At 33.1% G+C, this 72,089-nt stretch overlaps 1 protein-coding gene and 2 long non-coding RNA genes across 3 annotated transcripts; 2 read left to right on the forward strand and 1 right to left on the reverse strand.

Moving 5' to 3' along the window:
* Window positions 1-3,057: 3,057 nt before the first annotated feature.
* LOC133182112 (uncharacterized) lies at window positions 3,058-31,237 on the reverse strand. The gene is made up of 19 exons (XM_061316839.1): window positions 31,139-31,237; window positions 26,444-26,539; window positions 26,099-26,209; window positions 25,167-25,457; window positions 24,939-25,083; window positions 23,260-23,467; window positions 21,785-22,617; window positions 21,548-21,665; window positions 21,221-21,403; window positions 21,018-21,054; window positions 11,397-11,714; window positions 10,856-10,998; window positions 9,641-9,845; window positions 9,291-9,410; window positions 8,462-8,616; window positions 6,239-6,376; window positions 5,900-6,014; window positions 5,687-5,780; window positions 3,058-3,492 (listed from the first exon to the last, which is right to left on the reverse strand). Exons 4-19 carry the CDS (start codon window positions 25,375-25,377, stop codon window positions 3,354-3,356), a joined length of 3,162 nt encoding a protein of 1,053 aa, XP_061172823.1. The 5' UTR covers window positions 25,378-25,457; window positions 26,099-26,209; window positions 26,444-26,539; window positions 31,139-31,237; the 3' UTR covers window positions 3,058-3,353.
* A 9,455-nt stretch (window positions 31,238-40,692) lies between these two features.
* LOC133182114 (uncharacterized) lies at window positions 40,693-43,393 on the forward strand. The gene is made up of 3 exons (XR_009720514.1): window positions 40,693-40,797; window positions 42,532-42,614; window positions 43,256-43,393. It is a non-coding gene; the product is annotated as an uncharacterized LOC133182114 (long non-coding RNA).
* Window positions 43,394-70,723: 27,330 nt separating this feature from the next.
* Window positions 70,724-71,412, forward strand: LOC133182115 (uncharacterized). The gene is made up of 2 exons (XR_009720515.1): window positions 70,724-70,959; window positions 71,247-71,412. It is a non-coding gene; the product is annotated as an uncharacterized LOC133182115 (long non-coding RNA).
* The last annotated feature ends 677 nt before the right edge of the window (window positions 71,413-72,089 follow it).

Here is a 72,089-nt window from a genome sequence, read left to right on the forward strand (position 1 = left end):
AAGACATTTAAAGGACCCCACCCTATTTTTGCCTTTTCTTGATTATTTCCCCTTGTGAAGGGACATGGCCCTTACTTTTAACATTTTTTAAAACTCCTCTTCACCCATGGATGCTTTGTACCAATTCTGGTTAAAAATTTCCCAGTGGTTCTTGAGAAGAAGTTGAATATGTGAAAAGTTTGCCTAGAGACGGACGGACAATAGGTAATCAGAAAAGCTCACTTGAGCTCTCAGCTCAGGTGAGCTATAAATGTCAATAAACAATGGGTTTAAAATAAGACCCAATAATCCATTATTTCATACTGATAATTAACTTACAGGAAGTCTGAAAATCCAACTGTTTTCACATTTCTGACGACACATTTCTGCTAAGGTTTATCCGTGCGTCTGTCCGTACCATACATAACAAATTTTGGTCGCAGTTTTCTCAGCAACTACCGATTGCAGATGCTTGAAATTTTAGCACATTCTTTGTTAACCCATGAATCCGATGTCAACTTCCTGTTTATCTGTGCGTCTGTCCGTACCATACATAACAAATTTCAGCAACTACTGATTGCAGATGCTTGAAATTTTAGCACGCTCTTTGTTTAGGCATGTCATATGGTGGGATTCATTTTTGTTCGAATCCGTGTCAACTTCCTTATCCGTGCGTCTGTCCATACCATACAGAACAAATTTTGGTTACAAGGTTAGCTTTTTAAAAAGCTTAGAAAGTCAGACAGTGGCATATTATTTCATGCTTTTTGACGAACAAGGGTTTCCTTTTAATACATCAACAAGAATGTAGGTCAGTACCCGTAGAGAAATGGACTTCACTCCCGTAAGGTTCTAAGTAAAGAATCGGCAAATGAAGAAGACATCGTGATCTGTACGTTATCATAGAAGAAATGTAAAACTGTAAACGACTTCGAAACTGTACATAGATTCATTATATGTGGTAAGACCATCATTGCAAGTGATTTTTGTCGGGAGGGGGGGGGGGTATCAGTATCTTGTTTTGCTCTAGCTATAAAGTGTACCAGCCCTTAACTTTGCGTCTTAGAGCAGCATTGAAGTATATTTGTTTCAAAAACTTCAAGACAACTTACCTAGTTAAAACTGTTCACAATTTACTTCGTCGTCAAGAACGACGGAGAACAGACCAATCTATAAATATAAACCGTTTAATTAATCTATCACTGACCAGAGATTGTGTATGAAGAAACTCGTTCTGGTAAGAGAGTAATATGAATTTCTTTAGAACAACTCGTCTAACTATTTTCCCTAGATTTCCAATGCACTTGCAGTTTTATCCCAACGTAACTAGTTAGCCAGTGGGATAACTAATAAATGAGTGAAATGACCAAACAGTGGCATGTCTTAGATATTCGTTAATCCGTTATATTTTGTTATGACATTTGAGAAAGTTAATTGTACATCCTGTATAATGAAGTATCATAAATAAGTCGCTCCTTGATGACGGAAACGTTTAGCACTTCTCTTACTTATACATTCCATAGATATTGATTGATTTAGTCAGGCAAGCTTTTGAAAAGCTATTACTTTTATAAGAGTACAACTTACATACACGATTTTTCCGCGGAAATGTCGGTTTATTGTGCCCCTTCGTGATGCCCCAACACCATTTATGGAGTTTATTATAACGAATCATGTGCAATTCAGGTTGCAATACACCTATATGCAACACATTATACGTATACTTTTCTTAAATTAAAAAATATTCTGGACAAAGCTCATTTACGGATGCATTACTAACTCTGCATGCTCCGATTCCATCTTTCCACATGGGTTTTCTTGCTGTCAATAAAGTCAGGTGACGTTGACATGGGCGATAAAAAAAAGATCCGATTGATAACCTTTGTTTTTCCGACATTGTAAATTGCACTATTTGTTTGCTTTGCAAGGCACTTGATTTCGTCAAATCTTCGTTAAACTTATATTTTTGATAACTCTTTCAATAAGTTATGTAATCGTTTGAAACAAACTATGTAATTCTGACTCAATATGCGTCACGGTGTCACTTTAAAGAGACAACGTGACGCATTAACGAAAAAATTGACTAAAAGAATTTTTGCATGACCCGTGCACATTTTGTTCAATTCCTAAAAGTATAAATTTGAGAAAATTACAAGTTTCATAACCTAAAAATAAAACTTTTAAGGAGAAAAAAAAATTGACGAAAATATTGCTTTACCTCGTTTTCCTTATTGTAAGCCTGTAGAAAGGATGAATAAGTTACCATTGTCTCCAGTCTCAAAAAATGAATGTCGGTAGACCAAGAATTTTAATACAATCTTCAAAATAAACTACCAGAACATAACTCTCACCTTTGCATGCTCAAAATCGGCAATGTTTACGAATTCACACTAAAAATAAAAGTCGTGTGACTTTGATATGAACAATAATAACGATTCGGTATTTTTGGCACTTACATTTTCACCCATTAAGTAACATTTATTAATGTAAATTAATGCATATGAACAAACGCACCTAATTCTACACTTGTGCATAGAAAGATCAGTGTTATATTTATTTATTTACAAGTAATCGACAAACAACTCTCAAAATTAAAAGCATGCATGAATACGTTTGAAAAAAGTTGCGTGTATATGATCAAAGATATTTGCGTCTTTGCCATGAATTGCATCTCATTGAAAGTTAAATGTGCAATTGTTATTACAAAGGAAGCCTCGGTGTATAAATTACAGGTATATATCGAGAATGTTTGATTTCTTTCAGATAATGTAAACGCAACAGAAATTGGAAATTCTTGCCCCTAAAGTTTTTCATCTGGGTCTTTAAGCTTCGTTAATGTAAATAAAATAGTCACTTATTGCACATGAATCTACACCCTTAAAAGTTAACAGTTTAAACATAAAATGTGATAAAAGGGAAATGTTCCCAGAACACTTCAATCCAATATTGTTATTTCTGGAGATTAAAAATGTACAATAACACTGTTTCTGCAAAGTTATTAAATGTATTAAGTATGTAAAACATATATAAACATTATGTAACTTTAACAATTAATTTTGACACTCTCGGTGTAAAGTGTGTTAAGAAAATATCTTTCACAACATATGTAATAAATACCTGTATAAGTAGATAGAACTTGATGACATTTTAAAAGAAATCAGTTACATTGTACAACACTAAAGCATTTTGATTCCAAAATAAGATCTTTAAAATTAAATTAAACTTTTTTTCTTCCTTAAGAAAATGTTAAAAATGATTATATCTAATATACATAAATTGACAAATGAAACAATGTTAGATTATAACATAATAAAAATATTGGTGTTTTTGTGTCGCGTCTTGTCTAATAGCCAGCCAATCGATTCCCATGACCATTACTGTTTTTGCGAGTAATAGTAGAAATCATCAGAGGGAACGGTGTTGAAGGTTTTTCCAATTTCTGCTGTTATGTCATTGAAAGATGGCCGCTGTTTTGCTTTCCTCTGCCAGCACTGTTTCATCAAGTTGTAGTAGCTAAGAAAAGAACATTTCTGAATTCATTGCTGTCGTTATATGGGTTGAAAAATCTCTTACTTATGTACCATTACATGAATATCACCATGTACAATTGTAACTCTAATGAGAAGAGTGCATAAGTACTGTTTGAAAAACAAGAGGCCCAAGGGCCTTAACGGTCACCTGAGCATAAAACAACACTGTAAAGGATCCACAGAAGTATAAAACAAAATTAACTGATAGACGAAGCTATGTTGCCCAATAATTTCAAAAATGTGGCAAAAATGCCCTTGCTTATTTTAAAGTATAAGACCCGAGTGATCACCTTGGGATCATACTTGGTTTTCCGAAGTCTTATAGGGATGATATTGAATGCAAAACATGAAAATGCAATGGACACTTGCCTATTGTGTAAGGTATTCAAAATATACAGATATGTTTTTGTCACTTTCCTAGTGCTACAAATTAGTTCACACAGACTTTGGTATACAACATGGCTATTTGCCACTAGTAACTAATTACAATAAGTCACCCTGGCTCTCGGTGATTCTTTGTTCACTTTGAAAAAGTATAAAACAATTTTATTGAGTTTCTTGTCAACCATGACTCTACCAATGACAATAACTCATCTGCTGTCAAACAGATCGATCACCACTGTGTAAACATACTGTGTACAATTACAAGTTTTGCTAATATGTAAATAATCTTTATCTTTTATATTTCTTTCCAGGCAAGAATCTGACTACGAGCATGCTTTGCTCATTTAAATCAAACATTCCTTTTTATTTTGTTTCTATGTACATAACATTCTTTATGCATTCTCATTTAATCAAATAACCTGTTAATTAAATTATATACAAGGATTTCTTGATTAACAACATCTAGCAAAGGGGAGTAACTCTCATTTGCTTCGCTTATTACAATTGTGTACTCTGTTAGCTTCCTAGATACCAAGGAGGAAAGAAAAGGCACATTTACTTATAATTATATTTAATACATTAACATTGACATTGCATTTGGTTTGTTTGCTTAGTAGTCAGGGGCAGAGGAGAATATTTTCAAAGAATTAATGCATTCTGGTAATTGATCAATAGAGCCCCACCCAAGCACAAGAACCCCTGACCCAAGGGCCATGAAATTCACAATTTTGGAAGAACTAGCACCCTTTCTCATCATAACTATGTATTTAGTTTTCTTAATACCAATGGGCAGAGGAGAAGATTTTCAAAGCATTAATTTATTTTCAATATATGATATATAAGGCCCCCCCCCCCATGCGACCCCCTGACCCAGGGGCCATAATTTCACCATTTTGGAAGAGGCACTCTTCCTCATCATAACTATGTACTTAGTTCATCGGCTTAATAAACAGGAGCAGATGGAAAAAAAAATTCAAAGAATAAACGCATTTTCACTATATATTCAATAGAGCCCCGTCCTAACACCAAAAACCCTGACCCAGGGGCCATGAAATTCACAATTTTGGAAAAGGAACTCTCCCTCATCATAACTATGTACTTAATTAATCGGCTTAATACCCAGGAGCAGAGGAGAAGATTTTCAAAGAATTAATGCATTTTCACTGTATAATAATCATTAGAGCCCCGCCCTAACACCAGAATTCCTGACCCAGGGGCCATGAAATTCACAATTTTGGAAGAGGCACTCTTTTTCATCATAACTATGTACTCACTTCATCAGCTTAATACCCAGGAGCAGATCTAGAGGAGAAGATTTTAAAAGAATTAATGCATTTTCACTATATAATCATTAGAGCCCCGCCCTAGCGCCAGAACCCTGATGCTTGGGTCATGAATTTCAAAATTTTGGTAGAGGGCACAATGCTTATTACAATCATGTCAACAGTTTGACTGCTTGATAAGGAGTAAAAATGATTTTTAAAGATTCCATTAATTTTGATTGTTTTAGCCCCATCCCATAGGGCACAGGGGGGCAGGGGCCATGAATTTCTCATTTTTACTCCCGTTTACCCATAGATGCTATACCAAAATTGGTTGAGTGGTTCCAGAGAAGAAGCTTAAAATGTTCAAAAGTTTACGACCAATTGAGGACGAACGACAATTTTTTTTAAGAACAGACTGTTCAAAAGATTAAAATAATCATACATGTATGAGATTAAAAGGTCTCAATAATTAATAAGTTGAATATACTTCAAAAAGTATAATTATAATGGACTAAAAGAGACTCTTACAAGTCATTGGCAAATTCAGGGCGACTCATTCTATTTCCATTTCTTAGATGCATCTGAACATCCCTGCTTCTTACGCCGGGGTATGGAACATCACCTATAATATTTTGTTTGAAAGATTTCAACAAAGGCATTTTTTGCTTTTTCTGAAGAATTAAATACACAAATAGAATTTACGATTTTTATTTCATTTTACATGTACAATGTATTACTTACCAAAGCTGAAGATTTCCCACAAAACGACACCAAATGACCACACATCGCTTTTGGGTGTTGCATATTTCATGGATACCAGACACTCTGGAGCAGCCCACTTAATAGGTATACGCTCCTACAAAAGGAGAAAATAGGTATATACGGTCACACAAACATAAAATCTCTCATGAATAGTCGCTTCAAAACCACACTGATATATAATTTTAATATGGTTATGTTTGGGCATTGAATGTGTTGTGAGAAAGAGAGAATATGTTTTCAGATTTTATTTCAGTTTTGGTGAACTGACATATTGACGTTAAAAAATAATTTTGTATGCACGATTATAATTTTACACACTTTGTCATCTTTTACATCACCATCATCATCTTTGTGATCGTCCTTTGATGTCTGTTGCTGCGGACAAAATCCGTATAATTTGGGCTCCAGTTCACTGGTCAAAAGCACATTCCTGGCGGCAAGTCTTCTATGAACCAACTTAAAAAAAATCATTAATGAAGTCAACCTATAAAAAATCAGCTGGACTTTAAAGGTATTCTTATATGATTCTACTACTGACCACAGACTTCCTCATATGGAGGTGTAAATTGATAATTAAATCATTGTACCCATCAATGTATAATGGGTAACGCTTCACCTAATTAAAAGCCCTAGCTGTCCTACCAGGAAATTAAATTTTTAATCATTCAATAAAGAAACATGCAACAAACGGGTTGTTACTCAGTTGCCCTGGGCGCGCAAAGCTCGCCCTCATCAAGCCCTGTAGTAAACCTTAATGCCACAATTGATGGCAACTTTCCCCTGAAGTTTTTTTTTCTTTGTTTTTATTCTTTGTGCATTTTGAGTTGTTTTTTTCCTTCTAAATTTGCAATTATTTTAAAAAACAATTAGAGTTTGAACAAATTAAGGTATATACGCGGTGTGCTTTCCCTTTGCACAAAATTTCAGATTCTTCTTCAGATCTTGATTCAGACAGTGATGAACAGAGTAAAATTATGGATAATTTCATCCAACATACTTCTCTAAATTGTATGTAACGACTTTTCAGAGAAAACTCCATTCTCATTAAATTCACAGACACAAAATAAGGAAAACACTGTGTCAGAAGTCAACCGAAAACGTCGTGTTCAGGGGTGTATATGTAACACGACGTGAAAAATCGTGAAGTTAATGACTTTTGGGGAAGAAGTGATTTTTTTTTAGATGAAAATCAGATTGTGATATCAAATAAAAATCGTCTGTGTGTGTGGAGAACTCAGGGTGAAGGGTATCGTCCAGAATGAGTCGGTCTACATGGCCGCAGTGTTAAGATGAACGCTGTGTTTTTGGGTGAGTGACATATTCAGGAGAGGTAAAATAATTCAAATAACTGAATATATTAACTCTGTTAGCAAGTATACAATTGATGAACACCTTCATTTTTGAAATATGACCAGTTCTTGCAAAAAATTTTGGAAATTCACCATCTGAACTCCAGCATAACAATACCTCCTCTGATGCTTCTCAATTGATAAATACAAATGATTTAGATCGTCTTGACTGGTCAACACAGTGAAAAATGGTTTATTAAAAAATGTCTGAGAAAATTGCAGACAGCAATTTATTATAAATTAAGGATGATTTGATCACTGGAGTTTTGAAAAATTGGTCCTTTGTATCTGTCCCATACGTAAAATAACTTATATCACACAATTCCAAGAAGATTGCTGTAATTTCTGGTTGAGGTCACATCAGTAAATACTGAAATTTGTTTTATTGTTTTCAGGCGCGGATCCAGGATCTTTTTCCAGAGGAGTCCTAAACCAGTCAAAAAATTTCCAATCCAGAAAATTCTTGACAAGGAAGGGAAAAAAGGATTGATTGATTGAATGAATGTTGTTTTATGTCCCGTTCGAGAATTTTTCATTGATATAAAGACGTCACCATAAACCGATGAAGGGCTTCAAATTTAGACCTTTACTCGGCACTTAGGGCCATTGAGCAGTGAGGGTTCTTTATCGTGCCAACGCCTATCGTGACACGGGGTCTCGGTTTTTAAGGTCTTTTCCGAAAGACCCAAAGTGCCGAGAGCTTGGCGCAGGAACAGTTGCGACCTATTTTTTATCGACTTAGGTCAGTCGCGGCCGTGATTCGACCTTCCGACCACGGAGCGAGCGTTCTACAAATAAATAAACAATACTAATAATAAATAAACTCCTTTTTTCGAACATATCAAACCCCCAAAATTTGACAAGCAAAAAAAAGTCCATTCCCACGCGTCAAAAAACTTTTTCGTGATGGTGGTTGGGGGTCCACGTTTTCTAGAGAGGGGGGAGGGGTCCAGAGTCATTTTATTTGCTTTAAATTAGTTTATACTTTTAATAACTGTTAATTCAAGGGGGGTCCGGACACCCCCACCCCGACACCCCTCTGGATCTGTGCATATTGTTTAATGATGGTTTGAAAAGACAAGAAAGTTTGCCTCGAAACAATTACATTAGGGAAAAGTTGCATCGATTTTGACACCTGTACATGTACGTGTTGGTGAAAGAAAAATAACATAGCAAAGATCTAAAATTATACTTTTCTGTTTTCAAAGTGAAGCATTCCTTTCGAAATCCCATAAACAATTCGACAAAGCTGTTCTGAAGTTTCTTCATTGGCTCTAGATTTTTGCTCTTGCAGCCATGTATTAAGTTGACCTAATTCGCAGTATTCAAGTACCATGTATGGACCAACTGTGAAGAAATAGAGGGTTCTGTAAATTAATTTCACTGATAAACTTCATTAATAAAAGATTGTTTTTGACTTAGTCTATAAAATCATATGCAAATTCTGTGGACTGTTTTGTTTTTTTTTTTTCAGTTAAGATATCAGATGGATTACTTGCAATACTTTTGATGAAAATTAAAGTCTCCACAGCAGTTGAAGACTTCTCCATTCAAATATCTAAATCCCTAATACATGGGTTACAAACTGCACTTAACAGTGTAAGCGTGATCAACATAGAACATGAAATAAACACCCTAGCAATATCCCGATAATCATCTTCTAAACTTCATAATGTAAACTCAATGTACATTATATATTTACGTGCTTGCATGAACCAAAGGAAATCTTTATTAAAGGATTCTATGAGAAAAACCAGACAACGTAGAGAAGAGAGACAGTTACATAAAAAGTACCGTCTTGCTTATGGACCAAGTAATGTTCATACCCTATTTTCTGTAGACATAAAGTAAATAAGTTAATTATTCATTTTCAGAAAATATTTCATACTCTCAAAAGTTATGAATTTAAATTCAAGCCCAAATAATATTTATAATATATAATATTATAATAATAATTATATTACTGCGGATAAAGTCTTTAGGTAATTCAAGGAAGAAAATCACTTTAAAAAAATTCTTACGGGCCATGTCATCAAAAACGGCTCCATAAAAGCGTAAAATATTGGAATGTTCTCCAACTTTGGTAGCATAGAAATTAATCTTGGCGCGCATGCTTATCTCCTGTTCCTCAGTGTAACCATCTGCAGAAGAAAAGGACAATAGGACTGATTTATGCGTCAGGGATTCTTATGTCTTTATCTTGGAACATTGATAAACTGACTTTCAATGCAATTTTTAATTTAAAACGATACAGTTATAAATAAATATAAAAATTATGAATAAAAACGAATTTAAAAATAAGATGTTATTTGATAAAGAAGATTCCTTTTATGGATAAGATATACATTTGCAAGCTTTCATAATTGCTTACTCTTCAGCACTTTGGCCACATACTTATCCCCTCGGGACGTGCTATTTTGAGGATGATATCTGATTTTATAAATATCCGCAAACCGTCCGCTTGTGAGTAGGGTTTCCAAAATAACAGAACTGTGTGGGATTATATAATCGTCCGAAGTGCTGATTTCCTTTCCTCCGTACAAGTAAATGTCATCCTGGTCTTCATAAGACATATTCTAAAATGTTATTACACGAATCAATGATTATCTACCCTGTATAATAAAAGACATTTGTAAGTATTTACATGTGCCTTCAAAGATGTAGAATGTAGATCGTTTAATTTTTAATTTTGTGAACAGAATAAATCTAAGACACATGTTTGAATATTTTTGGATTTATATTTTCATGATATTTCATGAAATATTGATCAAAAGAACATCTAATCAGTTTTAACAAGAGTTTACATTACAGGAACTCCATGGTGAATCAGTGTTTGCCTTTTAATACTGAAGTTTGTTAAATCGATTACTGTAACTATAATAATTGTAATTTGCAGATAAACAAATTTGAACCTTTACTATGTAATGAACAATCACACAAGTTTCATATTTTCTGGTCAAGTGGTTATTAAGAGGGAAAATTTTAATCGATGTCATTAAATTTTAACCATTCTCAAATATCTCCATTTGAAAGGTGTGGTCATTCGTTTGAACACTTAAATTCCCATCAAGGATGTATGGCAATTTTGGCTGAAATTGCGCTAAAATTCTTGAGAAAAAATCGAAAATGTGAAAAATATACAGACAGACGGGTGCCGAACAAAATGTGACCAGATACATATAGCTCACGAGCTTTCAGCTCATATAAGTGATGAATTATATTAAGGAAGCTCTTAACACTGCTCACTGAAGAGTGCTTATTACATGGCAGTTTTATGAATTACTGTGATCTGCCTTTTGATGACATAATTTGAAATAAACTGAAATATTCTTAACATTATATTAGTCTAAGATAACGTAATTGAATACATAATTTGCATGTATTTTCCCAATGTAAGTCAACAGTGACGTCTTTACATTAACTTCTGCATTGTCTTTAAACATTTTTCCTGGAGAAGTATGGTACATGTAGGTACCTTATGTTGAAAATGACCAACATAAACTATATAAGTACATCTTTATATCAAACAATTTTTACAAAGTTCAAAAAGCATTTTTGCTTTGTGTTTAGATTTTTTTTAACTTACAAAATGTGAAGCTGAAAAGCGATTTTGTATCCTCTCTCTGACCACTGTGACTCTCCTTTGTATGTTCTGTTTAGCCACTGTTAATCTGCCTGTCCTCCACATAATCACACCAACAACAATGATTCCAAGTAAGAGAATCATCACTGAAAATAATCTTCACATAATGAAAGAACTTCTATGAGAGTGGAATACAGTAAATCACCAAATATTCACAACTCCTCTCTATCGCGAGAAATTTATTTGGTATTAATAAAAAACTTAATTTTTCAGAAAATCTGGTTATTGTTGTACATTGTGTATAAAACCTTTCAAAATGTTCGCAGAAATAAAATTTTTTCGCGAGACGTCTCCCTCGCATAATTACTCCAAAACCAAATTCATGCGAATGAAAAAGTGATTTACAGTACATGTATTGAAGTTTATAGATATAGGACGTACGTCAATTTGACATGCGCATGTTAACTGTTCAGTGAAATAACTTCCCATGGTGATATTACATTTAAATTGATTCAATAGAAAATATACTCTTTTTTCAGTTTACCAATTGAAATTCCTGCGATTCCTCCAGCAGTCAAAGCAGCAGGTGATTCGGTTGTTTTGAATGATAAATAAACTGGATCACTTTTTTGAGCTGCATATGCCGTGACGAAGGATAAGTTATAGACTGTTTCAGCATCCAGTCCCGTGAGATCAAAATAATCAGCGTCCTTATCAACCAGACGAGTATAAGTTTTTCCATCTTTTGATACAACAAGGACAAGAATTCTGGTCCTCTCATAACAGCTAGGCGTGACTGTCCACCTCAGACGAACACCGTTGTCGTATGTTTTCTCAATGTGGAGATTTGTCGGTCCAGAATCTAAAATTTGTCATAAGTTTATCACTCAAATATTTTAAAATTATATCCGAAATGCGTGAAATGTTTTCTTTAAATCAGTTATTAATGTCATAGTGAAAATAATTCTTAATCGAAATTTTGGGGCACGGTTTTTTTTATTTAGAACATTTTACATAAGTTTCGTATTAATCGTTTTACGAAGTTACTTTAAGATATTTTGTTCCTTTGTTGAAATTCACTTAACTAAAAGGGTGTAATATTTTTGGAGATGAAAAATATAAATGCAAGTACATGCATTTATAATCTGGAACATACAATGTAAAATAAGCGGCAAAAGGGCTTTAACGGTCACCTGAGCATAATGCAAATTTAACTGTAAATTATCCATAGAAGTATAAAATAAAACAACTGATAAACGGATCTATATGAAGCTATTGCCCAAAAGAAAGAGAAATAGGATGATCAGGTCAGGAATCTGCAATTTTTTTATCTAGTACTCATTAACAAATCTTAAAGTGGATGTATTACTTGTCTGACTCCGATTTGTCACTTTGACAATGCAGACTATTAAAATAAAACAATATTGCTTGAGCCTCTCATGGTCTTTTAGGAACATTTAATGTACAAAGATAAGGTATTTCTGTCTCATTTTTATTTATCTATTATTTACAACTTTACCTGACCATGAAAAACTATAAAAGTACTTTTTGTTTTATATATAAAAATTCTTGAAAAATTCTCGTATTCAATTGAACTTTCAGTTAATTATCATAGATGAATAGCAAAGGGGGATAATATTTCCTACTTTTGTGAAGTTTACCACAGAACAAAACAAACTGTTCAACCCTACTGTTTCAAAAACCATTAACCAAAAAACTCCCCTGAGTACTCTTAGTCCTCTTTCTTAAGACTTTTTTGAGTGGAAGTTGATAAACGTTTTCGTCTTTTTTCCCGTGATATGCACTCATAATTTGCTCGCCACTAGCCAAAAGGAACATAACCGAAATTGAATCCTTACAATATAGGGATACGTTAAGAGCTTGTCTCAGAGAAAATCAAGCCAATTTGTCCCACAGGCATTTTTCAGTTAAATCGTAGATATTTTGCATACGTAACATACTAGGCAAAAGAATTCCAAATACAAAATACTTTGTTGATTTCTGAAGGTATGGGGTCTTACGAAGCGCCACCTATTTTTTGCTGTCACACCTCATATTTGATCTTCATTTGATCTTAAAAATTCAATTTTAAACCCCTATTTATGAAAATTACCACATTTCAAAATAGGAGTGGAAAATCTGAGCTGACAATGAATTTTCATTTTTTTGCCCACCCCCATATGGGTAACCTTCGATGTGGACTTTCGAAAAATGGCCAAGTTAGCAAATTTTGCTTACCGGTAAATCTAAAATAATTTTTTTTCCTAAGATATGTAACTATTTTCAATATCCCTATTTTTATCTTAAAACCTTCATCGTAGGTTTAGAAAATATTAAAATATCCATATCCTTGTGAAAATGTTAAGTAAATATGCATTTCGTAGAATGCATAATTATGTTTTAGTTCATTTATTACGGTACAGTGTAGGTCTAATTGCAGATCTTGATATTTTAGTATTCAAAAAGATATATATCGGATGGTCGACACAGACTATCACAAAATAACCTCATCTTTCTTTTTTTAATCATAACATTGATATTTACGTTTCTAAAATTTCTAATATGCACAGCACAATATTAAAAGCCAGATTTTTTGGAAAGGGGGGGGGGGTACTCGATTAACTTTATGGACCTTACACCTTGATGAATACATATATTGTTAATTTGCTGTTTACCTGGCTGGGTGTGTTTTTTTTTTTCTTTTAAAGGAGGTGGTATAATGATTTTACTTTTTACCTGCTCTTACAGTTATTTTGTGTCTTGTTCTAAGCTAGTTGAATTTCTTACACTCAGCTACATGTAACTGTAGCACCCCTTTCAGCCTTACTTGTAGCTTTGCTCGAGTTGTAAGAAGTTCAGGATGATATATTTTGTCCAGCATATTCAAAAAATAAATAAATGAATTTAAAAAATACAAATCCGCTGAGGAACGAATGGATAGTTTTAGTCTGATGTCAGTAAACTTATATATGCTACTCAAGTATCCTGTATAAACGACTTTCACATTTACGAAATTTAATTCCCTTTGCGCGGTCAATCGTGACCAACTTGATGAGACAAATTCTAAGAAAAATCTTGTGTATATGTTCATTATGTTTTCTTTCATAGCCTTTTCTATAACAATACAGGAACTGTACACCATACTAGGAAAGGGTTTGAAGATTTGAAATATTTACAGGTAGAAAATGAGCGTTACGCCGACAAAGAGAGATAAGTCTCAAGAATGTGAAAGTTGTCCGTAATATACAATTCATGTAGCAGGGGTCGATTCTGATATTTCTACTTTTGTGAACAGCGCAACAATTGCTAATATACACTGGTGTATTTCTTACACTGATATATGTATGTATACACTGATGTTTATATGTATATTCATCAGAAATGTTTGAAAGTACGAGATTTACAAAGCAAAACAGGAGGCTGCCATTTTAACAGGAGAGCTACAAAGGGGGAGCAACCCTTCCAAGTATTGTCTCATATTACAAGTTTATATATATATATCACTTGCATCTAATTCGCATATGAATTAGATGGTTTTATCGAAGATAGTGCAATATTCAGTTATCTCCCTTGGTTCAATGTCTTAGTGCATCAATGTACATATCGGTTATCCCCCCTGCTGCATATTTGTGAAGTGGCACTGCCTCCGCATCTTCCTTTCTGAAGATTCCAGAATCATGTAAGGTCGGCATAAATTTTCAGAGTGTATTGTTTGTTAAATTTGTGTGATTTTGTAAAAAAAAAATTCTTGTCTGTTTTTTATGTCATCGTTGCACAATACTTTCTTTTGATTTTGTCAATATTGTAAGAGCGGTTTATCACTTTTTAATACCTAGACGATCTGAGATTTCTTACAAGCTCGGCCAGGCGCCGTCCATCGATAGCGTGGGTAGCCATTTAAAAAAAAAGTCAATAGATTTGGATGTTATTGATAGACGATATTAATTTTATTTTTCTTTTTAATGCACAGGATTATAATACGTTAAGCAATCTACTATATATTACTTCTTGTATTTGAGTATGCCACCGGTTCGGAATACAAAGAGGTCATCGAGGGCAAAACCGAAGCGCAATGCAACGGCGACTGCTCCACCCCCCAACCGCGCATGCACCCAGCCCTGGTTCGGATACTCCAAGAACGATGAGTCTGTCTCAAGTCTCCAAGGGGCACAGAAGTTTTCAGGGATGTGTCAAGTCGATCCAACTCCAACGCCAGCCAGTAGCTCCGAGCAAACCATGGCAGGAACCCAGTCAAGTGACTCGGATTTGCCCACACCAACACCCTCCATCAACAATATTGGTATGCATGTTGTTCAAGCTACAAGGCAAAAAATTATCGAGGGCCAATATGTTGACCTAGTTTCTCTCTTGCCACCCAAGCCTGGGGGGTATGAGAAAAAAACTTGTAATAAACAATCTAGGGGAAATTATCACTAAAGACTCAACACCCAAACGTATTGAGTCCATAGAAAAATGGACTGATGTTATGCTGATTTTTGCAGCAATCTACCTTCAAGCACACCCTGCTAAAACCATTGATCTTATCAAGTACATTCAAACTGTTTGGACTACAAACCAAAGTCTCAAGCAAGCCCAATCGGGGAAATGCTATGACTTCAATTTCAAAGGATCTTGTAGCAAATTCCCTTGCTCTTACGATCACTTATGTTTACGCTGTAATGGTCACCATGCTATGATGCACTGTCCAGGGGTTCACACTCAACAAGCAAATGTATCCTCAGCTCCCGATAATTTTCGTTCCCCAGGTAGATTCCAGATTTCACAATCAAATTCAACCCCCTATTTCAGAGGTCAGCAAAACTATCGTTCATTCAGCTATAAGGGTCCCAACGCTACAAATCAAAGGCCAAGATACCGCTTACAAAACCAACAACATTTGGGATCTAGGCAAAACACCAATTAAAACTTCAGTACTAAAAAGTATTTAGATCAATATCCCAATAGCCATGTTGCAAATAAATTACATTTGGGGTTTACTCAGGGATTTCGGCTACATTACTTTGGACCTAGGTTAAATATACAATCAAATAATCTGATTTCTGCATATGAGCACCACCAGGAAGTTAGGGATAAAATTGATAAAAAAATTGATTTGGGAAGGATTGGAGGGCCATACAATCAGTTGCCCATGTGTAATCTTCGTATTTCCCCAATAGGAGTTGTTCCAAAGGGGGATAATTCAGGTTGGCGACTCAAAACACACCTATCCTTCCCTACTGACTACAGTGTCAACGCATTTATTGACTCCAGTGAAACTGCAGTTCAGTATACTTCATTTGATAAAGTTGTCCAAATGACTGCTAGGTTTGGTAAGGGAGCATTTATAGCAAAATGTGACATAAAATCAGCATTCAGACTTTTGCCCATATATCCTGGGGATTTTGATCTCTTGGGTTTTAAATTTGACAATAGGTTCTATATTGATAAATGCTTACCCATAGGTTGTTCCATATCCTGCAAAGTTTTTGAGGAGTTTGCCACATTTTTAAATTGGTTAACAATAAATCAGTCTGGCTTTGACTCTGTGGATCATTATCTCGACGATTTTATCTTTGCGGCCCTTGATGAGCATCGCTGCAAGCAAATTATGTCAACATTCCAAAATATGTGTGGTCAACTTGGGGTACTCTTAGCAGATTAAAAAACTGTAGGGCCTACTTGTTTGACATTTCTGGGTTTAGAGATAGACACAAATAACATGGTAGTAAAAATTCCAGGCCCAAAATCCCTTGAACGTCAGGTACTCATTCAAGACATCCTGTCTAAGAAGAAAACTATTCTAAAACATTTACAATCATTGTTAGGAAAACTTAATTTCTTCACTAGGGCTATCCTCCCCGGTCGTGCCTTTGTTAGGCGTCTATGCGATGCTACAATAGGGGTAACAAACCTTACTACCATATTAGCATAACAAAAGCCATGAGAGAGGATCTATCCATATGGTTAAATTTCTTAGAAGACTTCAATGGTCAAGTTTACTTTTTAGACCAGGAATGGACATCTGATGATGTACTACAATTATTTACAGATAGTTCAGAGGCATCACATTTAGGTTGTGGGGCATATTTTCAAGGTGAATGGTGCTATCTGGGTTGGTCCTCCTTTTTACAGGATACATTAGGTGATATGACATTTTTAGAGCCGGTGCCCGTAGTATTGGCACTCTATTTGAGGGCTAATAAGCTTGCAAATAAAAAGATCATACTTCATATAGATAATCAAGCCCTTGTAGCGATATTAAATAAACAATACTCAAAGTCAAAGTTGGTTATGTCCTTGGTTCGTCCATTTGTTTTTAAATGCATACAATGTAGCATCTTATTCCGCGCAGTGTTTATTCCAACAAAATTAAATATCATTGCTGATGCCAACAGTGGGACAGACTTCAACGGGCAGCGCCAGAGGCAGATCCAGTTCCACTGCCAGTGCCTTCTTCCTTCACAACTCTCATCTCCAGTTTGAATTTAACAAGTTATTAGATGCTTCAGTTTTACAGAATACACGCAGGACCCGCAATGCAGGTCTCCAGGCATATTTTGTAGTAAAAACCAGCTCGATCAAGCCTGGCCACCAAACCTAACTTTAATTCCACTACACGTTCATACATCGCGGTATTATCATATCAATGCAAATCGCAGGGTCTTCATGACCCCACGAGGAAAGCATACTGTAGATAGCAGGCTACCAATAACAAAAGACATCTTAACAAAAATATTCCAGGTGTTGCCTTGTATTTGTAGAAATGCTTATGAGTCAGCTTTGTTTTCAGCAGCATTTTCATTAGCTTTTCACGGGCTGTTTAGAGTAGGCGAGTTAGTCATCCACCCAAGTTTACCAGAAAGGGTTATTCAAAGGGATGATGTTAAATTAGACAGAGCAGAGGGCTCAATAAACATAACCATAACATATTCCAAGACTGATCAGATGGGCAAGGGGACAGTACTCACATTTCTAGGGTGGGGGACATGACATGCCCATTTCGTCACATGGATGTTTTTCTTAGTCTCCGTCCCAGGTCCACTTTTCTGCCACTTCGATTCATCTCCATTGACTAGATACCAATTTACCGCTATTTTGTCAAAAACAATTAAACACCTTAACTTACCAAGCAAGTACAAAACGCATTCCTTTCGAATTGGAGCAAGTACAGAGTTCGCCCTTAAAGGGTTTTCATCTGATGTCTTCAAAAGTCTGGTAGATGGAGATCTAGCTCTTACAAATCATATATTCGTATACCAAAGTTTTAATTTTTCATAGATCATTTATATTGTAGGTACCAAAATCATTTGGTTGGTGGGCTCCTCAATCAAAAAGTGGGCACAAACAGAAGCTATACTTAGACCTGGTGGTTGCAGTTTGAATCTTAATAGGGTAAATATATCATTATGGTGGCAGGGCTACTATGGTCTACATGTAACACTCATGCAAGTTATTAACAAATTAAAATACTTGGAATAGATTTGGTTCACAACCGAGTGCCATCCTTCTACACTGTGGTGGAAACGATTTAGGCCGTACTTCTATAAGAAAGTTAAGGATACAAACAAAAAAAGTTGCAAAATTTATAAAAATAAATTTTCCTGGAGCTAGGTTAATTTGGTCTTGTATTTTGCCACGAATAACATGGCGGTATTCCCATTATAGTGAAAAAATGGAGAATGCTCGTCGACGCCTTAATTCCTTTGCAAGCATTTTAGTTAAGTCTGAAGGGGGGGGGGGGCTGTCATTTCATACCCTGATATTACAGCGACACCCAAAATGTTAAACAGTGATGGGGTCCATCTATCCAAATTAGGTAATTAAACACATTGCAAGGGGGTCTGGAATCTATAATGGGTCGCAACATTGCATACTTTCCCGAGTAGTTGGTACGGACACGGCTTAATAATACCCTAGCGCCGCTCTACCCCCACTTTTGGTGGCGGAGTTCCCTACCATCATTGCCATTGCTTGCACTTATGGTAGGAAACTTGTGGCGATTATGAGCGGCACTGTCAGATTTGATGATGAAATGTACAAGTCCTTGACCTCTGCACCTCCCAGGGTCAAGGTCATGAGTTGCTTGACCTCTGCAACCTTTGATATTATTTTGAACTGTGAATGTGGAAATATGTTTTTGTAACTTGGCCGATGTTTTGTAAATAAGTTGTGTACTGAAAATGTGAACATTTGATGTTGAATATGCTTTTGATGTTGCTTTCGTTGTTTGTGGGGCCAGCCCTTTGACATGTTGGCGGCCCGTCGATTTTGTTTGTATATACAGCCGTGCCCATAAACGCCATATTAAAGAATTCCTATTTTCTTTCTTTATTCATTGCACTGTTCTGAGATGTATATATATATATATATATATATATATATATATATATATATATATATATATATATATATATATATATATTGAAAATTTACAAAATTCTGTGTATTTCACCAATATATATTTATAACTTCTACGTATTTTCCAAGCCTGAAGTTTTAAAGTGTAACTAAATTAAGGCTTCTCTGAATAATAAAAGCAATTTTTGAACAAAATATTCTGTATCTTGAAAGAGAAACATCTGAAATTTTCCCGAACAATTATCTATCTTCTATGAGCAAAGTTTAGGTGGTCACAATAACTACACCAGTTCAATAATAAAAAAAAATTCCAAATTAACGTTTAATGCTGTTTTTCATTTAAATATAGATTTACTGATGAAAAGTTCAGACCCCCCCCCCCCCCCCCCGCTGAATACTTTATCGATTTTACTTGGTTTTCTCTGAGACAAGCTCTTCATACAAATATAAATGATATGGCGTTGCTGTTCTTGATAAGAGTTTTTCTTTAAGTATATACATGTATGCATTAAATAGCATTTGATCCCCGACCTTAGCCAATTCTATACCACGAGATCATAATTTGAAAACAGTTGAATCCCCATTCCCCTATTTATATTTTTTTTCTTGTTAATTTCCCATATTACCATGGATAGCTTTGAGTGATTCTTGCATGGCAGTAGGAACCGGGGGGGTGGGACACGCCTCCCCCCCCCCCCCCAATAATTTTGCCAATAGATAGATTACTATAGAAAACATAGCTTCTATATGCTTGTGCCCCCTCAATAAAAACGTCTGATGACCTTTTTCTTCTTCTTCTTCTTTTTTTTTTTTTTTTTTGCTTGTCAAGGAATTTTTGATAGTTGATATTGCCCCAAACTGAAAAATGTATAGCTGTGCCCCCCCCCCCCCAAAAAAAAACTGAAATTGCTTCCTACGGGCCTGTCTTGAGAAATTTATCCTATCCTAATTTTTACCTTTTTCCCCTTGGAGGGGGCACGGTCCTTCGTTTAAATTAATTACTTTCTCAGAGCCTACTGGCTCTTTGGTTCGTAACATAAAGCCTGCCAGGGTAATTTTTGAAGTAGTATGATCAGTTTGACTTTGGTGCAGACTTGGGACCTCCTTAAGTACTACTTATGCCTTTTGCCCTAACATAAATCGAACTAGGCGAGAGCGTAGCTAAGTGAAACTCTTTAAACTTAAAAATCGAAATATTGTTTTTATTGACATACGTGTATTTATTTTATTTATTTTGGGATAAAAAGATTATCGTTAAAAAACTATGTCCAAAAATAAATTAAGGATATCTAGAATACAATCGAGAATTTTTCACTCATATGGAGACACCACCACTTGCCGGTGGAGAGCTACAAATTTTGACCTATACTCGGCACTCAGGGCCATTGAGCAGTGAGGGATCTCTTTCGTGCCAGCACCTACTGCGACATGGGACCTCGGTTTATACGGTCTCATCCGAAGGACCGGTATGTTGGTTTGTTAAAATTATAAGATAGCCTCCTCGTAACATATTATAACATTAACACATTGGTGTCAATGAATAAGAGGAAATGTATCATATATTGTTTTAAAAATAGACAGAGTAAATTTCCTATTATTGCAGTAAAATATCTAAGCATTCACTTGTCCATTTCTAAGCAAAGACCCTATAGGATTTGATTTATTAAAGTACGAAATATTTTTTCATTAAATAATTTGTTTGATATCTGTACACAAGGAAAAGAAAAGAAATTAAAAAAAAATGGCCATGCAAAATAACACGATCTGTCGACATGTAATAATAGTTTCTTTCAAAAATAAAACTTACATTCATCAATCCCATCCAAAGATTCAAGGTTCGATATCTGAAATTATATATACATGTATGCATACCTAAACAAAAAATTAAGTAAAAGCCACATTTCAATATTTAATTGATATTAAAATAAATTTCATGAGCTCTAGAAAAACTTAAATTATTTGTTAATGAATTCTTTTTAACAGAGCAAATTGCAAAATGTACAGATGTACCATTTTCATAAAAGTTGTGGATTCCATGGCTCTATTATACACAATTAGATTCAATTTGATCGATTCATTTCGAAAGGATTCTTTTGGGACCACCATCCAACAGTTGTCTATGTCCAGGTAATGGCTGTAGTAGAAATTGTCTCCCATAGGTATCTGATATCCCTCAGTGAATCTCAGGGTTGTCTATTAGGTATTAAAATTGTTCTTTATTTCACCTGGTTTGTTTGTATATGTATTACATAAAAAACGAAAACTTGCTAAAAAAAACTATTCTGCACTTAAGTTATATCATATAAAACGCAATCCATGAAATATGTGAAATCTTACGTTTGTTTTGTTTCCAGGCATAGAACCAGATTTGAAAAGGTCTCCAGTTTGATTAGACGAAAATGTCCAGTCAATTTTGTGTATTCCACTATTTTTATCTTGAGTATTTACGAGTAAGCTACAAATATATATATATATATATATATATATATATATATATATATATATATATATATATATATATTCAGTTGCATCACGAAATCTGAAATGGGACAAGAAATATTAGCTTCAACCTACCGACTTGTAAAGGAAAATGTAGAATTCTTCAGATTTGGTATGAATAAAACATCATTATGTATTAGAGGAGATGGTGGGGTTTCATCGAAGTAAACATGCATTAGGTCATATTTTTGATTTCCCATTACGTCAGTGGCTTTGATCCAGACGTTTAAGGTGTCTCCATCACGCCTAGGAATATTGAAAGTTACAGTTTCAGTTAGATCATTAATGGGTCGCCAGCTTACTGGTTCCTGACTTCCTTGATTTGCATTACCAAAATCGTATTCAAATTTGATAATTCCATGAATATTGCTTATTGGCTTTAATGTTCTGTTGCCATCATTGTCGTCTAATTTAGGAAGAACACGTTTTTGAAACTTTTTATCGTGATCGTAATGTTTATAATCAGTCACAGGAATCAACAATTTTTTGTCTTCATGTAATACGTTTCTAAAGTGTCCTTTCCAGGATATCGATATATCATTCTTCAAATTATTTTGCCATTGAAAATTTGTCTCTTCCACAGCACTTGTTGAAATCATTGGAAAAGCATCGTCTTTCGTGATTGAAGACGTGTTGTCGAACAAGACAAGGGTCCGTGCATATTCAGAGTTATTAGCTCTGTCTACGATGTTCAATATATAGGAGTACATCCCAGGCTGTTTGGGGGTATAAGCAAAGGTTCTTTCTGATTTGTCGAATGTGATTGTCTTCGTAGGACTCCAAGGATCTGGTTCTGTCAAATTTGGGTTCACATTCTGGTTTGGTTGCAGTAGGAATTCCTGTATAGTGTATTTTCCAATTCCAGAAAGTACATCGGCCCAGCCATCCCATGAGAATTGAATTGGGTTCTTAAATATCCAGGGAAAAAAATTAAATTTTTTTTTGCTTATGCACATGTACAGCATACGCCAGTTCAATATAAGAATCAGTATTGTAGTGTTGTCTTGTGTTAATTATGCTTTTGATGATAAAATAAACTAATTAGTTCATTTTGTTCGGGTAAATACACGTAAAATGTTTTTACCATATACTGACTACAGCTATTAATAAAGACTTGAAAAGCATATGTTAACCTGCCTCTTCAACTTTACACCCCCATATATATATATATATATATATATATATATATATATATATATATATATATATAGCACTTAGTCTTTAAAAAAACAACAACACTGTATACATGTACATCATACATCGACAGTATACCAGACTGACCGGACGTGTCTCGCGGTGGTCCGGTTACATTTCATATTTATTAAGTTTCTACATCAAAATTCAAATGTAAAATTGTAAATAATTAGGGTTTTTAATATATATAAACAGTAAGAATGTTGATTTTGTATTTATGTGTAACTAAGCAATGTTGTGAAAATGAAACCGGTAGAGTTTATTTCGGTGTTGTGATTATATATATATATATATATATATATATATATATATATATATATATATATATATATATATATATATATATATATACTTACCTTAGTGATATCTTCGTTTACAGTGAAAGCTTTTGAGGAACATACATGTATAGTATCCAAGATACAGTGATATGGTTTTCTAAAGTCGAAGCGATACATCATTGATTTGCTAGAATTGCTGCCCATAAAAGGGTCTTTAAATGAGGTAGTTGAGGATGTCTTCAATTTTCGATATCCCCCACTTTGGGCAATAACTGTTAATGTTAAACTACAAAATGGTGAAACATAAAGATTACTTAATATGTTGAAACTTGAACTGTAATTTTGATTTCTATAGGGAGTTTTATAAAGTATGTTTTAATGTGAATGGGTTGAGGCGTGAATGACACTGGTTGTTAATTCATTTTGAGATGTAACATACAGGGTGTTTCATAATATATGTTACATTTTTAAATCTAATTATTTTTCTTACCTATCATATTTCTATTACAAACTATATATCATTTTTTACATCAAATCCTGCATTTTTATTCCATGTGAAAAAGTCAAGGAAATCATGGTAATACAATGATTAATTGTGACATAAACGCCGATGACATAATTTGAATATTTTTTCAAAATGGACTTAACTTATCAACATATTGCTGAATTGTAAAGCTGTTGTTTTTTTTCAATACATGTCGCCAATATTCATTCAGAAGTTGATTAAGGAAATATTTCAAAAGAATGGAAGCTCTTTAGGATGCTTATCAGAAGGGTAGACAAGGTTAAAGGACAGGGACGGGTAATATGCGATAAATAACACAATAACTCCAGAAAGCCTAAGGACTTCAAGAGCCGGAGATTTAATTGGTGAAGTGGAGACTCTTAGATAGTTTAGCAAACTCCTGAGAAAACTGTCAGACGGATGTTTTCAGAAATTTATGCTGTTAATATCAGCATTTCCATCATATATTGAACTTTGAAATATGATATGAAGTTATCAGCGTACAAATTTTCAATACTGCAAAACCCCAAGAAAAGAGTTTGCTCTCTGCATTCGCCAATCTCAATCTTTGGGCTTTTTTCGGGGGGGGGGGGGTTTTAGGAACAGGGTCTACAATACTAGACAAAAGATACTGAATGAGCTCAAAAGAAACAAACCTTCAAATGAGGAGTGTCTAAGCAAAAATGTGTGACAAGGTTATACAAATTTCGAGAAGCAACTTTCATTTGTAGGTAAAATAGTGGAGGTCATTACGAACATGTAACGTGGACTTTTGACGTTTTGAAATTCAACGTTACAAAAATGACGTAATTTAGAAATTTCACTAATTTTCATTAATGTTTGAGATTTCGTCCAGTTTTTAATATTTTAGTTGGTAATTGTACATAATGAATCTTATGGATATATGCATCAAGTTGATAAAAACACTTGTGTGTATCTTTTTCTTGTGTTTGTTAAATAGAAGATTCAAAATGTAACATATATTATGAAACACCCTGTATTACAGAGAAGGTAATTGTTGATACAAAATATTCTGATTTTTTAAATAAAAACAGTGTAATTTTTAAGTGAAGTAAATTTTAAAAGTCGGAAAAGACGCATTAACCACTCTTATTCTTGACGACTACATAAATCAGACTGAATACGGTTTACCCTAAGCAACAGACAAATCGTCAAATTTTAACGATATCAAACTCATTGTTTGCAGTAAATACCTAACATTATGTAAAGTCATATTAAAGTACGAATATACTTATCGCCATCCTCCAGAAGTCTGTCAAAGTTAAAGTGTGTAACGTTGCAGGTATATACGGATGTGTTTGGATTTAAGGATCCTGGCTGATTAGGACATGGATAAGTCGTGCTATTTAAGCTGACAAATGCTTTGCTTGATGAGTCTGAAAAGATTGGTGTAATTTAAAACACATTTCAACATTCAAATGCATTAGAAACACCATTACAAAGAAATTTTAAAACGTACTTCTAGCCACTTTAGTAAGATCTAACTGCAGCCATCCACCGACGATTCCAAACTTAAACTCCTCTACATACTCCGGCTGGGATGTTATATCGGGTGGAGTGTAAATTGCCATGAAGTCGGCATTGATATAATTGTAGTCTTTCTGGCTCAGCCAAAGCATGTCGACTTCCGTAGAATTAGGCTCAGAAGAGTCCGTCATAAATCGATACATCTCGCGTTTTTTTCCGGTTCTCTCAATATTGGCAAGAAACGCTGAACATTTGGTTATTATTGCTGTATTATCAGCGTCAACTGTAATTTAGAATATGGACATTTATGTTATGTTAATATGCATACTTTGAAATAATCGTATATAATCCAAAAAGCAACGTTTTTTTTATTCTTTTTATTCTTTAAAGAGACTGTCACACATAGGAATATCAAAGCATATCGTATACGATTCAAGAAGTAACCTGACTACTAAACCCTTCCATTGTTGTTTCCATTTTGTTACCTTAATTGACTTTGTAATTAAGGAAGTAATAACACGTTTAATATTGAAGTGTGAGTTTTGAACTGAACATGCCTGAAACATATGGCAATGCATTCGCCAAACTATAAAATCCTTTCATTTCACTGTTCAAATAGTAAATTTTGAAGTAACTTGAAGTGTTGTGTATTATTGCGAAAAGTACAATAAAATTTCCCCTCCTAAAAAACGTTTTAAAAAACTTTTTTCCTCTTAATTTTCATGTTTATGCTTCGAATAAATAAAGCTAATGAAGTGATGTGCTCATAAATTCATCAAACAATGATAAAAACTTAGTTATTACGAACTACAGGTAACTCTGTCAGAGAGAGAGAGAGAGAGAAACTTCTATCAGTAGTATGAACAGCTGCATTTCTGAATAAATTATCATAAAAGATTGTTGAATAGACACTGTGAAACTCACATGATTTACATCTTTGGAGTCCATTTTGTCCTGTAAAGCCTGCTGTGCAATTACAATTTTCTAAATTACTGCATTCTCCAGGGAAGCAGGGATCATGGTGGGCACATAGTGCTGCAGTTATTAGATAAGATATGATTGTATTATAAACATAAATAATACAATTCCCAACCTTAAATTAATTTTAAATGTTAAACCTTAAATAATTCGCGAAAACACATAACACATGGAGTAATCATGCAGTAGCCTGAACATAATATCTGGTATAGAATGAATATTAGCTCGAAAGTACATCTGTTAAATAAAAACAATTCTTTTGAAAAAATATGCATAATGTATTGCACATACGGGTTTCACAAATATTTCCTTTGTATGTTTCTCTGCAGGAACACGTGTTGGGTGCTACACAAGTTCCACCGTTCTTACATAATGGATGACAGACAGCTGAAATGAAACGTTTTAATTAAGTTAAATGAGGCAAGGAAAAGAGTCATTCTCTGTAAGAATCAAAGAATTTAGAAAAAAAGTTGGGAAATGGTACCTCACAGATTTGGCTGATATTTTGCATGTAATGTAGAAACACCGTGTATAGAGCATATTTGGGGTCAATTATTAAATTTGAGTACCGGTTGTCATGGTAACCAAACCACCATTTTAAGGCCAAAAATACGGAGCGGCCTACTGAAATTATACCAACTTCATCTTAAATTTCTATTTTCTACATATTTTTTACAGGATTAATTGTTGCCTACTCTGATGGACTATTTGTTGGAGTAACTACTACAGATAATGAAATGATTCAGTAGTAGGTCATGAAAGAGTGGTCTTTCAGTGAAAAGTGTCAATTTTTTAAATTCGGAAAAATGCAGATTTTAGGCTTTTTATAAACATAGTAGCAAGAAAACGCGGGCAATCCATAACAAATAATAACAATCATTTAAAAGTACATTCTTTACTCAACAAAATAAAAAATTTCTATAGAGAGGTATTATTTCTTAAGATAAAATTAAAAAAAAAAAGATCGCTATGGAGAATTTGGATTATTTTGTAGATTCAACATTTGGCTCCTTTTTTGTATGATCTTCTTTCTGCCAGGTATCTTTCTTCATCACAGCCTTATTATCCCACTCAACTTGTAGCTTTGAAGTCCATGTAACTGATGTAAGCTTGCTTTTAGACACTTTTATTGCAATGATGCAGTATGTGTCATATAGAGGAATTTCAATAGGACTGCAATCCATTTTGACGCTTATACACATTACATGTACATGTATATTTCTCAGACACAGTAAGGCCTGAACAAACATTTAACTACGGGTTATACAAAATGCTACACAAAATGGGTTAAAAATAACTGAAAATATCCAAAAAAGATAGAAAATACTCTTCTGAGTCATGTTCTGCTCTCTACTTTCACTTTCATTTTCTTCGATTTTTAACAAAAGATTTCCGAAAAGGGATATAACTCTCGACAAAAATGTGTATAAATTTAGAGATTTTTACAAACTTTACAATCAATTTTTTTCTAAAATTAAATAATACCGGACCTCTCCAATTTTTTTAATATGTTCTTCATAATTGTTAAGGGTAAAATTTAGAGCATCAAAATATTCCACTAGTGCCTGCGTTTTTTGTGCATACTGTTATGTTCCATCCCCTTTTAAAGCATTCTTAAAATATTATTTGGCACTTATTTGAAAGTCCAAGATTTAATTTGCAACTTTCTTGTATAAAAAATACAAAATACAAATTATTTTAGGAAACAAATTTATAATGGTCACCTATTTTAATTAAATATACATTAATGGGGTGAAATTACATTTATTGGTATTTTCCACCAATGTACCAAAATACGTGACCTGTTGCCATGGAAACAAGACCAATTGATCATTTCCAATAACATTTTTGTAAAATGGGCTTATAATGTAATTATTTCACCAAGTTTCAACAAAATCAGTGGCAGTCAATTTCTAGCCCATTTTGATGCTTACAGAGAATGACTCTTAATAACTGTATAATTATGTTTAACATTGCCCCCTATTGTGCTCCCGCTACTATTATGGTCCTAAAAAGGGACCATATTTTGAACAATCATGAATCTAATATAAGTGGGGATATTTGTGTATTATGTTTACTGATTGCTGCTCTTGCTCAAAGGATTTCGCCAGCTTCCCCTACACTGTGTCATATATTGTAGGACCCTAAATACCTAGTGGTCCCACACTAGCCTCAAAGGCCATGAATTTAACCTTAAGAAAGTAAAACGAGGATTTTTGCATATTAATCTTTAGGTATTAATTTTCACTATATTATAATTTCACATAACTTTTCGAGCCAAGGTTTAAAAATTGACTATCAATATATTCATTAGGGTAGTTGAGAAGACAACGTGACGGAAAATTTGACAAAAGTAGAATTTTTGCATTACGAATGCAAATTTTGTTCAATTCTTCGAAGTATTAGGTTTCAGAAAATTACAGGTTCATGATCAGAACCTGAAGAATCTACTTTTATGGACAAAAATATAAATAAAAATAATATTTGTCTGGCCCAACACGAGAATATTGCTTCAGTTCTTCCTCTTTATTGTACGCATGTGCAGAAAAGTTGAGGAAGTTACCATGATGTCAATTCCATAAATATGTATGTCGGATGACCGATGATTTTGATACATGTACAAACTTCGAATTCAAAAAAGATGATCAGAACTTATTCCTCACTTATGCTTGCTCCAATCTTGTTTACACGGCTAGCTTTTAAAAAAAAAAAGCTGAGAGTAAGCCACTGGAATACAGAAAGTTTCTTTCATGTTTTGTGAAAATATATGATTTTAAAAGTCATTGTAATCTAAGTTAAATTCGCCTAATCGTTTTCTTATTTGCAACATAATGCTGTTCATAATAATTAATTAAGCATAGAATAAAATTTAGTTAGACTGCATCGTGATCATTATGATGAACTCCAATTAATTTCTCTTGGGTGAGGACATCAGAGAAAGTTCGTCTCAGAGACGAACAAAGCCACTAAGATCCCAATCGTTGAGCGTTGACAAATGAATGCATTTTCATTTTTACTGTAAAAATTTTAGGATGATATAGATTGTGATGCATTAAGGGAAGGTAGACTTTCGGTTAGATTGTTTTAATTATTATTAATAAAAGTTTTCAATCGGGGGGGGGGGGGGGTGCGCATACTGCATGTATATTTAAATCAATTTCTAAGTTTAGGCATCCATTTTAGTGTTGTTCCGAAAAAAAATAATTGCTTCTAAAATAAATTAATGAAAACCATGGTAATTTAAACTGGAAATTCAAAATATTTTTATACATGCAGTACGTATACACTAAAATGTAACTGATGATGTCTACCATCAAAGCAAAACTAGATTGACTTACTGGATTCCATCTCTCTCATTTGGGGGGGGGGCTGTCTATAAATCCGCGCAGGTTTTATACACGTGAACTCTCAACTATTGCAGTTGTACCGTGGTCAATTTCTCACCTGTGGGCGCGGTTCACGCGCAAGCGGCACTAACACGTCTATCCTTATTGTTTATAAAAATTTTCTGTCTGACAGCGGTCTTCTCATGTTTTCATAACTTTCATCATTAAAGTGAAAAGAGATTTTTTTTCTCTCACTGTTTTAGGACCTTTGTGGCAAGTGGATTATTGTACATGTGTGAATTCCGTCCCGTGCATCTCTTATGCAAAGTATTGACCGAGGAAGTCTAGAGGAATACACTTACAACATGTACAACGGCGATTGAGGGCATATATATCAAGTGTTAAATGTGCTCTACATCTAAACTCCTCATCTTCTATAAGTAGTACTGAAATATATTCACAGTATCATATAAAAACAGTACAAATTTTCCACTTAGAACAATCCATGTCTTTAATTTTTCGTCGAGAACGACGAAGAACAATGCTGTCTATAAATTGATATAGGTCGTGTCTCAGAGTGTGCGTGATGAAGCACGACCTCTGGTTGGAGCATTTCTTTAAAACAAGTCGTGTAAATCTTTTTCCCAGAAGTCCAAATTGCGCAAGCGCACTTGCAGTTTCATCCCAAGATAAATAGTCAGCCCACAGGCTGACTAATAATAACAAGTTTCACGCTAAAATTAAAAGACGCGTGACTTTGACATTGTTGACGCTGACGATAAGATACATTTGTTATTTTGCAGTCTTTTCTTGCTTTACAGTGCAGTTGAGTTGTGAAAACTTCACTTTATTCATATTTCACATAAATCTTTTGTTTTATGATACAATTATCTTAAAAGAAACACATAATTTTGACTCATTATGTATCTTTAACAATGAATCAGCTTTTCGGGACAGATAAACTGTTGCTACAAAATCCTGTGAAAAAAATTGAACTCTTAATGTTGCCTTACATGTATTGAAGAAAATGATTTCAATCTGAATTTACAGCAAACATGTACAAAGAGAGATATCGTCTCAATTTTGTCTTCTCTGGCCTTGTCACTCGAGAAAAGAAACAATATGTGATCCACAACACAAATGTATCATATATCTATACTTGGTAGGGGTATAGCCCATCATATAAACAAGCTTTATTTCTGTATTCAAATAATACCTGAGTCTGGAAAATTTGTTAAATTTGACCCAATGCTTCCTCAAAATTAGAAATTGTAGAAATGATATGATTTAAAACACAGACTGCAAAATGTCAACTTTAAAAAAGAAAGGACATCTAGAGTCAAAGAAACTGACCAGTTGAAAAAAAAAATTCAAAGTCAATATACTAAATATACCTTTAGAAATGCTTAATAATTTCTAATGTTTTCAATGACTTCTAAAGTTTAGCTTGATATAAGAATTGTAATTTTTAGTATCTTTTTCAAAGTATCAGATTCAAAAGTCCTACAACATTCTCAGTTCGTCGAAATATATTCTAAATTCTCTATTCTCCAAGGTCTATATTACTATAGCATGATGTACAAAATTGAAAAATTAATTGAAATAATATGCGAAAATATTTGTATGAAATGTATAAATGGAATATTTTCAGAGTTCTTACGTGTTTGGCAAGTTGATCCGCTATAACCAGTATAAGAACAGTCACAAGTGTGAGACGAGGTACATCTACCACCATTTGTACATGGAGGATTACATAGAGCTAGTAAAATATTTACATTTGTTTCATTGACATCAAAATCATTATTTAAAAAAGAAACTGTGAAAAAGAAAGATGCTTTCCATCAGAATATGAAAAATTCTTTAGCAACTACTTACCTATACTACAGCTAGGTCCTCCTTGATTGCCTGGACACTGGCAGGTGTTTGGACTGACACAGGTTCCCCCGTTCTGACAAGCTGGACTACACACAGCTATGAATGATGAAAAGATTTCCGACTACATTAAATATCAACTTCATATTAACATAACATTATCATGATATGGGTATGTATGCTTGGTAATTAATTTTTTGAAAGTGGAGGAAAATAACATATGTCATGTTTAAGAGGAGCCTAGAAACCAAATATGTGCTTTGTTGCACAATTCCCGGTATTGTTAGAAATAATATTGATATTTTTTTAGTCCCCTAACGGTGAAACTGTCCCACTTGGTTTTCCGCACTTTTCACCTAAACACTTGCAGACATTGAGCTGATTTTTGGTATGTTAGTGTATCTTGATGAGTTAGAGGTCAAGTTTGCATTTTGTTCCGCTTCATTGATCTTTGACGGAATTACGACGTTTTCCATTTTTAAGGGTTTTTAACAAACGCTTGAAGATATTGAGCTGATTTCTGGTATGTGACTTTACCTTGATTAGTTATAGATCAAGTTTCCATTTCGTTCCGCTTCAATGATTTTTGACGGAATTATGGCATTTTCAATTTTTAACGGGAACCAGATTACACTTGCCGATAGAGAACTAGTACATGTATTGCTAGTGCAATACTCTCAGAAAGCTTGTTTTATGTATATTTTGCAAGAACGATTGAAAATATGACTTGCTTGGAATTTTTTTGTTATTATATTTTTGAATGTCATATATTTGAAGCTTGATACGAGAGAGATGGGGTGGGGGGTTACTGGATGCGACATTTAACTCCGGACACGACATTTGTCCGGACTTTCGCCAACCACTTTTCCAAAGATACATGGAAACCATTTATGTCATCTGGTGGGATTTTTTTAATCGCACAACATGGACTAACCTTTACACCTGAATATCTTCTAGATTAAAAGATATTACACCTGCAATCAAGAAATCCCATGGGATTATGGTGGGATTTTCTCTCCTAACTAATATCCCATCATTATTCTGTGGGAGAAAAATGAGTTCTGTGGGATTTTTTCTCCTATAGAAGCAAAACTCCCATTTTTAACCTTACAAGGGATTTTTTATCCCATAATTTGTGAAATAGGCCAAGAAGTTCTATAATTGTCACTAATAGGATTAAAAGTTCTCTAACAAAATGATTTATAGAATATTTTATCCTACAGGAGAATGGAAATTGTTTTTATCTCTTTAATGTACAGGGAAAAACAGTCCATCTTCTTTTAATCTAATACAGTCAAGGGTCAAAATTATTTTTGAAAGCTTTTTGCCATATAATTCATTGCAAACTTAACATTTTAAAATCATTACTTTAATATTTCTACTCTAGCTTTATATCACTATAAAAAAAACTTTACTGTCATATTATATACATGCTGTGGTCTAGATATAAAATTGTTATTCTTTACTTTTATCAGTGTTTATCATAAACCTTAAATAGACTTCTGCATGGATCTATCTTGAAATGATTTCATAATGAATGGTAACTAAAATATTTTTGTAAATATCATTGAAATAGGTTTGTAATGGGTTATAATTATAAGTGCTGAAATACTTCCGACCTTTAAATGTATTTTATGAAACCACCTTCTCGGGTGCTCCTTATAGAGGGCGGAGCCCTCTCACGAGCCCAAAGGGCCCGTGAGAGCGAAGCTCTCCCTATAGGTAACACGTATGTATGTAAAATATATTGAATTCTACAGTAAACTATATTTTTATTACAATACCTATGGAACTGAGAACCTTGTCGCCAATATGGCGTCCATAGTCTTATCCATCTTGAATCTCGCGGCAAATTCCCGCTTAAACGAGATATTGGTGAATCGTAATTTTAATTCAAATCATGCGTTAATGAAGTTTCCTCAATTCCAATAATCAAAAACATCCTTACAGTACACATCCTTGTTACTTTCGTTTTCATCTAGGCCTAGCCTTACTTGATCGTCATAGACCCGACATATGACGTCATTCATTGACTGAATCAGCGGACACTGCAGACTTTTTAACAACCTTTAATAATTGATATTTTATATACGTAATCTCTTTTTAAAAACAGATTTACAACTTTTAATAAACCATACTATGTTTTTGGAGAAATTAAAATAAAATCGGTTTAACGAATTCTAGTGACGTCACTGTCTAGACTGCGTATTATGCACATGGAGGGGCGGATCTTTCTGTGGCCCCTTTCACCAGACTTTAAAGGAATTTATTTAATAATAAAATTTACTAATTACGAAATGTCTTGAGGATTATTCTCAACACACAACAATTAAGCTAGAAATATAATATTTTGTGACATAGTATAATTTTCCTGTTGAATAATTAAAAAAAAATGTTTTCATAGTGGTAGAATATCTCCTGAAAAGAATTACTGAATTCTGGTATGGACTCCAGAACAGGGAGGGGTAAATGATTTTAATTTTTTCTCTCTCTCTTTAATTCTTGTACCCTATTTGTTTTTGATTACCTGCTTGTTAATCTATACATTTGCAGGCGGGGATCTGTGTCTCATTTTTATTGTTGTGAATTTGTTTATTTTTTTTTTGTCCAAATTTTTTTTCATTTTTTAAAGTGTCAAATTTCTGTTTCCTGAAGTTCACCATCAAAACAAAAATCTTTTAACATGTTTGAAGCTCAAACTTCCACATTTGATTCTGTTATCAGATGCGGATCCAGGATTTTTTTCCGGGGGGGGGGGGTCACCCCAGTCAATAAAAATTTCCAACCCAAAAATTTCTTGACAAGCAAAAAAAAAAAAAAAAAAAAAAAAAAAAAAAAAAAAATAAATAAATAAATAAATAAATAAAATAATTTAATTTTTTTTTTTTATATATATAAAAAACTAAAATCCATTTCCAAAACGTGAAAAATACCTATTTCGTGGTGGTGGTGGTGGTGGGGTCCAGGGTTTCTAGAGGGAGTCCAAAGTCAATTTTTATTTGCTTCAGTGTATAGTTTTAGTAACTCTGCAAATTCCAGGGGGGGGGGGGTGTCCGGACCCCAACCCCCCTTTTAGATCCTCTAGATCCGCGTGTGTTATCTATAAAATTAGATATTTCATCCGAACAAACACTTCCCAGTTCTATATATATATATATATATATATATATATATATATATATATATAGTACATGTGACACACTTTAACGGATCAAATATATAATTTTAAAAAGGTTTAGGATTTCTAATTTTTATTTTAAAAAGTACTTTTAAAAAACATAGAACAGAAAATTTATTCAGTCAGTTGGAACCCATGGTGGATTATGATAGTATATAAAGTTTAAAATCATATGAGAAACACCAAGTTAAACAATTTATGATGAGGTTGCCGTTCAGTTTACATGAAACAGTAAATAAATATATACAAACGTATATTACTTCAATGTTGCAGCAATTAAACCGCATACTATATATATATATATATATACCTCTACAGTACTGATCAGTTTCCAAGTACCCTGATAACCCAGAAGGTAGATCTGTCTGTAGTTTGGGTCCCAAGTTCGTCATGACTTTATGTTTCTATATTACTGTCTTTAAATGTGCATGTAGTCATAAAGAATATCATATGATGATCAGGAAAGTCTGTTTATTAATTGTTGGACAGATACAAACGTTTTAGAGTTCTAGGGCCTGGGTAGGTCGAATCCTTGACTTGTCCAGTGCACGCTCTCTCTTTCCCCAATATACTATTTGTTGAGTGCTCTGGCTAGGCAACTCGTAATGAAACATCATAGTGTAAGTTTACTAGATACCCTTAAATTTCATTATTTGAATGAAAAGTATTTGAGGTATAAAAGAATGAATTTTTTTTCAAAAGGACTGAGGTCTTTGTTATGGTTTTCTGACATTGATTACAATTAAATTTTAACACTGATTTATCATAAACAATAAAAGATGGATATGTTCTCTTGCTGGCTCTGCCCTCACTAACGGTCGCACCGTCTAACATATTACATAGGAGGGAATTCCATAACCATGATAACTGAACTGAACTAAAGCACCTTTCTTTTTGACTTATTAATTGCGCTGAGGTGATTGTGGACTAATTCAAGCATTACGTATTAAACCAATATCTCAATAAAATGCATATAAATGAGACTAAATTGATTTAAAAGTACGTGAATTAATCCTTTCAGGTATCACACCGGTAATTGACCAATCAAAATGAACTTAGTCAATTGTAGTTCCATGCATAATAAAGAAATATTTTTTTATTGTGAGAAATTTTTTTAATTTCCCTTATTCTATTTTTACATTTTTGGTATCTGTGCTTAGGATATTTTATGTACTTTGTAAAATATTAAAGGTTTTTGACAGGAACTATTTCTTTCGGGGCATAGGAGGCCACTTCCTGGGGTGCACACAGGATGTTTATAAACACATTGAATACACGTGGTTTTGAGGGTATTCCTGTTTGCGGATGGAAAAAATCAGAAAATGCCGTGTAGGTACCCTATTTTTTGGTGTCGGCTGATGTGACTGGTAACGTTTAACACTTCCTGCTAAATATTTTTTCATGAATTCTAATACCTGATTTTTAATGATTTTTTACTCTATATAGAATTACATAGTGAAAACAATTACCGGTGTGAAGTTGAAGCAGACTGCATCTTTCCCTGTTCTTGCATCACAGTTGCAACAATGCATTTACAGAATGTGTAATTTTACTACGAATACAAAGCGCAGTGGAGATCTTGATCGGTATTGGGTGGATTCGTCTCGACTATGTGGATTCACTCCGGGTGTTTCGTTTCATTCTCAATAAAGTATTCAATTGTTCCATAACGACTATATTTTTCTACTTTAAATGAATGTTGAATTATTTTTAATCATGGTAGCGTTTTCACTCGGAGAGCGTTATCAAATAAAAGTACTCAGCCAAGTGAATTTGCATGAAATAAAAGGAGAAAACTTGTAGTCCACTCAGGTTTCACAGATGAATTTAGGGGTCAAATAAATTCATATGTTATATGCATGCAGGTATCTGACTTTAAAAACTTAATTTCTATTTTTGAATAGTAATTATGACTGTATTTATAAGGCAGATAAAGCTCTCCCTTTTCAAATAATTTATTTAAATTTTAAAACCTGGTCTTGAGTAGAAAAAAAAGTCTCCCATTGGTCATTTTCTTAATGTTTCAAAAAATATACACAAATTCATTTATTAGGTTTGATTTACTAAGTGAATGCTATGACAAAAAAATCTATTCCAAACTGGCTAAATTTCATTGAAAAGTACAAAAAGTTATGGTAATTTAATTAAGTGAACACACCAATTCCTATCGATGGAGTATACCATGATGATGGATTCTCCCTATGAAAATTTCAGTCCTCTTACAATTTATCAATTGACATTTAGAAAGTACATGCTATTGCAAGCAAAATAATATCAAACTGGCAAAATTTCATTGAGAAATAAAAAAGTTATGGCCATTCAAGAGAACACACCAGTACGATTGACAGAGTATAATATGATGATGGATTCTCCCTATGAAAATTTCAGTCCTCTTACAATTTATCATTTGACATTTAGAAAGTACATGCTATTGCAAGCAAAATAATATCAAATTGGCAAAATTTCATTGAGAAATAAAAAAAGTTATATATAGCCATTTAAGAGAACACACCAGTATGATTAGGTGAGTTTAATTAACATGGCAAATGTTCCCTATGAAAATTGAAGTCTTAATTTTTACAATATCAGAATTTCTACTCTTTTCTATATCAGTATAACTTTAAATTTTGGGTCATTTTTAAATTTAAAGGATTGTAATTATATTGATAATTTTTTCAAGGAATGAATCAAAGAGCTGAGATGTATACCTATATAGTTTTTCTTCATACAAAAACTTACGATGAAATATGGCACAGTTAGATATTCTTCATTTAATTTATACACTTATTATTATCATTAAATTTCCCAAACAATTAGTTATGAAATGAAAAATACAATTTCTGGTAAATTGAGTCTAAATTCTGTAAGTGATTGTAATCTGCACCATAAAAGACAGTACTGAATGCATTGTAATAGGAAAGGTCATATTATATGTATGCATATATATAAATTGGCAAAATTAAATTGAAATGTTAGAAAAGTATATTTTATGAATATATATTTTTAATCTGTTAAATAAGAAAAAAATAAAATGTTGAATAAATGATGGTTTTTTAATTATGAAAATGAGTTGCAACAGATCTTTGAATGAGCAAACCATGAAGCCTCATGTGTACATTCAAATACAGGTATTTTGAATTTTTTTTTTTTTTTTTTTTTTTGAAACAGATACCAATAACTGTTTTCATGTGATAATAGCACTAACAACATAATTAGTCCAACATGTTGTTACCTAAACTTAATTAACAAGGTTAACTATATTTACTAATTATTAGCCATTGTCATCTTCATTGTTTTGCAGTAAAAAAAACTATAACTATACATATTTTTGTATGTCCATTAATCAACACTTTAAAATGTTGTTGTTTTTTCTTGGAAAATGTTTTAAAATAATTTTTAGAGTAGGTACTCCAAAACAAAGTATATACACAAATTGATAATAAACAGGAAATGGCTCGAGTCATCATCAGTCGGTGTGGAGATGAATTGTTGAATATATGTGTATATCACTGTTTACATTGAAGTTCTGGGAAAAAAAAGGTGTGAGAATATTCCCTTCAGGCTAAATTTTACAATATATTTTCAAAGGTGTGAAATTGGAATCCATTCAATGATTTCAATCTGATCACTCTTTTACAACATTATATAAGATTTTCCAGAATCAATAAATTACTCTAGATCTCTTGAAAATTCTTCAGCAAATCAAAGATACTGAAATACAGTCAAGCCTTTGGAAGCAATTTCAGTACTCTTTTGAGATGGGGTGGGGTACATGTAAGGAGGTGGGCTCAACTGATGAAGAATTTATAGAAGCATACAACTTTTATAATTTTGTTGCATAATATTCGTAGCGTAAAAGAGACGTCTGCATATGGGGGCAACATTTCTTCTGCTTGATTTTTTAAAATTGTTTTAATTTTATTTTTTGTTTTACTGAATAACGATAAAATGTGTGCATCGTTAGCTTTCCACTCTTACTCTGTATTTGGTGTTGATGTGCAGTGCTAAGTTTGTACAATCTCGTAAGATTTCAATACATGTATATAAAAAAAAACCTGAAATAGACTTGAAATTAAACAACAGTGGCCTTATCGGCAGACATATGGCTGCAATTAGCCCTTTGTTTTATTTCACAAGTCCTGCATCTAGTATCTGAAATGTACTGTTTGTACACTTTGAATACAAGATTATTGATAGGAAAGTTAAGTATATGTGTATACTTTTCACACGGAATTTACATTTGGTACATCATTAACTTTCAAATATCAAATTATATATTTTTATTCATTTTTACTATTTACAATTTAATCAGTTTGGTCTTCCACAAAAGATATTTTTAAATGCGAATGTGATCTACAGGATAACATTAAAACAAAGTGATTGAAGTTATATAGTAAAATGACATATTATCTTCTTTATATACCAACAGTCCTAAGGGGACCGCTTTGATTATTTACTATAATTTAAATCAAGGATCTATAAATTGTCATTTTTTTTCTACTAAACTTTCAAAAAAAAAATCCTTTTCGTCCAAAGTTTCTTAAAATAAAAGTTACATTGGCTATTATTGTTTAGATGAAAAAAATAAATCACGTAAACGTAAAGACCATAAGTATTTAAAATCTATAACTTACATTCTAGAAAGGGACATAACTCTGTAAAGAGTATCGTTTTATGCTATAGTGTCCTAGATCGGACATAGATATTCTTTAAGCTAGAGTTAAAGCTATAATTTTATAAATGATTTATTTTTATTTTATCGATAAAAAACAATAATAGGACATATTCATAAATGCGTCACAAGACCCACTTCGAGATATTGACTCTGCTGACTTCTAAACGCTTTAGCTTTGGACGGGACTATATTTTTGGACGGGGGTGTCGATCCCAAGTTAAGCTCAATCTGATTTTTTTTTTTTTTTTTTTTTTTTTTTGATATTTGTCATCTGAGTTTGATTTCACAGAAAAATAATCAACTTCTGTTGTATTACCTGTTTTTCTTAATCTTGCAGTAAATGTTTGAATACTAATAAAGCAACTTAAGTCTGCTGTTAAACCTACCCCCCCCCCCTCCCCTTGCTAACTTCCAAGAAACCAATATCTTCACCCCAGATCTCCATAGGGTATGATACATGTATGTATATACCTAGAGGCATTTAAGAGTCTTTTGTTTTCCCCAGGTAGCAAAACTGTCACAATTTGCTTGGAACTAACAAAACATACACAAGGGATATTAACACACAGCAAGTCGATTTAACAAATGAATCTACAATAGAAATTCATGAAAAACAAACTCCATGCTTTTACTAAACCTTTGGATTAAGTCATAATTTTTTTTTTCATTTTCAATTTAAAAATTAAATCCAAACAATTTTACATCGTTCATAATTGATAGCAAACAATTAATATAAAATTGCATACCCCCCTCCCCCCCCCCCTTCTTAAGGACAGATGATACAAACAAACGTTTGTCAAAAAATTCGAAAATATAAACTTGAATCATGTTTATGAAAGTAAAATGAATGCTCGTATAGCTTTTGATTTTTCATTCTACGTTTCACAAAAATGGGATTTGAAGTGACAAAAATTTATAGGTTACTATTGATTATCACATGAAGGATGGTTGGTGAATGATACAATTTTGAACATCATAGAAAGTTAACAATATATCAAAATGTCGTGAATTAAAAGAAGAAGAAGGGGCTTTAGTGAGGCTATGTACTGACTGGACTTTTAAACTTGTACTGAATATCCCACTGACCATGCAAATAAAATTTTCTTGACTTTTCAAGGGAAACATTAATTTTTATTTTAGAGATACCATGGATACAGAGAGACTACCCACCCGTCCACTACCCCTCCTCCTTCTTATCATGTTCTCAATGATCATGATGATGTCCCATTTATATAAAATGTTAATATTTTTGGTATTGGGCATTTTAATTACTATTATTACCCATGGCAGTATTTACAACAACAACAAAAAAAATCTGAAAAAAATAGGCCTGATAATTTATTTCATTTCTTTGTTTTCTCGTGAACTATGCATTGTTTAAATTAAAAAAAAGATAAACCAATAAATAAAAAGAAGCAGTAATATTCTATCTATGGATTCACTTCTTAAAAATTCTGTGCAGACGGATGCATTATATTCCTAGAATTACCCAATACCAACCAAAGAAAAAAAAACGGCGACAAGATTATGAGGATATTGGAATTTCCACATGATGTTTGTAAACAAAATTATGACGAAGACCTGCTCTATTTTTGTAAGTAGATCTAGAATTATTGAATTTGTTATTTATTTCATTTAAAGCATGTTAATACATGGCTCATAGATTCTTTTTTTTTTTTTTTTGAAGTCTAAAGATCTATAGATCATCATGATTCCTCGTTAACTGATGAAACAATCTTATGAATTTCTGTCACTGTAAAGTGTTTGCAGAGCTAGCAGTCGATGGGGTTATTCAGTAGTACATTATACAAGTTAACAAAGTAAATAATCGTCAGAAAATTATACACATCGGAATATTATTCTTTCGTTCGAATTTCCTCAATGACAACGTTGTAGGCTAGTATTCGTTCGTTCGAATATTGTCAATGTGTACACTAGCTGATGATTGTACTTAAAAAATTATACTGTCATGTCTAAATTTGTCTGTAATTTGCAAGTTACAATTTATAAGTATCTTGATCACAGTCATCAGCATTACTGATTAGAAAATTAATTATCTTCTCTCAGACATGGTTAAAAGTATCCTACTACTGTAGTGTACTAGGAATTAACAAACATTGCATGTGTTGCAAGTACTATATTTTTTTTTTTGGTGTCAAGATAAATTTTGAGATATGGGGGGTCAGTGCTTATAGTACATGTCATGATGGACATAATTAATAACCCCCAAAACTCCTACTTATATTGTTTGGAAGTATCCAAATATCAAATTACTAATTCTCTGTTAGAAAATTGGTTGATCCTCTGAAGTTTACATAGGACATGTACCCACATGATTATTGATATAATCAATGTTTTTTTTTTTAATCTCTGAAAAACAGTCTTAAAACTTTGAGTGAAAAATCAATCTTTATACTGCTAAACTCATTTTTTATACCATGAATACATACTTAGGAATATCATTATTAAGTTATGTTCATGTTCTTTTGAGGGGAAAAAATATACATCATGTAGATGCTTATGTGTAAGTAAATTATAAAAGACAAAAATGCTAGGACTTTTTTATTTTACATATTTATTTGTAAAAATATTTTTTCTATTAATTGGAAATGAAATAAAAAAAAGTTCTATCTTTATTACTAATAATATGATTTTTTATTAGAATTGATAGGATATTGGATGTTTAAGAAATAAAGACCGCATTCTCGTGAATGTTGCAGGATAACCTGCAATGTTAATGTAGACATAGATTTAAATTACACAAGGACTCCCATGCCAATTTCAATAGTCCTCACCCACTGAAGTCAAACACAAAGGTAGTCACACGAGATTTACATGCATATTTAGCCTCCTTAGCGTCAGACACAGAGACAGGTGCGCACGAGATTTTCATGCATATTAGGCCTTCTTAACTCCTGACCTATCGACCTGCCTAATTTACATTCCGATAGAATTATCAAGAAATCAATTCCGCTAACTTTCAAAGAGTTACCACAGAGAAAAAAAAAACAGACATGGAAATATTATGGCATGACATCATGAAAAATTCTCAAGGGCATAAAACTACTATATACAGATACCGGTAAATGAATGCAGAACATGCACAAAGTTTCATTTATGGTATATTGATAGATAAAAATAATTTATACTTTTATACTTCGACCTCAGTAGGGGTAAATTTTAGCGTCAGTCATTTTGGCTGGATCGAGAAATTTGAGTGATCGATATTCAATTCATTTTCTAATTTTAGTGAAAAATTTAATCCATGCTTTGTTATTATACATGTAATTGGTATTGTATGATTTATTCTATTTTTTTTCTTTAACAGAAAATGAAGGTATAGTAGCTGACATATAGTGTACATGTACCACTTGAAGATTTGTCCCCCTTGTAGATACAAGAAATGCAAAGGTAATTCTTTGTGAAAATAGAGAGAATGAATAATAAAATTTTTCAAACCATACAACAAAAACTACTTTGAATAATTAGTACGCAACCAACCATTTACAATTTAATTTTGCAGTTTTATTTCTTTAACATTGAAAAAAAATCAAATTTGATATTTTTTTAGCTCTACTGGTCAGAGACCAGAAGAGCTTATGGGATAGGAAGGTGTCCCTCGTCCATCCGTCTAGCTGTCCGTCTGTCTGTCTGTCCATGGCGTCTAGTTGTCTGTCTGTCTAGCTGTCCATCTGTTTGTAATTTTTCAAAACACTACTCCTCCTACAGTTTTATTCTGATTTCAATATAACTTAGATTGCACTAAGGTACATTTCAATGAACGGTGCTGCCATGGTTACTAAAAATAGAAATTTCTGTAAAATTCCTTTAAAACGCTACTCCACCTACAATTTTGGTATGATTTCAATATAATGTGGCACACAAGTAGACTACACTTAGATACATAATTCTATTTATTGCTGTCTGTTGCAAAGTTTCAAATCCAAGTGTTACTTTTTCTTTGTTATACATATAGACCAGGAGAGCTACAGTCTCATCAGAGACTTCTGGTTTATCCTTTTCATCACACAGCGACTTTCTTTTTTTTTCAGTGTACACAGATACATACACATAAAAGGAGACATCACCTCATGATCTGTGGATCCATTGAAAACTTTAAGGACAAAACTTTTGATAATTCATTCATGTATAGAGTGTTGACTCGAATATTGAATATCTAATGAATGGAACCAAGATAATTAATTTAAGAAGTATTATATTGTATATTACTCTTCTTATTCATCTGTCAAATTTCTTAATTAAAAATTAAACTTAAAGACTTAAATAAGGATTTTTTTTTCATTATTTTAATTAGAACAAGTTCTTTAATTTATTTTTCTCTTATATAAACGGGCATTTAAGGTCATAAGCAACGTAGTTTGCACTTTATTGGGTTCTTCCCAGGAGTTGAAGAGTTCCACTAAATGAAGGACCTGTGTGCAATATTTTTATTGTCTATATATGGATTTGTAAATCTCTTCTAAAACAATTTTGATAAAAAAAATCTGGAATTTATGTTTTGTAATTTTTGTACATTTTTCTTTGAATAATGCAAAATTTTTCAAACTTTAATATCTTTTCAAAATCCCTGGAAATGCATGCTGATTTTTTGTTTAAAAATATGTTATATGGTACATGTATTATCAGTTTAAATTTAGAATATCTTGAAAAATTATCAGTAGGTAAGGTATCTTGCGTATGTCCTTAAATGTAAAATGAAGGTATGTGTACCTTTATTCAATGAACTAGGGAACTCATGAAGTGTGCATATTTATATAATAGTGTTGTATTTTGCATGCACTATTCTTAAAAAGTAGTCAGGGTTTGACACATGGTGCACAAGCCGGAGGCTTTAGGTATAATGTACAGATAGTTTTAGAGAATAGTAGTTGAGTGATGGGGTCAATTGCAAGAAACTATTTTAGAAGAATTATTTTGTTTATTTTTCATCTTAAGTGTTAGCTGCAGAACTGTAGCTCTCTGAAAAAATATATATTGACAGACGGGAGAGCTACAGTGCCACCCATAGAAAAAACTGTATATTTATTGTGCACTTTTTGTGCGCTGTTTCTCAATTTATTTCTCAGTGTTTTTAAAACTGTCATCTCAAAATATTACTAAACGTGTGTTTCTAACATATTCTTTCACTGTTTCCACAATAAAACATTCCTTATAATTGTTTTTAACAGCCCTCCTGGCCCTGAAATTGAAATCATTGAAAATTTTGCCTATTTATACTGCCATTTTGGTCTTCACGAGAATTCGGTCCAACGCACTTAGTACAAGTGTAAACTACGAAAGTTATAGAGGAGTAAGGACTTTTTTGAAATGTAGCTTTTTTTTCAATTGAGGTAAGAATTTCGAAGAATTAATTCAGAACTGAGCGCACTTTTTTGTGCGCAATAAATATACAGTTTTTTCAATGGGTGGCACTGTAGCTCTCTGGTCTGTCAACATATATTTTTTCTGAGAGCTACAGTTCTGCAGCTATTTAAGTGTAAAATATTTGAAACTAAGTTTATATATATTATAGTACATTGATATTTATAACGGCGTCTGTGTTGTAATTGGTAGCGCGTCGGACTGACAATCTCGGGGTTGTGAGTTCGCTCCCAGGCGTGGGCGCAGTCAGTTTTTCTTCAGAAAATGAAGTCGTGCACTATTTCGGCATAGTATGCTTATGCTATTTAAATCCTTAGAACACTATGCAAGAATAGTAGGGTATGGGTTATGTAGAGACAAACTGACAGGAAGCATAATAATTGACAATATGCATTTATGACAAGAAAATTGAAAATCTTCCTGAAAGAAGTTGAATAAATTTAAGCCACTTAAGTACCAATCTAGTTAAAATTAGATGTTAGATCCGCTCACATAGTCACTACAGTCAGTTTAGCGAGTATGCGTGCGGATCTAACATCTTATTTAAATTACACGTAGATTGCTGAGGTAAAAGTTTAATACATGTACCCAATATCATTCTGCTATATTTGCATCCAGTGAGCATTAATTAACTAACTGTGGCCTGGACCTCTTATTTTATGTGTTATGGGGTGTCCAAAACAAGGTGCATGCTGACGTTTAACAAAGAAGAAACTTGCAATGGCCTAAGGTGACTTGGCTATTATCAGTTGAATACATGTCAATGGTGCATGGTTATTATATGTACCAAAAAATAACAAGTAAAAGATCAGCAGAGTGCTTTTATTAAAGAAGTAACAGAACTAAGGAAAACTTGTTTTCTACTGGATGATATGAAACAATGAGTAGAGTACCACCGCAAATATTTCTGGATCCATGCCCTTTCATCATGTTTATTTTTGAACGGGTTCAATGAACTGTCAAAAATTCTGGATATGTTTAGTAGGTGTAGGTAGAAAGTTTTGAAATTAGTGAAAAGGTTGTTAAATATTTTTAATGCAAACTACCAGTAAATGTGCATAATGAAGATGGTTGAATTTTTTTCAACATTATTTTCTGTTCATTTGTCAGATCGGGTTCGTTATGTGTAAAATAATTTCCAGCTGTCATTGGAACAAAACAAGGCATGATCAGGATCATACAAAGAAAATTAAAAGTAAAAATTAGGTAAATTATTACAGTTTGTGTGTCTAAATAAGTTTTAAAACTCTCTTAAGAATCTCAGAGTGACTGATACGACCCAATTTCATGTAATTTTTTAATTGGAAACCTATCAGTTTAGTGCAGCAAACAGGCAAAGATCTAACAACGTGCATGGATCTGATCATGTTGTAAAGCTTGACAAATGGCACTTATGCAATAAATTAACCTAAATGATTAGGAGGAAAATAAACATAAAAAGATTTGTTCTTTCTTAATTGCATTTTTTATTTTTCCCATTCAAAATTTACATACAAGGAATAAAAGAAGGTAATCTACATACAAGGGAAATTGCCTTTTTACTTAAAAAAAAAAACAAAAACAAAAAAAACTGAAAGTTATAGAAATAAAACCACTTTTGATTTTTTGATCTTTAATCATTGAAAAAATTAAACTTAAACATTACCCATAAAAATTGGTTAATTTTAAGAAATTTTTAAAAAAAAAATGGTTTAGGAAACACATAACTTAAATGAAAATAAATAATTAATAGTAGTTAAACTGTTCAATAGTTTCTTTATTTGGTTTAAAACTGTTGTTTCTTTATCCCATGGGAGAATTTTTATCTATTTTGTAATGAATATGGGATAAATCCCACATTTATAAAGAGATGGGAGATTATCTTCTATATACAAGTATATGGGAGATTTTGTCCCATTATAAAGCATTCATGGGATTTTCAAACTTCTATGGGAGAAAAAATCCCACAGAATACCTTTTTCTCCCACAGAATAATGGTGGGATATTGGTTAGGAGAAAAAATCCCACCATTATCCCATGGGATTTCTTGGTTTCAGGTGTAATATCTTTTTACCTAGAAGATAATCAGGTGTAAATTTTGGTTCATGTGTTACGTTTTAAAAAATCCCATCAGATGACATAAATGGTTTCCACATATCTTTGGAAAAGTGGTTGGCGAAAGTCCGGACAAATGTCGTGTCCGGAGTTAAATGTCGCACTCTATTAGTGGTTCATAATGCTACTCCTCGTTCAATGTTTTACATTGTGTTTCAAATTATGACAACAACAAAGATACGTGTCAAAAAAGCAAGGACTGATAATCTTAAAATTTCTAGACACTGATAGGTCTTCAAATTCACTGTTTTTCAAGTTATGATCAAAGTCGGTCTCCTGGACCCATGTAACATGATGTCACAATATGATATTAAAATAATGGTTCATTATGTTTGTTCGTTATGTATGTACATGTATGTTTATTCGATTTTTAAAGGTATAAATAAATGCATTTTAAAAACAATCATCTCCACTCAAGCCTGGGATCTGAATTTTAAGAACATACATGTAAATTTCTCAGTTTGGGATAAGGGGGTCAAAGCATATTAGCAGCGTGCATACTTATACAAAATGTCAACGATTAATCCATTTTAATAGTACAATGACCAGTCTAGTCCCACTGTGGGGCATGACCCCGGCCAGGAACAAATAATTTCATAAATTGGTAAAGATATTAAGTATGGGAGTACGTGAAATTCACACCTTTTTCTTTTATCCATATAATTGGTTAAGGAAGCTCTAAACAGTAAACACTAAAGGAATTTTTTTTTTGATTTTCAGAGAATTGTATTTTATAAAGGTGTATATGTCGAATTTAATTTGTTTATTTTCAACATAGCTACCTGTCATATTTCTCCAGGAAAAAATGTTCAAAGACATTGAAGTCTTGGACAACGGAAATATTTGTCAGTTACTTATATTTGAAAACTACAAGCAAATAATGTTCGGGTAACTTTATTTTGTTGTTATATAAATGCTAATTATATTTTATTCAATTTAAATTTTGTGATTTACTGAAGATTTTCATTATTCCACTTACCATCAGAGGGCAGATTACTCTAACTGCATAAAACTACCATTGAATTAGAACTCTTCAGTGAGCAGTGTTTAGAGCTTCCTTAAAAGATGCCTTTTCAGAAATGGAAAGGTTAAAATAGTCAAACGTGTACAAACGACGAAGATTGACGGGAAAGTTAGCACATAAGGTATCTCTTTAATCTTTGCTACAAAGTAGAATTTTGACTGATTATAAGATCGTTCTTTAGGAAAGGACTCTTTATGGCGTATGTAACATCTAACATTTTTTTCTGTAACAAAGAAAAATTGTACGCAAGACCATTCTGCATGGTTCAGGAAATTCTGATCAATTAAACATGTTTAATATTTGATTCCGTTTAGAAGAAACACTCAACCGTTTCAAATATCAATTAAAATGTAAGCGTTTGGGGTAACCCGAAGGAGATATCAAACATTTTAAAAGTAATCGAAATTTTGTTATGTCCAAGTTACTGTCTCGAATTATCAGTGATTCTAGAGTACATTAACAAAATGCATCTTACGTTGAGTGCAGCGCGATCCCGTATATCCCGAGTAACATCTGCATGTTCCAGGACTAATACAATGACCATGCTGACATCCAGGGTAACATATTGCTGTATGTATACATATAAAAATAACACCTTCAGATACTTCAGATTATTATAATACAACATGCACCTTTAAATTTAAACATTCAAAATTTCTTATTTGAAGATGTATAAAATTCAGTAAAAACTTATCTAAAAACCGTACGTGTTTGACAAGAGTTTCCTGTATATCCACTAGGGCATCTACACACGTTTGGGGCTACACACACTCCTCCATTTTGACAATTACATATTGCTAGAACATAAATAGAAGAGACATTTTAATTCTAGAACACCCAAAGGAAGTCAAATAATGATTTTTCGCTTTTCCATGACAAGCAAAACGTTCAATTGCCACAAAACATACGCATACATGTACAATATAGAATTAAGTGATGGTCTTGTTTGTGATGATTAAATTACTTTTGCTTATGTTTTGTCAGTAATAATTATACCACTAGAAACCAGGAATACTTTAAAGTTTTGTATACTGCTTTATCAAAGTAAGCAGTAGAGTAGGGATTGTGTCTTTTTGGATGATAGCCCATATTGATAATTCTTGCTCGTACACTCCTTATATAACTGCATTTAAGGTAAAACCAGTAACCATTTTAAAAAAACCTTAAAAATAAATTCTATGATTATCATAAAAACTTAAAATTGGATCGCATGTCTCTCGCTTATATTCGTATTGTTTGATTTATTCAAGCAGGAAACAATTCTGCAATACTTACGTGTGTCACAATTACTTCCTCTGTAACCAGGGCAACAATTTTTTACCCACTGGTAGTAAGAGCGTGTTAACCATCGGTGATGTGTGCTTAAATCAAAACCAATACAAATCTAGCGAAACTATTTTAAATTATCGAGACGTTATATATCGTTTCAAGTTTTTGAAGTTTATGTACAAAACTATCAAGCAGTGATGCAAGTGTAACGTGAAGAGGTCACCCATCCAAGGGTTATATAGGCTCGCCGTTGCTTAACTTGTCTGAAATAGATGGAGACTCTACCGCATCGCTAAAAAAGCTAGCTCACTAGCGAGGCAGTATAAGTTCCCTATATACTGTTCGCTATACTTCCCCTCGCTCAGGGAAGCTTCGACCGAAAGCTTAGCATTGGTTCTCTGTAAATGTCTGGGACCTCTTCAGTAATGGCAACTAATGCCGTCCACGGACACTAAGTCCATACCTGGACACAAAGTCCTTCCCCTAGAGCTTCCTGAAGCAGGCCTTGAGCCTCTTCAATTACGGCAACCTCTGTCGTCAACAGACACCAAGTCTGTAAATGGACACAAAGTCCAAACTCTAGTCCTTAAGTATGCTGCCAGACACCAGAGTCACTACGCTGCCACTAATTTTGTAACGTGAAGCGGTCACCCATCCAAGGATTATATACAGGCTTGCCGTTGCTTAACTTGCCTGAAATAGATGGAAACTCTACCGCATCACTAGAAAAGCTAGCTCACTAGCGAGGCAGTATAAAGTCACTATATACTGTTCGCTACACTAGTAATTTCAACAAAATAATTTTTCACGAAACCTAAAGCTCTATGATTTTTTTTTTACTTCTAATCAAAATGACATGTAGTAGAATGAAAACAAAGCGAACATTTTACTTAAAGAATACGAATTATTGGTATAGTTATAAGAGACCAAATAAAAAACCCAAGTCATTTACCTGATTCCTATAATTGATACCAGAATTAGAGGATACAATGATATACTTACCACCAACCCCACCACCAACAGGAGCAATACCTTACTGGGTAGTACCGTACAACTCGATACTGTGTATAACAGGGAGCAGCTCTAGAAACAAAATGAGAATTTATCACCGGAATCTCTGTACTGTTCTTCATATGTATTTAAACATGTCTCTGAAATATTTGGCCGTTTCAAAACATACCCCAAACCTGTCCTTTCACAACATATTCAATATTTAGCTTTTGTAAATTAGAAATGTATTTTATGTTCATGCCAGGTCTACATATGAAATCAGTCATGAATAAAGTGTGGAAACATGTACACGTACGTAACGTTTCCCCGGGACTGAGATCAAATGTAGGAAACTTTTGTAAATTCTATACAAAAAAGCATTTTAGTGAGAAAATAATTAAAAAATGAAAGCAATAATTCTTCAAAATTGATAATGTGAAGTATATATTCATATATCCAAAATAATGTGTTTAATGATTGTCTTTTCTCTCGCTTGCGATTGCCGAAATTCTGTCTGTAAATTTCTCACAATAACATTCTTGGGAAACATCAATTTGATGCTAACACCCACGGACGCTTTTGCAGATTGCCTTTCTGCTGTATTACAAGGAATATGTGGACGAATTATGGTCGTAAATGATTGCTCTCGGTAAATATATAAATAACATGGTTAGATCAGACGGGGTTATTGATGAAAAAACAACCTGCCCAATCCTTTCCTCTTTTAATATACATGTATTTATCCTTATAAATAAACTTGCATCCCACTCTTGAAGTGGATTCTCAGGAATTTAGTAGAGTAAAAAAAGTTATGAAATATTTATATATTTCGTCCTTCTTTTGCCTATCACAATATATTTCAGATGTGTTTTTTTTCTCTCTCTCTCGATTTCTTGCACACTCATATACAGGAGAAATTTTTTCACACTTCACTTCACTCAACTTGCATACGAAACATATATGCTGAAGTTTGTAAATGACAGAATTTAATCGTCTTCGAGATTTTGTTTTATCAGACACTTGTCAACCTTTAAGGAAAATCCCTACACCTATGAAGTCTAAGTGATTTTTGTTGCATGCATGTATTTCTAATAGTAGACTCAATATCCAATTAAATATAGCTCAAAAGTATTAAGCTTTTAACAAAAAAAATAAAATATTTAATTCATTTTTGGAAACCTCTCATTTTTTTAAATATATATTTTTAAAAGTCTTATGCCTTAAAATTTTTATGAAATTCAATGTTATGAAAAATTGAAATAAAAACAACAAAGTGTGAAAAGAAAAGTACATAATTTTTTTTGGAATCTACAAAATGACAAAAGAAACACTAGAACAGTATTTTCATGAAAAAAAGCGTGATTGATTCCCTCCAAAATCTGTGAAAATTAATATCTATTTGATGAAATGATGGAAAAAAAAGAAATTAAATGAAAATTTGTAAAAATTTAAACATAAAAAAATTTGGGGGGGGGAGAGAGAGAGAGAGAGAGAGAGAGAGAGAGAGAGATCAGTTCAAAAAATGGACTCAAATATCTTGGTAATGATTTTCAATATTATAATTATACAATATTATAATTATTTCATCTAATATCGTATTAACATACAGAAGACTAGTATTGAAAAAAAAGTAATAAAGACATGCCAAACAAGTACATTGAAAGAAGTTCTTACTGTATTTTTCAAATGATTTTATGCGAAGACAAACACGTACATGTTATGTGAATTCAAGGAGTTGATAAAGGGACATTTAAACGTGTACCGTTTTCATCCAACTTCTTAGTAAATCCGCGGGCTGACTAATTATCATACGAAGAACTTCAAATGCGCTTTGGTAGCAGGGGACAGTTTTTCAATGCCAAACATATGCCGAGGGGTAGGCATATACGTGAGGTCAATAAAAAAAGATATTGGGACAGATTTTGGAGGACTAATGTATTGCTCTTCATTTACCCATAGTTAAAATATATGTCAACATATAGCATGTAATCTACATATTACAGTGCATCCACTTTGGAGTCTCTCCCAGTACCGAGAGAGGGAAATGAAACTCCCAGCATTCTTATTAATTAGGCTAATTTGGAAAATCAAAAAACTAAAATAAAACACAAAGCGAAGTACAGACCAGGTTATACGATCATTAGACCTGCTACAAGGCCTGTTTATATACAGCGGGTTTAACACCTTTTCTGGCAAATATTGAAATTTTGGACTTTTTATTCTGTCAAAAAAAAAAAAAATAAATAAATAAAAAAAAAATAAAAATAAAATTTGTATTTCAATTGTTTTGAATATTTTAAGTAAGTGATTCCAGTTTGGCTAGACCGTTAAGGAAATAATATTCAATGGAACTCAAGTATAATGTGTCGCAGTGGTTAGAGCGTCTGCTCTAGAGTCGCGAAGTAAGGAGTTGATCCTTACGTGCGCGTTCGAATCCCACTGTGGGACGCGGAGACCGGTCCTTCGGATGAGACCGTATAAACCGAGGTCCCGTGTCGCAGTAAGTGCTGGCACGAAAAAGATCCCTCACTGCTCAATGGCCGTAAGTGCCGGGTATAGGACAAAATTTGCAGCTCTCCACCGGCAAGTGGTGGCGTCTCCATATGAGTGAAAAATTCTCAAGAGGGACGTTAAACAACATACAATCAATAAATCAATCAAGTATAATGATACATTCCCTCTATTATTTTCTTACATTCTCTCTTTTCTTCTTTTCCTTAACTTATTTGCAAAGGTTTAATTATTGTGGCTAAAGTCACTACAAAAAATATTCTTCTTCAAGATTACAGTTTGATATTGTGCCACTGGCTGACTTTCCTAGCTTTTTTAAGCTTAAGTTGTATACATTACATTGTACTTGCAGACGACGTAACAAGTAAATAGTCAAAAGTAAGTAAAAGGAGTTCGTATAACGAAATTCCTTCGTTTGAAACAGCTGATAATCAATGTCGATCAAACTTTGAATTAATACGATTTCACTTATTATCTAAGCGTTTTTTTGTGATTTATTGAAGAGAATTAATACGATTTCACTTATTATCTAAGCGGTTTTTTGTGATTTATTGAAGAGAATCTTAATTTTAACGGTTATAGCCACATATGCAGGGGGTACATTCTGTAGCGAACGGGTGTATCATCTAGCAATGGAATTAAAGGTGGTGATTATACCTTTTCCGTCTAATTTTACATTTTTTGTATATAATTCGATGGAAAGCACATATGCTTTTGGAAGAAGCATTCATTTAAGACTTTACGGAAACTCTGAGTGGGTTTGACATTTAATTAATGATCAAATTTGGTTTATTAGCACTTTTTATCACTAATAATCATATTTCATCTTTATAAGTTTATGCATATATTGTCTGTGAATAAAATGAGTGGAATTTGAATATATTGACAAAAAAAAAAAAACCTTAGCCGCCCTCGACGCTTCCATATATTCCATTCACAATGGAGTATACATCTGATCTCTTGTACCATACATGTGTAGTTACATGTAGGTGTGCTTTCATTTGTTAAAAGTGTGGGATATCTGTACATAACTCACACTCTTTCTATAAACTCCGCCCATTGAGTCAGAACAAAAGAGCATTCATTTTTAAAAAAACAAAATAAAAACAAAAAAGAAGACAACATTCTTTTATATCGAGCAAATATGGGACTAGATTTTAAAACATATTAAAGAGGAAATATAGAAGTTACAAAAAGCATTAGACGATCATTATCAATTGAAAACTGGCATAATTATTAGAAGTTGACTTTCGTTACCAAATGAAAAACAAGTGTCGAAACTTTTTTTTTTATTTTTTTTTTCAATTTCTATAAAAATATTCTCATGACCAGTTAGACATTACCTGATTATAGTCAGTATTGGCATTGATATCATTGGTATCTCTTACATGATTCCAATAGCATTCTATTTATAACCAAGAAAACTTGCCGCTTAAAATCAAAAGCGTAATAATTGAGTTTTAGATTGCATCTGTTCTAAATGTTGTACAAATACTTTTATATAATTAAATGTTTTCTATTATTTATTATAAAAAAGAAGGCCGTATGTGCCACCATGAACAAGACGGATAGGTAACAATAAAGAAATTAATAAAGTTCAAAGGTTTGGATTATTTGATTTTTACATTTTTCACATTTTAAATAAACGAAAATAATGTATACAATCAAATCAACGTCTCATTTTTCAATAACACTAGTGAGTCAAAATTTATACTACATGTAAAAGACGAGATATGATCAATATTAGTAAACTATGGTACAAGTCACTTACCCCACATAATATTGATGATAATGTGCAGTTACCCGATGTGCGTGATCATGACAACTCGGTATCTGTACATAACCAACAATATTATATGGGGCAACTACTACAATGTTATGGTATATCCTCCGATGGATTACCGGTGTTAAGTGAATTAAATTTGTTCAGGACAGGATCTGATCATTTTGGACCAAAATGGCGTTTCAACGGAAGTACGCCATGTTGCGACGATGTAGAGAACAGCCATAAGTTTGTACAAATTGTAATCAGACACCAAGTTTTTTTATTAACATATTGTATTTCTTCACAGTAGTGGGATTGTGAACATTTCAAATAACTGACAAATAATAATCAAAGTACTGAAAGTACTGGGAAGCGCTAAGCAATGTTCGCAATTTGACATTCTCCAGAATTATTTTAAGTTGTTTATAGTATTGGAATAAGTAATATGTTGACAGTGAGACACAGTTGTTTGATACATATTTACTTTAAAATAAAACTTGTATCCGCCTCTTCAAACCGCACGAGGATATATTTGAAGATTCGAAACTGTGACATCATATGACGTCGTATATACAATTATGTACGTTGCTATTTAAGGTATGTCACTCGTTAGCTTTTAAGAAAAGTTCAGTAATAACCTCTCACTTCAAAACTACTTTTATAACAATTTGAATTGAACAATGCTTAAAAAACATTCAATTTAAAAACTGGTCACAAAATCAAAAAGAAATAAGATTTATGTGAGACTGTTTCTTGTGGTAGACGTATATTTTATTTTTGAAGTTTATTTTGTTTATCGTAAGGAAGAGCAATACTGCATATGGGAAAAAAATGTCTATTTGTGTTAAATTGCTTTTCCGGAAGTTTTTATGGGAAAAAAGTTCATTTGAAGCAATGTGCACAGTCCGAATTTACTCTTCGAATTCGCCCCGGCGTTCCTTTAAGAGCTACTTTGCAGTTATGAGCAGCACTCGCTTCTAGTTTTCTTTTTCTTTAACATAATTAAAACTATGCAGAGAAAACAATTCCGACCTCTCTAGACTTTTCGTGTAATTCCGAGACGCCTCTACATTTTAAAGAATTAGAAATTGTCACATCCATTGCTTTCAGTTTTAGTTTATTAGACTGAAACACCACAGCCCTGGTGATAATTTTTAATAATAAATTCATTCCGTGTTCATGAGTGTTTCAAAATGAAGATTTTCTGTTGGTGACTGTGATTTTATTTGATAGAGAATGCACTGTGAAAATAAGTTGTTATTTTTTATTGCATATCATATTGCATATCGATGCAAAAAGTCCTTATAGATAACATTTGTTAAAGTTATGAAAAAAAAATCTTAGGAATAACGAAATATTTTGTCTGAACTTTTTTTTTGGGTATATCTCTTTTTTTCTCCTCATATTCATGAGCGATTTGTAAATTCACAATTGTATAGAAAGGATTTTTACAAGAAGTACATTCAATGGAATGTGTAAGATATTTACACAATCGCCGGTATTAATATACAATTAATTAACCCTTATAAGGTCAACATGGTGAAATAAGGACCCTCGACTTGGCCCACGAGGTGACCTGACCTGACCGAGGCCGCGTAACGGCCGAGGTCAGGTCAACGAGTGGGCCAGGTCGAGGGTCCTTATTTCACCATGTAGAACTCATAAGGGGTAATCAATTGTTTTATTATACCGATATAAGTTAAGACAATTTTTGTAGGCTTAATTACTAAAATAATCAATTGTGTACTATAGACCTACGAACTGTTATTATCAGTGTTCCATCGGGATCGGGATTTGCTATTGAAGTTATTTACTTTTCGCCTTCAAGTCTTGTAAGTTTTTGCACCGCCGATTTATTAAAACACTCTGTGATTGTCAGTAACATTCATTTTTATAATTTCATAAATACTATTCCCGAGTACAATGACAATCTGGTGCAGACTTTTACTGTACAAAAGAGCTGAGTCTGCATTCGTTGAATTCGTTGCCTAACGAAAATTTCAATGAAAACGATAAATTTTATGACGCATCTAAAGCAATCGTATTTCGTATCATAAAAAGACTATACATATTTTTATAACGGCATTTTTTGTAATGAACAATCATTACTGCATGCATATTTTTTTTTTAATTTGAATGGAATATTTAAATTAACGGGTCATTTTTAGAGGTCATTATTTATAATGACCGGGTCATTATACCCCACGTGCAATGATTCCTAGGTCATTATTGCTGTAAACGGTACTTTTTGGAGTCATTATTGAGTTTAAAGGCCTTCTAACAAGCCAATCAAATTTGAGTATTCTTAATAGAGGTATAATAATGAATGATAAATAAAGCTTAGACTATTACATTTTGTTTTGAATATGCTACAGCTGTGCATTACATATTTTTAACACTTCACATTCATCGCACTGTGCAACATATCGGCATCAACATGTGACAAAATCTAGGAAATTAGCAATTGAAGAGTTTACGTCGTTTTGTCAGAGATAATTGGTACATGTACAATTTGAGTATTAGGATTTTATATTTGTTTTCTTTTTGATAAAAAAAATTCAGTGCTATCCTTTTATGTCTGATTTTCATGTACATGATTTATAATGTATTTGCGTCGAAAATTAGTCTTTTCTGTTGATCTCACAATATGTGTAGCTGATTTGTAAATATCAAAAATAAAAAAAAAATGTACTTTCTTTCTTCGGAATAAAAATATGTCGTTAAAAGATTAAAAAAAATGGACTCTTTCTTGTTAAAATACTTTAAAATACAACGGTAATATTTTTACGGACATTTGATGCTTTAGCTCAATCTTAAATTGTTTAGGAATGATATAAACAACCACGCAAAACATGCTGATAGGAATAAAATATACACAGCACATGTGTGTTCGTTGAAAAGGAATGCTGAAAATAATTGACCCGTAATTTTTCTGCTAGTTCCATGATAAATAATTCAACAACCCAAAAAAGAAAAGATAGTATATTAATCTCAAGTATTAACAAAAATAAAAACTCCATTTTCTAATCTTCATGAAGTATACAACATTATTTCATTCTGTTTTTATTTAGCGCTCATAAAGTTGCTAAGCAGACAAATCGGCAACACACGCACACTTTTATAGAAACTATTTCTTCTTAGATTTCTGACACAGGTATGCATCACATATCATCAGCGATATTCCTGACCCATTACTGAGAACGTTTAAGTAAGGTTTTGCATTTTTCGCCATATTTTGCGCACAGCACACACAAAGCACCAAATTTGTCATCAATATTTCCGAGAAATTAGTTTCCTCTCTAAGTGGATCCAGCCACTACGTGCCCTACATGTACGTACAGCCGCAAACTGCCTTTCCTTGCGAATTATTTACATCATATTTTTTATCCATATTACAAGTATAGATTACAACGAATATAGACAGTCCATGCATGCATTCAAGTCTGTTACTAATTGATACTGAGATGCGAAAATCGACATCATTGATAGCTCTCTGCATGGTGCAAAGGTGATTATAGAAAGATTTGTTTTTAGCTACATGGTCTAGAAGAAGAAATATTAGCTAATATGGATATAAATTATATAGAACGTAAGTACATTGTAAATCAATTTTATGCGAAATTTTCTACTAAATAACTTAATTACATAATTTTTAAATGAACTACAGTGTATAGAGATAAGAACCGCCTAAATCCACTACATGTAACAGCGGATTTTCGTACAATGTATACTATCTACCTTACTAATTGACACCTATTATTAGAACTGCACTTAAAGCAGTATTATACTAAAATAGCCGAAAAAGAGTCGGGGATTTCCAGTTGCATATTTTTAGAAGACTCAGTGGAGTTATCTAACTTGCTTAGTGGCGCTGGATCGCGAACGGAAGTAGTATTAAGATGCCAGTAAGCGCTTTGCGCTTAAAATTGGAAGATTAAATTCTCTGCGAAAGAAATGTGTTAACTCCTGAGATGTATCTTACGTATACAACACGTTTGTCGAAATTCAAGATGGGCTTAAGTAAAGTAGCTATGACAACTATTATCCTAAAAAAGTAACTTCAACCAACAAAGTGTTCAAGTATTATCCTAAAAAAGTAAAATCAACCAACAAAGTGTTCAAGAAAATTTAATTTTATGAACTCAAAGAACTGATCTACGGCAAAAATATTTTTTTTATTCACTTCTTGGATACCTATCGTTCGGGATCTTGCACGTTTTTAAAATTAATTTTGTTTCGACGAATTTTTAAAATCTTTATGTTTTTCAAATTAGTGTAAAATGTTTCTTTTACATACTTAAGTTCAAAACAACAACATCAGTTGGTATTCATAATCCAAGCAATGCGGGAATAATGCACGAACGAATCATATAAAAATGAGCAACTTTGTTCAGTTTGTATTACAATAATTTAAAATGTATAATCATGTAACAAAGTTATTTCCATGTGCACCAAAATACCATACTCTCTTGTGCAGACCATATTTTGGAATTTGATAACGCCTAGTATGATATCTCAGATTGACGTCTAAAATGACGTCATACAGTAATGCCAAAAATTATAAGAACTATATCATCCCTTTGCTTAGGAATCAAGTTAACCAAATCATACTATGTAATGCAACACGTCAGAACTCGCCAATATGTTGAATGAGTGACTTGCAATTATCTTGAACAGCATACAAGTTTTATAATAAACAACGATTTTTCATGATTTTCACCCACAAACAAGAGGTCTAAGTGCCTTATCTAAAAGAACAATTTAGATGATCCAAAGAGTATAAAATGAACTGATAAAGTTTTGTTGCCCAAAAGTAAGAGAAATAGAATATCAGGATCAATGTAATACCGGTAATTAGTCTTAAAATAGTATTCAATAACAACTATTTACAAAATATTAGTGCATCAGTAATTTGTTTACCCTTATATCATTACCTTTCACATCTTTGAAGGACATTAAATAAGTTATTCTTGTCTCATTTTTTTAAATATTAATATTATTTACAAGTCTACCTGATCATTAAAACTATGAAAATACTTTTTGTATTATACAATAAAAATTCTTGCGTAATTCTCTTAATCTATTAACCTTTCAAATACATTATTTACAGTGATTTATTATCAAAGGTGAATGACAAAGGGGAGTAACTCCTCTCAGTATAATACAAATTAATTGAGCCCTGGCAAGGACCATAACACTTGACCAAATGGTCCAGATGTTCAAATTTGGGAAAAATTCCCTTGCTTATAAAAACTTTTACTTTTTTTGCCTCAGATATGCCCAGGAGCAGAAAAATTTTTCAAAGAAATAATGCATTTTTACTACAGATTCAACACAGCCCTATCCAAACACCAGAACCCATGACCCACCTTCATGAAATTTACAGATTTGGTATAGGTACCCTTATTATCATACTTTGTACTTAGTTGAAGATTTTGATGAATTAACACATTTTCATTATTAGCAATAGAGCCCCCCTCCCCCCCGGGAAACACCAAAACCCCTGACCCTGGGATCACAAGTTTTATTTTTTTAGATGCACCCTTGCTCGTCATGAATTTCCCAATTTTGAAAGAGGCATCCTTGCTTTTCATAACTATGCACTTAGTTTGTTTAAATAATACCCAGGATTAGGGAAGAAGATTTTCAAAGAATTAATGCATTTTCACTATGCAATCAATAGAGCCCCGCCCTAACCCCTGACCCAGGGGCCATGAAATTCACAATTTTGGAAGAGAAACCCTTGCTCATCATAACTATGTACTTAGTTAGTTTGTTTAATACCTAAGAGCAGAGGAGCAGATTTTCAAAGAAATAATTACTTTCACTATATGATCTATATAGCCCTTCCAAGCACCAGAACCCCTGACCCTGGGGCCATGAATTTCACAATTTTGGTGGAGGTCTAAATGCGTATTACAATTATGTCAACAGTTTGACTGCTTGACGTCCAGGAGTAAAGAAATTTTTTTAAAGATTGCATTAATTTTTATGTTTTTATCCCCATGTACCCCTCAGGCTCGGGAGGGGGGGGGGCAGGGACCATGACGCACGACGCATGATGACGGATGAAAACTAGATAGCAATTGGTCACCTGAGTCACTCAGGTGACCTTAAAACACAATCCAGATAAAATGAATTTTCGAATACGCAAAACCTTATTACATGACATGCTTCTCTGAAAATTCAGTTACATTACATGCTCCTCTGAGATTTAATCTTGTTCGCATGTAGAAGAGTATTTCACAAGCATTTATCAATCGCCTAATAACATTAAATAGCTTATGAAAAGCCGATATCAAGATTACATAAACCTAATATTACATTGTAAATGTTAGCAAGACGCATAATTGATTGTGACTTTATTGTTTGACATGTGGTGGTATTAAGTACGCTGCGCTGTTAAATGGAAAGATTAAGAAATATTTTTTTTATTTTGAAAGATTATTTATAATTCTACTACAGTTATTGCTGAGATCAAAGAAATTCTCCAATAAATCACGATTCATCAAAAAATAATCAGATCAGAAATACTTATCAAACCTGTACATGTAGCTGAAATGAATATTTCATCGTAGAATCTAATACTTATTTAGACCATATCGATGTGTCGTTCTCCGCGGTCTAAAGAGTATGTTTTGCCTTAAAAAAAAGCTAACAAATGTCGGTTTTTCTAGCTATAAGTTGGGCTGTTCCACGGACCTCCCCTTACATTTACACTAAGCTATTTTACTGATAAAGCAATGAAATAGACCTGATTTTGTTGTTTTACATTCATAAAATTAATCAATATACGTTACAAACAAATTTATAAATAATTAAAGGATATTTTTACCCAAAAGCTCAAATCGTCTGCATTTTATGCAATCGATACACAATTGACCCCCTGGTGTTAAATGGAACAGTGTAACCGCGACATGGTGACCTAATTCGTTTTCCTATAGAGGAAAGTTCAAACGATCAGCCTTATTTAGAGCTGTTAGTAGAATAGAAATAAAGTCCTTGTCGTGAATGATGCAGAAAAACCACTGAGGTCGAGAAATGTTGTTTGAAATATAAAAGCCTCGGCTAACTTCGTAGCTTTTATAATTTAAACAACATTTCTCGACCTCAGTGGTGATATTTATATATTTGTTGAAAATTTGTATTGAGTGGTATAAACATGCTATATGTATATTGAAATTAAAAATTAATATATGAAATTCAGTAATATATAGGAAGCTGGTAGGTGCCACATAGAAAAAAAATATTATCTGACGGCCGCCAAATAAATATTTCTGGCGGCCGCCAGATAATTATGTAGAGGCCGCGACGTAGATAACCGACGGCCGCCACATAAATATATCTGGCGACAGCAACAAAAATAACTACATGTATAGTGCCTCCAAATAAGATTCTTGCGGTGCAGACATGTAATATAATAAAGCATAAATTGTTAAAGTAACATAGCTATTAAGAGAATTTTTGTATATTTTTCCTTTTTCATACATATCGGTAATAGAATTTAAAATCATTTTCTCAATCAGCATCAAATGATAAATACCGGTATCCCCTTTTATTTTTAGGAAGTCATTTTAGAAGACCCTGTATATAAAAAAGGTCCCCCAAAATGTGGACATTTCGGAAATTACTTGTTCATGAATGAAATGTCTTGGAGTGAAGTCTGTCTTACAAAGATGTGACATTAGACATACATGCATGCTTTGATCAGAACAGCTCATCTTACATGATAAAAAAAAAACAATTTTATAAATTCCTTTGAATTGTTGACAAAATATCACAATTATAGTTGTGGTGCTCTTATGCAATGGTCCAAATTGAACAAGGTATGAATATTGACCAGACAACATTGAAAACATCTGTTGAAAACTGTAGAGTAGAAAATAAGCGACTTCCTGTAACAGTGAACACACGAGGGATTTGGATGTTTTCGAACCTTTTGACAATAAAATCACATTATATATGAATAACACGATTGTTGGTAAACGCGACTGCTTACATATGGAAAACATTACTCGTTGTTCTTAACTCAAACACATATTAAAACTAGTGCTAATTGTAACGGGAACCGTTACAGATGTTCCCCAAACGGCTCCCCAATCCCTTATGATGCCCCATTCCCTACAAGCTTCAATAAATTAGACAATACTTTTGTAATATAGATGGACACTTTAATTTTAAGGGTATTTCATTGGAAAACTACTCCGATATAGCCATATGGGTATTAGCCAATCAAATTTCAGCGCATATGCTTGCACATGTTTTCTACATTTTTCACATTAGTATTCTTATAGTGTCTCACAATACATACATTTGTGTTAAATATTAAAGAATTTCATTGAAAAATAAGAGAGATGTAACCCTTTAAGTATTAGCCAATCAGAATTCAGCATACGCGCATGCATGGCGTTGCATTCAATTTTGATAGTATCCTAATGTAGGAGCTCTATGTGCCCATCCATGTCGTAAATTTCATCCTGTTTTGTTGAAAACCAAGGGAGTTATAGACATTTAAAGTTTCAACCAATCAGATTGCAGCACACCTGCATGCGCGTGTTTTCAAGAAATTTCCTATATAACATGTTGTAGCACCTTATAATATATACTTATATTCTAAATTTCAAAGTATTTTGTCAAAAAACAAGGAAATTATTGAGATTTTTGTATCAGCCAATCAGAGAAGAGCGCACGTGCATGCGCGTGAGTTCACGCTAATTTGACCATGTTATCTTGTCTAGACTACTAATGTATCTTTATATTTTGAGTTTCAAAGCAATTCATCAAGAAATATAAAATTTACGGCTTCATCAAGTATATCAGTCATTTCATTCATTGCACGCGCGCGCACGTGCATGCATGTGCGCGCAAAATGACCTTCGTTCCGAACACCTACACAACATACCTATTAACCCTAAAAGGTTTCATGTCAATCGGATGAGTGGTTCTATGAGAACACTCCCGGACAAAAAAGTACCGGAGAAGAAAGTAGAAAAAAAGAATAATAATAATAACTAGAAACTCATTGCGAGCAATGAGAGGTCTTCCGTCCGATTTTGAAAAATAAAAACGTAAATTCAATTAAGCTGAAAAGGTGATAAAAAATATTCATACACTCTGGAGATTTAACCCTGGTTGTCAGCGTGAAAATCCAACGTGCTTACCATTAAACATTCACTTTTTTGCATCACTTCCTGTCACGACCGGAAGTAACGGCGATATAAGATTTCCTCACGATTCAAATAAACTGATGACTGACTACCAGTTCTGAAAGTTTTAGACTTCAGTCGTTTACTGTTGCCGAGCATTATTGTGAGAACTTATTATAATTCTGAGGACAGGTAAACACGCGACCGGAAGTGAATTTTATAAAAAAAAAAATCTCTGAAGTTTCTCTATACATTTGCAGTATCTACAAAATGCATAAAAACATTTCAAGTACTTTATCGATAAGCCATAATAATGAGAAAGTTAAATATCGAAATAACGTAGTTATTCACCTAAAACCGGAAGTTGACGTTTTTGTTTCCGGTGGAATCTAACATATTTCAAAACAGCAAAAGAGATGCAATTAAGTGATGCAAACTGTAATTTAAGAAAGAGAAGTTAAAATTTTTGATTTCTTTGATCACTTCCTGTGACGACCGGAAGTTACGACGGACGCGTTTTACAAAAATGGTTTTGCCTACTCCTCAAGGTCTGCTACTCATAAAAATTTGGTGTTTTAATCTTTTACCTGTTTTTGAGATCTCGCTCAGACAATTTTTCATTTTGAGGACAGAAAAACACGCAACCGAAAGTGAATTTGTGAAAGATATTTGAGGTTACTTTAGACCTTTGCAGTCTAAATAACATATTTCAAATTCATTTCAAATACGTCATCTATAAAGAATATTTATAGGAAAGCAAAATACTCAAATTTTGTAGTTTTTCTCTTATAACCGGAAGTTGTCGTTTTTGTTTCCGGTGGGACCAACATCTTTCGAATCTGCGAAAAAGATGCAATAAGGTGATGCAATTTTTAGATAAAAAAGAAAAGTTGAAATTTTTGATTTCTTTGATCACTTCCTGTGACGACCGGAAGTGACGGCTGACGCTCTGAACCCAAGTGGTTTTGGCTACATCTTAAGGTCTGTTGCTCATATAATTCTGGTGTCTTAATCTCTTACCGTTTCCGAGATATTGCTCAGGCAACTTCTCATTTTGAGGACAGGAAAACACGCAACCGGAAGTGAATTTTTGAAAGATATTTGACGTTACTCTAGACATTTGCAGTCTGAATAACATATCTTAAAATCATTCCAAATACTTTATCTACAAAAGATATTAATGGGAAAGAAAAATACTCAAATTATGTAGTTTTTCTCTTATAACCGGAAGTTTATGTTTCTGTTTCCGGTGGGACCAACATATTTCAAAACTACAAAAGAGATGCAATAATGTGATGTAAGAATTGATTTAAAAAAGGAAAGTTGAAATTTAACGATTTCTTTGATCACTTCCGTAAGCGACCGGAAGTGCCGACGACGAACGAAAAGGTGCCCTCTCCAATCTAGAAATCATGTTCTATCATCTCTAACAAGTCTCCAGTTAATATCTTAAGCCATTCTTGAGAACACTCAAGGACAAAATTTCATTTTAAAATCAGGAAATTGTCCATAACTTGGCACTGGAACCGAATTTACCAAAAAACGGAACTTTATATAAAATTCATATAAAGACCTTTTATCCCTGAAAATTTCAAGGAAATTCATTGAATAGTTTTCGAGAAATCGCGTGCACAAAATTTTGTCTAAAAAAAAAAGAATAATAATAATAATAACTAGAAACTCATTGCGAGCAATGAGAGGTCTTCCGTCCGATTTTGAAAATAAAAACGTAAATTCAAGCTGAAAAGGTGATAAAAGAAATTCAGACACTCTGGAGATTTAACCCTTGTCGCCAGCGTGAAAATCCAATGTGCTAACCATTAACCATTCACTTTTTTTGCATCACTTCCTGTCACGACCAGAAGTAACGGCGATACAAGATTTCCTCGCGATTCAAATAAACTGATGACTGACTATCAGTCCTGAAAGTTTTAGACTTCAGTCGTTTACTGTTGCCAAGTAATATTGTGAGAACAAATTCTAATTTTGAGGACAGGTAAACAAGCGACCGGAAGTGAATTTTATAAAAAAAAAAAATCTCTGACGTTTCTCTAGACATTTGCAGTATCTACAAAATGCATAAAAACATTTCAAGTACTTTATCGATAAGCAATATTTATGAGAAAGTTAAATATCGAATTAACGTAGTTTATCACCTAAAACCGGAAGTTGACGTTTTTGTTTCCGGTAGAATCTAACATATTTCAAAAACAGCGAAAGAGATGCAATAAAGTGATGTAAATTTTAATTTAAAAAAGAAAAGTTAAAATTTTTGATTTCTTTGATCACTTCCTGTGACGACCGGAAGTTACGACTGACGCGTTTAACCAAAATGGTTTTGCCTACTCCTCAAGGTCTGCTACTTATAAAAATTTGGTGTTTTAATCTTTTACCTGTTTTTGTGATCTCACTCAGACAATTTTTCATTTTGAGGACAGAAAAACACGCAACCGGAAGTGAATTTTTGAAAAATATTTGAGGTTACTCTCGACCTTTGCAGTCTGAATAACATATTTAAAATTCATTTCAAATACATCATCTATAAAGAATATTTATAGGGAAAAAATACTCAAATTATGTCGTTTTTCTCTTATAACCGGAAGTTGTCGTTTTTGTTTCCGGTGGCACCAACATCTTTCGAATCTGCGATAAAGATGCAATAAAGTGATGCAATTTTTAATTAAAAAAAGAAAAGTTGAAATTTTCGATTTCTTTGATCAATTCCTTTGACGACCGGAAGTGACGGCTGACGCTCTGAACCCAAGTGGTTTTGGCTACATCTTAAGGTCTGTTGCTCATATAAGTCTGGTGTCTTAATCTCTTACCGTTTCCGAGATCTTGCTAAGACAACTTCTCATTTTGAGGACAGAAAAACACGCAACCGGAAGTGAATTTTACAAAGATATTTAATGATACTCTAGACATTTGCTGTCTGAATAACATATTTAAAATTCATTCCAAATACTTTATCTACAAAAGAAGCTAATGGGAAAGAAAAATACTCAAATTACGTAGTTTTTCTCTTATAACCGGAAGTTGACGTTTTTGTGTCCGGTGGGACCAACATATTTCGAAACTACAAAAGAGATGCAATAATGTGATGTAAGTATTGATTTAAAAAAGGAAAGTTGAAATTTAACGATTTCTTTGATCACTTCCTTAAGCGACCGGAAGTACTGACGACGCACGAAAAGGCAATTTTGCAAATCTAGAAGTCGTATCCTATCATCTCTAACAAGTCTCCAGTTCATATCTTTAGCCGTTTCTTAGATCCTTCGAGGACAAAATTTCATTTTAAAATCAGGAAATTGTCCATAACTTGGCACTGGAACCGAATTTACCAAAAAACGGAATTTTATATAAAATTCATATAAAGACCTTTTATCCCTGAAAATTTCAAAGAAATTCATAGAATAGTTTTCGAGAAATCGCGTGCACAAAATTTTGTCTAAAAAAAAAAGAATAATAATAATAAGAAACAATAGAATCACTATAAGGTCTTCCGTGGAGACGGAAGACCTTAATAACTAGAAACTCATTGCAAGCAATGAGAGGTCTTCCGTCCGATTTTGAAAATAAAAAACGTAAATTTAAGCTGAAAAGGTGATAAAAGAAATTCAGACACTCTGGAGATTTAACCCTGGTTGTCAGCGTGAAAATCCAACGTGCTCTCCATTAACCATTCACTTTTTTGCATCACTTCCTGTCACAACCGGAAGTAACGGCGATACAAGATTTCCTCGCGATTCAAATAAACTGATTACTGACTATCAGTTCTGAAAGTTTTAGACTTCAGTCGTTTACTGTTGCCGAGCAATATTGTGAGAACAAATTCTAATTCTGAGGACAGGTAAACACGCGACCGGAAGTGAATTTTATAAAAAAAATCTCTGACGTTTCGCTATACATTTGCAGTATCTACAAAATGCATAAAAACATTTCAAGTACTTTATCGATAAGCAATATTTATGAGAAAGTTAAATATAGAAATAACGTAGTTTATCACCTAAAACCGGAAGTTTCTGTTTTTGTTTCCGGTGGAATCTAACATATTTCAAAACAGCAAAAGAGATGCAATAAAGTAATGCAAACTTTAATTTAAAAGAGAAAAGTTAAAATTTTTGATTTCTTTGATCACTTCCTGTGACGACCGGAAGTTACGACGGACGCGTTTAACCAATATGGTTTTGACTACTCCTCAAGGTCTGCTACTCATAAAAATTTGGTGTTTTAATCTTTTACCTGTTTTTGAGATCTCGTTCAGACAATTTTTCATTTTGAGGACAGAAAAACACGCAACCGGAAGTGAATTTTTGAAAGATATTTGAAGTTACTGTAGACCTTTGCAGTCTTGAATAACATATTTAAAATTCATTTCAAATACATTATCTATAAAGAATATTTATAGGAAAGTAAAATACTCAAATTTTGTAGTTTTTTGTTTCCGGTGGGACCAACATCTTTCGAATCTGCGAAAAAGATGCAAGAAAGTGATACAATTTTTAATTTAAAGAAAGAAAAGTTGAAGTTTTCGATTTCTTTGATCACTTCCTGTGACGACCGGAAGTGACGGCTGACGCTCTGAACCCAAATGGTTTTGCCTACATCTTAAGGTCTGTTGCTCATATAAGTTTGGTGTCTTAATCTCTTACCGTTTCCGAGATCTTCCTCAGACAACTTCTCACTTTGATGACAGAAAAGCACGCAACCGGAAGTGAATTTTACAAAGATATTTGAGGTCACTCTAGACATTTGCAGTCTGAATAACATATTTAAAATTCATTTCAAATACTTTATCTACAAAAGATCTGAACGGGAAAGAAAAATACTCAAATTATGTCGTTTTTCTCTTGTAACCGGAAGTTGACGTTTTTGTTTCCGGTGGGACAAACATATTTCGAAACTACAAAAGAGATGCAATAATGTGATGTAAGTATTGATTTAAAAAGGGAAAGTTGAAATTTTACGATTTCTTTGATCACTTCCGTGAGCGACCGGAAGTGCCGACGACGAACGAAAAGTAGCGACCCGCCTTGTACCTATTACGATCTATAATCCCTGAAAGTTTCACATTGATATCTTTTACCGTTTCTGAGATTATCCGCGGACAAAATTTCATTTTGAATTCAGAAAATGGTCCTTAACTTGGCACCGGAAGCGAATTTCCAAATTTTCTCTCAGATAGATCAAGTTCATGTTACGACACATCTTTCCTGAAAATTTCATGTAAATCCATCCAATAGTCTTCGAGAAATCGCGTGCACAAAATTAGAAAGTCAAAAAAATAATAATAATAAGAAACAGTAGAATCACTATAGGTCTTCCGTTGAAAACGGAAGACCTAATAAGAAACAGTAGAATCACTATAGGTCTTCCGTTGAAAACGGAAGACCTAATAATAATAAGAAACAGTAGAATCACTATAAGGTCTTCCGTGAAAAATTCGTTTGGGGAACATAAAAATTCAAATCGGGAAAAATATCCATTCTTTATTGCATCTGGTGTTATTTCGCCAAGTATATTAAGAATTCGCTGGTAGAAATTGCTGAAAACAATGCACAGTATTACTAACTGTCTTTAACCTGAAAAAAAAACCACATTAATTTAGTGCAACACGAACCCGATTGTAAAAAAGAGGAATGTTTAAAACTAATCTACTGTAGCACCTGCTGGTCAAACGTGAAAAAATTCAAACTTGATCTATAGATTGTCCTTATAAAGCTACCAAACAAGTTTCAAATCAATTATCTTTAACATGACAACCTCGCTTGGAGCATTCATTTAGTGCTGCATGAACCCGATCGTGATCACGATTATAAAAAGAGGAATTACTCTAGTACCTGTTGGTCAAGCGTGACAAAATTCAGACTTGATCTATAGTTTGTCACTTTAAAGCTACCCAGCAAGTATCAAATCAATTCTCAAAAGCATAAAGAAAAAAGTGCAGAAAACCAAGTGGGACAGACTGACAGACATAAGTCAGAGGGACGGACAGACGCAGAGGAGACCTGTATCCCCTCCGGTTTCACCAGTAGGTGACTAATAAAGCCAGGAGTAAAACTATTAAACTGAGACAATTATATTTTGCGTGATTACATTTTCCGTCGCGATTATCACAGAATGTAATATCGCAAAATGTAATAATACACTTTTGAATCATAACATTTTGTATTATTACATTTTGTGTAGAGGTCAACTCAGAATGTAATAACGCAAAATGTAATAACACATTTTTTAGCCTATTACATTTTGTGTTATTACATGTTGCATCGAGGTTAAAGGGGCGTGGGCACAGTTGCATTGTTTACATTTTGAATATTCTTATTCAAAAAATAAAACCAGTTAAATGAATTGAATTTACATGAATATTCTTAGAATTCAATGACAACGACATTCTTTTTCACATCACGTCAAACATTGTTTTTGTAAACAGGACACTAGCCTTGTTATTGTTAATTTTTACGTTTCACTGGGTGTGTTCAATCAGCTAAACTCTGCACACATCACAGAGCACGGACTGACAATACTGGTGAGTTGGTTTTGCTTTCTCAAATTTCTACTCTGCATTTTCTGGATTTTAGTGTTAATATTTTTCATTAATACACAATAAAATTTCTCTTTTTCTTAAGTATTAATGATAAATTTACTTTGTGAAAGTGCAAGGATGTGTTAAACAAATGCGTTTCAAAATTCGTAGTGTCAATAATTTCCAAGTAAAAGAAGTTTCTAAACACGCTTTTATTATATTTCCGTGTGAAATGCTCTAGCAACATATAAGTCATGATATTATACAGAAAATTTAGGAAATTCTTAACTTCAAATCTTATTAGAAGTCTTATATTAAAATTATAAATCACATTTTCTGATGTTACAAAAATCTGTCCATTCTATATGGTATTAAAAAAAATAAATGTATGTAAATTCACATTTCGTGTGCTTAAAACTCTGTGTCCAAATTAACATCAATTATATTTGTTTCTTAAATTTTATTTAATTTATAAAATAAAAGTTCTATTTTATTTTCAATTATATGAAATAATTACTTTTGTTACTAGATCTAGGTAAAAACATATCTACGAAAGCCCATTGAACTCATTTTCGTAAAAAAAATTGCATTATAACTCAAAACTTTCGCGATATAACGCGTAACTTTCGGGAATAAAAACGAAATTTCACGTTATAACGCAAAACTTTCGTGAATAAACGCGAAACTTTCGCGTTATAACGTGAAAGTATACATATATTGTCATGTTACTTAGGAACATGTGAGCTTGCCCGACAGATAAGAAACACGAACGAAGACGGTGTGCTGTCACAGTTCTTATTTTTTATTTATTTTTGTTTGCTTTTTTGTGTAATTATACGGAGTGAAATATGTGTATTATTCAGATATCAGAAAGAGTTATCCTTCTTTGTAAATTTTTGAATTATCTTCCTTGAGTGGAAATCTTTTGTGTCAGGAGTTATCTCCCTCATTTTCTCGTGCAAGTTTTCATTCAGTCTGCCATTAGAGTTCCATCCATGAGGATGTACATGTAACATTCTACCTTCTTACGATTTGTGGCCTATTACCATGTAAGTTTTTATAGGAAACTTTTGTAACTTCATACCTATTATTTGTAAAGTTTTTTGGTGATTATTTATAGAGTTTTTGTGTATTGAAAACTTATTCAGACCGGTATTTTTTGTAAAGTTTAAAGTCACTGAAGTCACGAGAATTAGTTATTGTTATTCAATTTATCTAATATGCTTTATAGTAATTTGTTATTATGATAAGGTTTATAAGTGAGCTATTTCTATGGAACACCGTTATTGTCTTTTTGGTATATCAGTATTATAGTATTTGATTTTGTTTATTTCAGTTATTTACCTCATTCGCTCACTCGCTCATTCGCTTACTCGCTCGTGTAGACTCACTCGCTCACTTAGGCTCACTCACATAGGCTCACTTTGTCTCACTCACCTAGGCTCATTCGCTCATTCACTGATTGGAATATGAATTCGCTTGTTAATAAATATGGAACCAGTTACCATGTGTTCTTCAATGATCAAGTATGAGGTGTGAGGTGTGAGGTTTAGCTAGCTGTTCCAGACAGCATAGTAAATAAATGACAATTGGCCAGAACCAAACCCAGAATTTGAGGATGAGTGATCATCATCAAGAAGAAGAAGATGACGAACACCAGATGGTTGATCAAGAAGAAGATGACAAAAACCAGGCCTCTGCCAGGCCGAAACGTCACAGGGATCTAACTGAGAAAGGTCAAGAACTCCTAGACAAACAGATTAACACTTACTCAGCTCGTTTACAAAAGTTATGGAAAAATGTAGACACTATCATCGAGGAAGTAGACCACACATCTTCTAAAAATCCAGAACTCATCATACATTTGAAATCACAATTAGAAACAAGAATAGATGCATTCGACGTACTCTTCAGTGAATTCTGTGGTTTTCTGGAAAGACATCGAACTGAAAAATGTGTACATGAACTTCAAAAACTCAAGTTTTCAAAGAAAGGATATTCTATCTTATTTGATACTGCTTTCAGAAAACTGAATGCATTGTACCAACAGTCACCACAGCTTCATGAACAGAAACCACCTCAGGAAGAAGATGTTCATTCAAATAGGTCAACTAAGAGATCACAAGAAAATGCCTCACAAACTTCTTCAATCAGCAGTAAACAAAGCTCATTGTCTGAA

Source organism: Saccostrea echinata, unplaced genomic scaffold (assembly GCF_033153115.1).
Source record: "Saccostrea echinata isolate AGI-Se365-2 ecotype Australia unplaced genomic scaffold, CSIRO_AGI_Sech_v1 ptg000009l, whole genome shotgun sequence".
In the NCBI taxonomy this organism is placed as follows: domain Eukaryota; kingdom Metazoa; phylum Mollusca; class Bivalvia; order Ostreida; family Ostreidae; genus Saccostrea; species Saccostrea echinata.

Bases quoted from the DNA above. Each gene is read 5' to 3' on its own strand.
- LOC133182112 (XM_061316839.1), bottom strand. From the start codon at position 25,377: ATGTATCGATTTATGACGGACTCTTCTGAGCCTAATTCTACGGAAGTC. The intron at 23,468-24,938 runs GTATATTCGTAC...ACCATTTTGTAG, and splicing joins CTTCTGGAGGATGGCGATAA to TTTAACATTAACAGTTATTG. The intron at 21,055-21,220 runs GTACATCTGTAC...ATATAATTTCAG, and splicing joins CCACAACTTTTATGAAAATG to ATATCGAACCTTGAATCTTT.